Source organism: Thamnophis elegans, chromosome 14, assembly GCF_009769535.1.
Source record: "Thamnophis elegans isolate rThaEle1 chromosome 14, rThaEle1.pri, whole genome shotgun sequence".
NCBI lineage: Eukaryota > Metazoa > Chordata > Lepidosauria > Squamata > Colubridae > Thamnophis > Thamnophis elegans.
Window position 1 is genome coordinate 21065992 of NC_045554.1, and position 72089 is coordinate 21138080.

The window sequence follows — 72089 nt, forward strand, 5'->3', positions numbered from 1 at the left end:
AAATGGCTTCACTGTGGCTTTGATTCCAAGGCAGCAGCTGATGGTGAGTAATTCTCCTGTAGATCCATTGACCATCTTGTCCAAGGAAGGAGTCCAACACTCTACCACCCCTGACCCTTCAACCTCTCCTTAAACACCTCTAGGGAAAGAGGTCCACCACCTCTCAAGGTATCCCGTTTCATTGCAAAACAGCTCTTATGGCTGAGAGGTTTTGTATTAGTAGCCTCCTGAAACCTGTCTTCCAGTGGTGGGTTCCTACTGATTCGGACTGGTTCAGCCGAACTGGTAGTGGTTTGGCAACCTGGATGGCTGAAACCGGCAGTGACCCAGGCCTGCCACACCCCAGAACCAGTTCTCTGGGCAGCGCTGTAGGCACCACCATTTTGTTTTCGGTTCTGCGTATGCACAGAACAATTTTATTGTATTGTATGCGTGTGCATGGCGCGTCCATGAGCAAAGCGGCAATAGTGGCTGCTGGAACCCACCCCTGCTCTCTTTCTGTAGGTTAAACTCAGCTGTCAACAACTGTTTCTCATCTTCTACATGGCAGCTCTTCAGATGGTTGAAGACAGCTACTGGGTCCCCTGCAATCTTCTCCAGGCTGAAAGAACCCAGCACTTCCACCATTTCTCATGGACATCTCCTTCTTCAGAGGAGAATCAGAACTGCAGAAAAAACAATGGCTGCCAACCTGCCTTCCATGGAGGACCTGTACAGTGCATGAGTCAAAAGAGGGCTATGAAAATATCTACAGAGCCCTCACATCCTGGATACAAATTGTTTCAACCCCTACCCTTGAAATGATGCTATAGAGCACTGCACACCAAGACAACTAGACACGACAGTTTTTCCCCCAAACACCATCACTCTGCTTAACAACTAAGTCCCTCACCACTGTCAAACCATTCACTAAGGCTGCATTACTATTACTATTAGTCTTCTCACAGTGACGTGCGGTGAGCTTCATGGCCGGTGCGGCAAGCGTGAAAGCCCTGCTGAAGCCCCGGCACCGCATCCACCATAGAGCGGGACCTGGATCCACTCTATGGTGGACAGCACTGGGACTTTAAAGTCCTGCCGCCGGGCCATGCCCCTGGCTTCCAGCTCCATCCCGGCAGGCGGAGAGGGCATGGGAGGACTGAAGGCGACGGGCGGGTGGGCGGGCTCAGCAGCGCCGCTGCACCGGCAGAGCCAGCCTGAGGGATGAGGGGCGGCCAAGCCTCTGTGGCATCAGGGCCCCAGCGGCAGGGCTTTAAAGTCCCAGCGCCATCCGCCATAGAGCGGGACCGGGTCCTCCCTTCTATGGCTCACCCAGCCTTCGCAAACTGATTGCTGATGGAGCGAAGAGAGGAGAGGAGAGGACCACTGCCCTCCCGGCCAAGCGTGTCAGTCTCCAGCTGCGGGCTGTAACTCCGCCTTTAGCCGGGCTGGGCACTGGAAGCCGGCTGGCGCCCGACAGCCAATGGCCGAGCGGCCCCAGGGGCGGCTCCCGGCCAGCAGTGAAGTGAGGCTGCTCGGGCATCTGAGGCTCAGCTGCCCCTCGTCCCTCAGGCTGGCTCTGTCAGTGCAGCGGTGCTGCTGAGCCCACCCACCCGCACATCGCCTCCAGTCCTCCCTCGCCCTCTCCGCCCACCAGGATGGAGCTGGAAGCCTTGCTGGAGCAGTCAGTGCAGGCGCACATCTTCAAGATCATCGTCATTGGGGACTCCAACATGGGCAAGATCTGCCTGACGGTCTGCTTCTGCAGCAGCACCTTCCCCGCCAGCACTGAGGCCACCATCGGCGTGGATTTCAGGGAGAAGGTGGTGGAGATCGCCGGGGAGCACATCAAGCATGTCCCGCTGAATGGCCAGCCCAGAAGGCATGCCGGCACTTTAAAGTGCATGCCGCCTCAGCCCGCCATAGAGCGAAACATGTCCTGATTTGTGGTTGGGAGGCACGCTGACACTTTAAAGTGCATGCCGCCACCCCAGCCATACAGCGGGGCGGCGGCATGCACTTTAAAGTGCCAGTGTGCCTCCCGGCCACAAACCAGGACATGTTTCATTCTATGGCGGGCCGAGGCAGCATGGCTTTAAAAAATAAAAAATAAAAATAAATGTGCCAGCCCGCGTGCCAGCAGAGGTGGGTAACACACACACACACACACACACACACACACACACTAAAAACAAATTACAATTACTTACATAACAAATAGTTTTGAATTCCTCCCCTCTGCCCCCTCCCTCTGACCCACATACCTTCCAGCTGCGTCAAAAATGCAAGATTTGGTCTAGCCAGGGCCAGGCAGGCTAGGATAGTTGCTGCTAGAGTCACCACGTGAATGACTCTGCTTAACTGTTTAAAAAAAGCCTCTAAAGAAAGTGCCCTCTGCAGGAGGAGGCAAGAGAATCATGCGCCTCATTTGCATAAGGAATTTTTCTCTTTTAACCCTTGCTTAACTCTTAAAAGGTGAAAATTCCTTATGCAAAGGAGGCCCATAGTTCTCTCGCCTCCCCCTACAGTTAGCACTAAGCAGACTCAGAGTCACTGTGATTTGGAGTCTGGCAGCAACTACCTTGGCCTTTTTAATTATTTTAAAAATTCTTTTCTTTTCCTCATGAGACTGGTGAGGCCACGTCTCCACTGCCTCCCCTGACTGCACGTCCCTGTTTTCTCATCATTCCTGTCACTCATCTCCTCCCACTTATGACAGCAGGACTGTAACTTTCTTGCTTGCATCCTTATGATTTGTACTGATATTGATTGTTTCCTGATTGCTTATTTGTACTCTATGACTATCATTAAGTGCTCTACCTTATGATTCTTGACAAATGTATCTTGTCTTTTTGTGTACACTGAGAGCATCTGCACCAAAGACAAATTCCTTGTGTGTCCAATCACACTTGGCCAATAAAGAATTATGTTCTGTTCTATTCTATTCTATTCTATTCCAGGCCCTTCATTATGTTCTTCCTTTACTCTGGATGTGATATATTTATTTTTTTTATTTTTTTTATCCTGCCTTTATTATTTCTGTATAAATGTCAGGTACAAGCAACCATAGTCACTCATTGATTGTGAAAGTAGCCACCTATGTTACAAGAATCTCATCAGGCTGCTTACCTTCCCCTGAGAACAATAGCACTTAGATTTCTATCCTCTCTAAGTGGTTTTACAGAGTCAGCATTTTGCCCCCAATAATCCTGGTTCTCATTTTACCCACCTCAGAAGGATGGAAGGTTGAGTCAACCTTGCGCCTGGTGGGATTTGAACTGCTAAATTGCAGGCAGCTGGCACTCAGCAGAAGTAGCCTGCACTACTGCACTCTGACCAACTGCGCCACCGAGGCTCACATGGATGAAAGGGAAAGTCAAGCTTATGTCTTGTGGCTGTGCAAGGACTCACAGCTAGGCCTTTGCTTGAGGGATGTTTTGAACATCTGAGTCGCCAAGATGGTTGCTGTGGGTGCTGATGAGTCACGGAAAGCTCCTGCCAGCTGTGGCTTCTTGTGGCAACCGGTTTTGGGAAGCCTGCAGATCAAAGGATGAGGCAGCCTTTCTGCCATTCATCTGTTTGTCTCTGTACAAGCAGATAATCAAGCCAGAGCTAACAAGATCAGCCTATGCATGGTCAATTCCTCCTGAACGCTGTGAAATTGCATGAAAGATTGGATCAAAGTCACAATTTCACAAGGGCTCCTAATGATTTGGCGGCTTGCTGGAACAGGGTTTTAATTTTATGTTGATTATTCCAAGACCGGCAGAGGCAAGATCCCCAGGGCTGCTGTGAGGGCTTCCTTCCACTCACACCAAGAAGACTCTCAAAACAAGGGGAAAGAGAGCCCAGGCTTGGGGTCTCCAGACTTAGCAGGAGAGAATGGGTTTAATTAAAAACCCCAGAGAAAAGAATGTAAAATAGACTGCCAGCATCTTTTCTGCCCCTCAGACACAGCCAGGCTCCCTCTGCCTGGAAGAGGGGATATCCATGGGGGTAGGCTACTGGGGAGGGGTTGTGGGGAAGGCTGTCCCCAGCAGAAAGGCATTTGGTTTGCAGCTCTGCAGCTGCAGACTTCCAGGGCTGCTGGGGGTGGCCTGGGGAAGAGTCAGATGGGTGATGCTCACCCCACTTCTCTTAGTCAGCCACTGTCTGGCTGGGTTCTTATAGAAGAACTATGCCATACCTTAATAGGTGGCAGCAGGCGTTTCCTTCCCCCAGTGCCCTTCCTGCTCTCTCCCTGCCACCTGGATTGCCTCAGAATAATCTCTCTTAAGAAAAAAAAAAAGTCCTTTATCCACAGAGGCCCCAGTGCCAGCTCAAGCATGCGCAGAAGAGGGGAAAGAGGCTGCTGAGAGTGACGGTGTTGGGTGCTGTTATAGCCCATCATTGGGACGACAGCTCCATTCACAAAGGACATAAACATATACGCCAACCTGTCTCCCCGATTCTATTTTCCACTGAAAATCATTTTCCCTTGAATGCTTTCATAATTGCTCTTTCAGACAGTCACTACTTTTCTGGTCTGTCAAAGACAAGATGTTTCAAGCCGAGGGCATATTAGCCGTCTGTACTTATTGGATCCTGCCAACAAGATACCTGGACTTTTGCTAGGCAGAACTCGTCAGATACTGGGGGGGGGGGGGGATTGCTAGCTGGGCTCGCTGATACTGGCCAGCCTGGATTCTGCACTAAAACTGTGCCAAGAAATCCATTACCAAATGCAGAAAGCAGCACCAAGGGAAGACCCGGAGGGCCACCATGTCCAGTTAGCCCAAGGGATGGAGGGCAAAAAAGGATATGTTCCTTTAAAAAAATCATTAAATGTGCAGGGATTAAAGTTGAATGGTTCAAATCTGTGCATGGAAAAAGCTGAAAATCAAATTAAACACCACCACCCAAAACTCCCCAGCAAGATGCTGTTGTGGGTGTATCTCACTATATGCCTTCTCAGAGTCTTCTTCTTCATCTCCTGCCCCACTGATGATCTCTTTGTTGGTGAGACATCATTGCATACTCTAGAGCTAAAATAGAATTATTGTAGCACAGGTGGTGCCCACCTGAGTTCAAGGGTGAGGTGATCCTCCAGAGCCATCCCAGAACAAGAAAAGCCATTGTTTGTGTGGACATCCATGGGAAGGTTGGGGCAGATGTGGGACAGAAGCCCTCCAGAGGACGATCAGAGAGAAAACCAACAGATCTGTTTGTGAAGCTGCAGGGAATCATTGCAACCACTTTTGTGATCCATATGGTTCTTACAATGTTATTTCTTTCCCTATGTATTCATATGTAAATATTTTTATATTCAAGAAGAAAATTACTTTTAAGTAAACCCAAAGTGATTTTTTTACTTCTTGGTGTCTTTGACAGAGTAGCTAATCTTGCATTGGTTTCAGAAGTTGATATGGTAAAAGCAAAGCCATAAGCAGATTCTTCCCTTCTTGCTCCCCCCACTGAAGAGGGTTTCTTCTTGCCCTACGAGGCTGTAACATCAGTTCAGGAAGTGAGTCTGTGGTGTGGCTGGGACTGGAATCTTTCACCTCCACTCATGTGTTTTAGGCTGCTGTAGTGCGGCGGTCTGTGGGCCTTTTTCTTGGCTGACCCACACTGCACAGATGTGTCCCTTGCCCTGTGCCCCAGGGTGGAATGTTAGCATCTTTCTCTTGTAGCTTGCCTGTCTCTGGAGCATCGTATCCCAGTGGGTCCTGACCAGTGTAACTCACTTACCAGCCTGCTGCTTCTCCTAACTAGTGACTTGGATGAGGTTTTGTTAGTGAGCCAATCAGTTGTGCAGTGCAGGCCAAAGTCTCTGGCAGCAATTCTCCCCTCTGTTCCTCATCTTGCTATCTCCCTCCTATAAGGGAACATCTATGGAGATTCTCAGTTCTCCTGCTCAAAAGTGCTTTCTCAAAAGGCAACTGGACTTTCTTCTTTTCCTTGAAAATGTCTCCCTTCTCATCAATTTTGGCAGGATGGTGGGGGCTATGAGGGGAATTTGTTCTGGCAGGATGGGGAAATGGAAGCATATTTCTTTGCATGTGGTCATTTGCACTCTCTCTGAGAGTTGTTGAGGCCACCTGGGCTTTCCTCTCCGAGGTCACCTGAATCAGAGTGCAAATGGGTGTGGAACAAAATCCACATTCTGGGCAGATGACTGGTGCAGATTAACAGAGTTGAAAAGGCCATCTAGTCCAACCCCCTGCCCAAGCAGGAGACCCTACACCATTTCTGACAGATGGCAGTTCAGTCTCTTCTTGAAAGCCTCCAGGGATGAAGTTCCTACAACTTCCAAAGGCAACTTCCATTGGTTGATTGTTCTCACTGTCAGAAAAGTTCTCCTTATTTCCAGATTGAATCTCTCCTTATTCAGTTTCTATCCATTATTCCTTGTCTGGCCTTCAGGTGCCTTGGAAAATAGCTTGATCCCCTCCTCTCTGAGGCAGCCCCTTAAATATTGGAACACTGAAAGAGGGGTAAAAGAGGCCATTGTTAAAATGGAGCAGCCCCCTCTAAACAGAGGGGCAGGAATACGACACCACCTAACATAGTCGTTTCAGAAGTCCCAAAAAGATTCCAGTTATTTGCACTCTGATTCAGGTGACCCTGAGGGCATAGATAAACTCCCAAGTGGCCGCAAGAGCTCTCAGAGAGATTACTAATGAGCAGATGACTGCAAAGCCTCACCAGGTGGCTTAGTGGCTCAGTGGCTAAGTCCTTTCCAAACTCTGTTACGTGCAAAGAAATATGATCCTTCCATTTCCCTGTTGGAAGGAATGTCTATCTGGGTTCAGTTCCAGATGGGGAGAAAGACACTGGAAACATGGAAACTGTTTGCAAAGGTGGTTTAATGGTGGACAGGACCACATGGTTTGAGGTCCTGAGCAATTGAGCACATGGGTGTGTGTGAGAGAGAGATTTATACCTTCTCTTGGACCCTGCCTTGGAATTTCCTGTTCTTGTGTAAGGGCAGGTAATCTGATTGGTTGTCAGTTTCCCATGGAACCATGCAGGGGTAATTTTGTAGATTGTCTTGAGTCCCAGGCTTGGTTGAATCTCGCTGGGTGATGATGTAATAAAGAGGCTTGTGTTCTGAAAGGGTGTTGGGCAATTCCTATTATGGCTTAATGGCTTTGTCCTGGTTTGGATTGTGAGTGAGGGCTAATCCTATCATGTCCTGAGGGTGAAGCTCTTTTGTCTTGTAGATATGCTGGCCCAGTCTTTCTGGGGCTATTAACAAAGGTTGGGGCTGCTTTCCAAGAGCATGTTTCTCCTTTTCTCATCCAGGGAGGTATAATATTCTGCTTTTTTAGTATTTCCTAGAATATTTCATTCTTCTAGGAGAATAGTAGGTGCTAGCTTTCTACACACACCCCTCAATCATCCTGCCAGAACCGATGAAGCTTCCTGGATGAAAAGTGTAACATCTTTGAAGAAGAGCAAAGAAAATCCAATTGCCTTTTAAGAAAGCCCTTTGAGAGTCCTACAAGGGAAATATTTTAAAGGTACACACAATCCTTGAGGGTATCCTAGCAGAATTTGGCAGGGTTAACATACTTTCTATTTTGTACTTGGGCTCCTGAGGTAATGACGAGGCTCAGTGCTCACACAACAGCTTTATTAGAACAGTATCTAGACAGGAACACGAACAAACGCTCTGACAACCCTTTTATACCCCTTTAGTGTCAATGTGAAATCCTAAAAATTCCACGGATACTCCAAAATGACATTTAGATTTTTAAGTTTTAAGCCTTTCTCCCTGAATCTTTGTAAAATGATTCTTAGTTTCTGAATTAATTCTTGTGTGGTGTTAGCAGCTATAAGTATGTCGTCAAAATAAGTTAAAACCACGGGAATTCCTTGTAATATTCTTTCCATTATACTCTGGAATATTCCAGGTGAGACACAGACTCCAAATTGTAGCCTACGACAGCGGAACGCCCCAAGATATGTCACTATCGTTGCGTATCCGCTGTTTCGTCATCTACTTTCAATTGCTGATAAGCTTGAGCTAGGTCAAGCTTAGCAAAAAAATTCCTTTACCCAAAGAGTGCAGCAGATGCTGCACCACTGGAACTGGTTGAGCTTGTAAGGCCTTATTGATTGTTGCCTTATAGTCGGCACTTAATCTAATTGAGCCATCTGACTTCATTGGTAATACTATAGGTGTTCCCCCCTCTGGAATAATCAACAGGCTCTAATATACCTTGCTTTAATAGCTTGTCTATTTCTGCATCTACTTCTAGTCTTAAGCCTGATTGGTGTTATGCTAGGATCTAAATTAAAAGATATAGGAGATCCCTTAAATGTCCCTAAACCCCCACTGAATACCTCAGAGAACTCTTTGGTGAGTTCCTCAAATTCACTTGCAACATTTGTAGCATGAATTCCTGTTATTTCTAAGCCTAAAGCTTCAAACCAGTCTAGTCCTAATAAAGTAGCTAAAAAGTTGGTTACTAGTATCAACGGAAGGTTCCCTTTAAACTGGCCATGTTCAACAAAACATTTTCCACTTCCTTTAAGAGGAATTGGATTGTTTTGGTAATCTTTTAGGATGCAATTGCACTTTTCCAGTTGCTTTTCTGGAAACCTCGGCACCAGCTGTTTGAGGGTGTCCCAAGCTATGATTGATTTTGAAGATCCGGTGTCGATCTCCATCTCACAAGGCGCCCCTTCGATGTAGACAGTGATGCATTTCTTCTTACGTTTGCCTATAGTCGCCGACGCTGTGTTGATCGCCTCTTCTTCTTCAGCATCTGGATCCACAGCATGACAATTATCAGTCCCTCTGAATGGCCTTTGACCGGCAGGTCGACTGCTTGTTGATTGAACGGTCTGGTTGCGGTGTTGGCAAAGGGTTGGGTAGCCCTACATACATATGAAAGGTGTCCCATTTTTCCATAATAGCAGCAAACGGCTGTCTTGAACTTGCAAGTTGAGCGCAAGTGATTGCCCCCACAGCGTAGGCAGCTGGCTTGAGGTAATTCACTGTTAAGTCTTTTCTTACTGGCTGCACTTAAACGGCTCCCCTCTTCTGGCAGCCATACATCCTCATTCAATTCCTCTGCTTGGTGGTTTACCATAGCAGAGGAAACTGGCGAGCGGTGGAGGGCTTGGTATCTTTTTATTTCAACCGCTGATCTATCGGACTGTTCGGCTGCTCTGGCTTCGTCCATTGCTATGGATAGATTTAAATCAGAGCGAGCCAGCAATCTCCAGTGTAAAAGAGGGTCTTTCACTCTGCAAATTAGCTGCTCTAACAGCACGTCATCCAGATCAGGGAATTCGCAATGAATGGCGGTATTTCTTAAAGCAGCTAAGTATTGGCTCACAGTCTCATTTTCGTCTTGAATACACTGCCTGAACACATATCGTCTTGCGAAACGGGACGGTTTTGGGGCGTAATGACCCTTCAGTTTGGCTATGAGAGTGTCCCAAGGTACGTTAAAGACTTGGGCTGGCGTGACTAGAGCTTGGGCAGTTGCAAACATCTCGGTCCCTCAAGAATTAAGAAAATACCCTCTACGCCTTTCGTCTGAAATGTCCTTGAAATCATTAGCAAAAAGGAAGCATTCAAACTGTTCAATAAACAACTCCCAAGATTCTCTTTTCTGGCATGTAAGCAGCGAACGGGGTAGTAACCACCATAGTTTACGAATTTCAGTTCGTTTTAAGGACAAATAATTATTCTACTCTGGTATTTGAGTGGGTTTTTTCCTCAAAATCCCACCTTCATCGCCAAGTATTTGTACTCGGGCTCCTGAGGTAATGATGAGGCTCAGTGCTAATACAACAGCTTTATTAGAACAGTAACTAGACAGGAACACGAACAAACACTCTGACAGCCCTTTTATACCCTGAGCTGTCAACGGACCAATCAAACAACATCTTGCCTGATTGACAAGAGAGGGCGGGACACGCAGATACGTGACACTTTCACCCTCCCTGCTGTTTTGCACCCATCCTGCTGCCTCAAACTGAAGTGGTTTTAGGTACTTTAAAGTTTCCCCACTATGACTTATTGACAAATGTTTCAATCTCAAATCAGTTTTAATAAAATTGGGTTGCCATGAAATCTCCAACGACAGGCTTGATCTCCAACGATATGCTCTCTTCAAACTCTGAATCTCTTTTTCAAACTGTATCAGGCTCAACTGACAGCAATTTCTTTCTTATTAGCGATGTATTTCGGATACTATTCCCACATAGAAACATGATAATTGCGTCTTAAATCTTAAACGTGGGAGACCAAATATCATTTTCTAGAAAATATCCCCACTGTTCCTTCAGATTCTCCGATGCAATTGGTAGATGTATAAATAGGGGCAACACAATAACAAGTTAATTAGAGGTAAGAGCTGCACATTTAAAGGAGCTGGAAACATGTGTTAAATGTCATCACATCTTAAAGTCAGAGAAAGATTATTGGAATGTCCAGCACGCAAAGAACTAGCAGCTGGAAATTAACAACTTTGCATTTATTCCTGTAGTAAGCTACATGTTCACACAGAATCTTTGTTAGATCTCACTGGTAATCTGATAATTGTGAATAATTGTAGTTTCAAAATTATGGAAAATGTTACAGAGGAGCCCCCATCCCACTCCACTTCCCCTGCTTGCAACACCCCTTGCTATGATGCCAAATTTACACCCCAGCATGAAGTTTGCCATCACATTTGCCCATGGCATCCGGAGGCTCTGAGCAGGACCTTTCTTTAAAAATTGATGGTTCCTTGTCTGGAAAGCCTGCTATCTTCAGGCTGAGTTCACTGCATCATTAGGCTTTCCACCAAGGTATCTGCAGAGGCCATGGGGGAGTGGTTAACATTAGTGGGATTTAACTGGTGAAAAAACTATGCATGGTAAACCGCTTGCAAAGACAAGCCATATAATGCTGTTTAATTGGGGGGGCACGTGGCCTTTGGGCTATCGTGGCTCATTAGCAGCCACCACAGCTGTGCCTTGTGTGATCATCTCTGCCGTGGGATCCACAGCAAGGACACTGCAAGAGACCCCTGGGACGACTGCCCGGGGAGTGCTCAGATGGAATCTTCTAGCTGCAGAAGCGAGGGTGTGGGGATCTCTCAGGGCCCTGGGAGAGGAGAAGCCACAATTAGCACCAGTGGTAGGGTTCAAAAAATTGTACTGTGGGCATGGCTTGGGACTCGGGAGGCAGAGAATAGATGGGGGCAGCTCCAGTCAGAGGGGGTATTTACCGGTTTTCCGAACTACTCAAAATTTCTGCTACCGGTTCTCCAGAACTGGTCAGAACCTGCTGAATACCACCTCTGATTGGCATCCTTCTCCTTCCCTCCCGCCTGGTAGAGACAAAGAGGCACTTCAATTCTGCAACAGAAATGCTGGTTTTAGAAGGTAATTTGCATAAACAGACAGCTTGGCTACGAAGAATTCCAGCAGTCTCTGGTATTTACATATAGAATATAACCCACTCAAAATACAATTAAAGGCCCTGCCAGCAGGGAGGGTGCCAAGAAGCAGCAGCAGCTTTGATTTTCCTATCAAACCAAGGAGGTCCAGTTGATTTGCCATCTGATGCCGTTGGCATGAGAGACCTTCTGGGTAAGAGGTGAGGCTTGGTAGGTTTCTGAAAATGACTTTTCAGCAGCCTTGCGGGATCTTCCCCGTCTCTCTGTCTAAAATTATCCTATATGCGCCATTTGAGGTATTTTGTTTTCAGCGAGGTGTGATTGGTTGTAGCCACTGCATGTAAATGACCCCCAAATAGACAGGAGTAATAAATAATTTTTTTTTTTTTTTTTTTTTTTGGCATTTATTGGCCGCCCTTTTCCCTGAGGGGACTCAGGGCGGCTTACAATTCGTGGGAGGGAGTGCAAGACAAAACATAAAATATGTGAATAAAATAAAATAAAACAGTAAAACACAACATTCATTCAGCATTCGGGCGGGGCGGATTAGGATCTTATCCCCAGGCCTGACGGGATAGCCAGATCTTGAGGGCTGTGCGGAAGGTCTGGACGGTGGTGAGGGTACGAATCTCCATGGGGAGATCGTTCCAAAGGGTCGGAGCTGCTACTGAGAAGGCTCTCCTCCGCGTATTCGCCAGTCGGCCCTGACTGGTGGATGGAATTCGGAGGAGGCCCAATCTGTGCGATCTGATGGGACGGAGGGAGGTAATCGGCAGAAGGCGGTCTCTCAAGTATTCAGATCCACTACCATGGAGGGCTTTATGGGTGGTAAGTAGCACCTTGAAGCGCACCCGGAGATCAACAGGTAGCCAGCGCAGCTCGCGGAGGATAGGTGTTATGTGGGCGAACCGCGGTGCGCCCACAATCACTCGCGCGGCCGCATTCTGGACTAGCTGAAGTCGCCGGATGCTCTTCAAGGGCAGCCCCATGTAGAGCACATTACAGTATTCCAGCCTAGAGATCACAAGGGCTCGAGTGACTGTTGTGAGGGCCTCCCGATTCAGGTAGGGCCGCAACTGGCGCACCAGGCGAACCTGGGCAAATGCCCCCCTGGTCACAGCTGACAAATGATGGTCGAAAGTCAGCTGTGGGTCCAGGAGGACTCCCAAGTTGCGAACCCTGTCTGAGGGGTGTAAAATTTGACCCCCCAGCCTGAGTGATGGAACATTGGCCAAATTATTGGGAGGGAAACACAACAGCCACTCGGTCTTGTCTGGGTTGAGTACCAGTTTGTTAGCTCTCATCCAGTTCTTAACGGCCTCAAGACCCCGGTTCATCACGTCCACCGCTTCATTGAGTTGGCACGGGGCGGACAGATACAACTGTGTGTCTTCCGCGTATTGATGGTATTTTATCCCGTGCCTCCGAATGATCTCGCCCAGCGGTTTCATGTATATGTTAAATAGTAGGGGGGATAAGACCGAACCCTGCGGCACCCCATAAGTTAGGGGCCTCGGGGACGATCTCTGCCCCCCTACCAACACCGACTGCGACCTGTCCGAGAGGTAGGAGGAGAACCACCGTAAAACAGTGCCTCCCACTCCCACCTCCCACAGTCGTCGCAGAAGGATACCATGGTCGATGGTATCGAAAGCCGCTGAGAGGTCAAGGAGAACCAGGATGGACGCATGGCCTCCATCCCTGGCTCTCCAGAGATCATCGGTCAATGCGACCAAAGCGGTTTCTGTGCTGTAACCAGGTCTGAAGCCGGACTGGAAGGGGTCAAGGTAACTAGCTTCCTCCAAGGACCGTTGAAGCTGGAAGGCCACCACCTTCTCAACAACCTTCCCAACAAAGGGGAGGTTGGAGACTGGACGGTAGTTGTTAAGAACGGCTGGATCCAAGGATGGATTAAAGGATTAAATGCTCATGGAAATCCCTCTCTCTCACACACAAAGTAAATATGTGCCAGGGACGTGCAGTCACTAGAGGCAGGAGAATCAGGGCCTCACCAGTCTCCGCAGGAAAAGGAAAGAATTTTAAAGAATTTTTTAAAAATAATTAAAGCCAAGGTAGTGGCTACTAAGCTACCAGTTGCTTAGTGTTAACTATAGGAGGAGGCGAGAGAACTATGGGCCTCCTTTGCATAAGGAATTTTTCGCCTTTTAAAAGTTAAGCAAGGGTTAAAAAGCGAAAAATTTCATATGCATAGGAGGCACTGATTCTCCCGCCTCCTGATCTGGGAGTAGCAAATCATGCCTTGTTGCAGTTGAGCACGCTTACGTTGGGTGGGTTATTTCGGAGGGCACGCTTCAGAGGAGAGAGGAGTGGGGGAGAAGGAGGAGGCTCGCTCTTCACCCCTCCCCAACCTTCCCAGGGTCCAGATTCCCTTCGCTGCAAGCCTTGCCGTCTCTTGCATCCCAAAGGTGGATGGGTATGGGAGCTTTGGTGGCCCCAATTCTTCTCTGGGGGGGGGGGTGTCTCCTGGGGCTGCTGGCTAGATAGAATCCCGAGGAGCGACCCCTTCCCTCCTAGTCCCCCTCCCCTGGAGAGTGTCCGGGTTTGGAAAGGCCAAACTAAGAAGTGGTTTTTCGGGATTCTCAACTCTCTTCTACCCTAAAGGAGGCAAGATCAGGGCCTTCCTGCAAAAAAAAGAGAGATAAAAAGACCCCCATCTTTAACCAAAAGCAAAGCACGGCTTCAGGATCGCATTTCGCTTCTGCTTTCGGCCAGAGGAGGATCCAAAGCAACCCACCCTGCCCAGAAGTGCCCCCTTCCCCATCCGCTTCTCCATGGTTTGTACTCAATGGAATGGTTGAGTCTGGCTGCATGCCGCCGCCACCCCTCTTTCTGATTCTATTGGCCACCCTACCCTTGCTAATTTTTTGACAGAAGCCAGGAATGCCACCTGGCAGGCAGATGCAAGAAAGGATGGTTTGGAAGGAAGGGTGGTGTATGTCTGGGGGGGGGGGGGGGGGCAGAAAGGATGGTTTGCAAGGAAACCATGTGTGTTGTGTGTGAATTTCCAAGGTCTGCGCTGAGGGCGAATCTTAGTGGCTCCCTTCTTCTCAGACCCGCTGAGCACAAAGCCAGCCGCCCCGCATTGCAGCCCTGAGTTTGTCTGAGACGGTTAGTTTATAGCTTCCCCAAAAAGTCTGTCAAATTCAGGAAACTGCGGTTAAACCCGGAGTGGCCACACGCATCCCAGAGTTCTGTGAAAAAGCTGGAGTTAAAACTTCAAGACCGACTCGCTTATCCGCTGCGTCATTCTGGAGCGAAAGTGTGCGGGTTGAACCAGATTCAGTGCGTTTTCACCCACTGTGTTGGGCTTCCCTAGAGACAACCCCCCCCACACACACACTTCTCCATCCCATCCCCCCCAACCATGCAGCTCACTTCATTTGCTTAAAATTGTTTTGAGGCTGCAGAGCAGAGTTTGATCTGCTGGATTCAGTGACGTGCGGTGAGCTTCATGGCCGGTGAGGTTCCCATCTATGACGGACGGTGCTGGGACTTTAAAGTCCTGCCGCTGGGGCCCTGCTGCCACTTTAGAGCCCTGCCGCCACATCCCGGCGCCGTCCACCATAGAGTGGGTCCCGGTCCCGGTCCCGCACTATGGCGGATGCGGCACCAGGGCTTCGGCGGGGCTTTTGCGCTTGCCTCACCACACGTCACTGATATGTGCATATGACACATTTGTACATTTCTGTACATATATCTATCAGAAGCCACACTACAGCAACAGGGCAGAATGCAAAAATAAATATACCTTAGTTAATTAATTGCATTAATTACAAAGCAGTACTTAATATAAAATAAAATTAATTGCCTGTAAAATAAGGTAACCAGTTTACAAAACTGAGGATCCCTTTTGCATAAGTCAGCAATTCTCTCCTAAACACATCAATCACTCACACACAGAAACACTCAGGCACAAGACAGGACAGGATGAGGTTAGTTGACGATTTAGTGTCCTGGGAAAGAAGAAAAGAGAAAAAATCCCAAGGAGATGAAGTGATCCCAACATTTCCTCCTTCTCCAAGAAATCACATAAACTGGGCGCAAAGGCTGTGTGTGAGAGAGAGAAACATAGTACAACACCTTCATCTCTGAAAGCTTAAGGGAAGGTGGGCTGTAGCTATCATTCTGGCAAAGCATCTGAGACCTGTTGATGTTTAACAGACAGATTAACAGAGGTGGAAGGGACCTTATAGGTCATCTAGTCTAACCCCCTGCTCAAGCAGGAGATCCTACACCATTTCTGACAGATGGCAGTCCAGTCTCTTCTTGAAATCCTCCAGTGATAAAGCTCCAAAGGCAACTTCTGTTCCACTGATTGATTGTTCTCACTGTCAGAAAATTTCTCTTTATTTCTAGGTTGAGTCTCTCCTTGATTAGTTTCCAACTATTTTTCCTTGTCTAACCTTCAGATGCTTTGGAAAACAGCTTGACCCCCTCCTCTCTGTGGCAGCCCCTCAAATATTGGAAGACTGCTATCCTGTCTCCCCTGGTCCTTCTCTTCACTAGACTAGCCATGCCCAGTTCCTGTAAGCGTTCTTCATATGTTTTAGCCTCTAGTCCCCTCTTCATCTTGGTTGCAGTATTCTAGGCGTGGTCTTACTAAGGCTTTATAGAATGGTATTATACATGGTATTATAATTTATAGAGTGCTGTTTATAAGGCTGTATAGAGTGGTATTAGTATCTCCCTTGATCTTAATTGTATCCTTCTGTTAGTGCAATTTAGGATTGCATTGGCTTTTTTGGCTGCCGCTGCACACTGCTAGCTTATATTTAGCTGGTTCTCCACTAAGATTCCAAGATCCCTCTCACAGTCACTGCTATTCAGCCTGGTCTCACCCAGTTTGTATGTGTACTTTTGGTTCTTCTTACCTAAGTGTAGGACTTTACTTTTCTCTACACTGAATTTTATTTTGTTAGATAGGGCCCAGTGTTCAATTATTTTTTTTTAGGTATTTTATTAAGATTTATAGGCCGCCCTTTTCCCTGAGGGGACTCAGGGCGGCTTACAACCATTAGGGAGGGGGTACAATACAAAATAAACAATATATAAACAAAATAAGTAGTAAAAACACAACATGCATTCTACATTCAACACTCGGGTGGGGCAAATTAAGGACTTATCCCCAGGCCTGTTGGGAGAGCCAGGTCTTGAGGGCTGCGTGGAAGGCCTGGACGGTGGTGAGGGTGCGTATCTCAACGGGGAGATCGTTCCACAGGGTCGGAGCTGCAACAGAAAAGGCTCTCCTCCGTGTAGTCGCCAGTCGACATTGACTGGCGGATGGAATTCAGAGGAGGCCCAGTCTGTGCGATCTTATCGGTCGGAGGGAGGTAATCGGCAGAAGGCGGTCTCTCAAGTACTCAGATCCACTACCATGAAGGGCTTTAAAGGTGGTCAACAGCACCCTGAAGCGCACCCGGAGATCAACAGGTAGCCAGTGCAGCTCGCGGAGGATGGGTGTTATGTGGGCGAACCGCGGTGCGCCCACTATCACTCGTGCGGCCGCATTCTGAACTAACTGCAGTCGCCGGATGCACTTCAGGGGCAGCCCCATGTAGAGCACATTGCAGTATTCCAGCCTAGAGATCACAAGGGCTCGAGTGACTGTTGTGAGAGCCTCCCGATTCAGGTAGGGTCGTAACTGGCGGACCAGGCGGACCTGGGCAAATGCCCCCCTGGTCACAGCCGACAGTGCCCCTCACGAAGGGAGGCGGTTACGACCGCCTGGATCCAGCCACGTGTCACCTCACTGCTGTTGGCAACCAGCCAGGAGGGACACGGGTCCAGAATACAGGTGGAGGCACTCACAGCTCGAATGGCCTTGTCCACATCCCCAGAGGCAACATCCTGAAACTCAACCCAGAGATGGTTTGCCAAGTGATCCTCTTGTGTCCCGGCTGGATCTGCTGCGGTGGACTCCAAGTCCGACCGAAACCGAGCAACTTTGTCTGCTAAGAATTGGGCATAATCCTCAGCTCTACCCTGCAAGGGTTCCCCCGTGTCCCTCCTATTTAGGAGGGAACGGGTTATCCTAAACAGGGCGGCTGGGCGGGACTCAGCGGACACAACCAAGGTGGCAATATGAGATCTTTTTGCTGCCCTAAGTGCCCTGATGTAATCCTTGGTGCAGGTTGTTAATAGTGCTCGGTTCGACTCGGACTTATCGGACCTCCACAAGTGCTCTAGGCATCTCCTCCGGCGCTTCTTCTCCCGGAGCTCCTCGGTGAACCAAGGAGGTCTCCGGGATCCGCTGACCCAGAGGGGCCATAGTGGCGCAATCCGGTCAAGAGACTCCGATGCCGCCGAGTACCAGGCAGCAGCCAGAGTCTCCACCGAACTGTGGGCGAGAGTATCAGGAATAACCCCAAGCTCCGTCTGGAACCTCAAGGGGTCCATCAGTCGCCTGGGGCGGAACCACCTGGTCGGTTCCTCCTCCCTACGGTGGGGGTTTGGCCTCCGGAAGTCAAGCCTCAGTAGGCAGTGGTCTGACTACGACAGGGGTATGGTGTCATTTCCCCTCAGACCAAGATCACACATCCACTGCTCCGAGAGAAATACGAGGTCGAGCATGTGACCCGCTGAGTGGGTTGGGCCCCGAATTACCTGGGTCAAGCCCATGGCTGTCATGGAAGCCATGAACTCCTGCGCCCCATCAGAGTGTTCACCGAGCGATGGCAAATTGAAGTCCCCCAGAACCATAAGCCTGGGGAACTCAATTGCCAGCTCGGCTACTGACTCGAGGAGCGAGGGGAGGGCTGCTGCAACGCAGTTGGGAGGCAGGTACGTTAGCAGCAGACCCACTTGACCCTTGAGGTCCAACTTCACCAGCAGAGTCTCACACCCAACAAGCTCCGGAGCAGGGACCCTACGAGGTACTAGAGACTCCCGGATAACAATAGCCACACCGCCACCCCTTCCCTGGGCTCTCGGCTGATGAAGCACCTGAAATCCTTCTGGGCACATCTCTACAAGGGGGACTCCTCCTTCTGTGCCCAGCCAGGTTTCAGTAATACATGCCAGGTCTGCCCTCTCGTCAGAAATTAAGTCCCGGAGCCTTGTGAACAACAGACCTGGCATTTAGCAACAGCAGCCTGAGACCAGGGTCCTGATTACTCACGCCATCTGGCCTTGGAGTGGGACTCATAGGGCCGGAAGGAGGGATCTCTGTAATATAGCGAACCCTCCTTCCCCGGTAATGGCCAGCCCTAAAGTCCCCGCCGTATCTGCCTCTCCCTGTAGTGACCGTTATGCTCCGACCCACTCCCATATCCCTGGTCCCCCCAGCCACCCCGATGACCCCCGCGTTCCCCAGCAGGTCCTCCGAGGCACTCATACTCATTCACTCACCCAAGCAGTCTCCACACGGTAATTAAAACACAAAATACAGCAGATAAGTCAATAAAAGTGGAACCATTCGCTCAATCACATGCGTATCCCATACATATCCCATACAAAGGAAGAAAGAGAAAGAAAAGAAGAAAATTGCGCATTTACTTAAAAGGTGCAAATTCTGGGAAAGTCCAAAAGAAAGTCCCGAGTGGTTGGGGGAGGGGGGGGGCCTTCTTGCGAACTGTAAGTGCCCTCCACTCGTCCAATAGTGATGCTGTCTGCGGCAGCAGGTCCGAGGTGGCATCAGGCAGCGATGGACATGGTAGATGGAGGTGCAGATGGAAGTGCAGGTAAGAGGGCAGATAAAAATACAGTCCAAAAAGTCCGAAAGCCACTCTCAAGAAGGAGTCAAGTCTCACGCAGTAAAAGGCCCTGCAATGGCAGGGGCCCAGTGGGAGAGAGAATGCACTAACAGGAGAGGCCAGGCCGAGGGGAGAGGAAGGGGGGTGCAATAATAGCAGATGGACCTCCCATTCTCTCCCAGTGCTGTCCCAGGCTGACCGCCTTCTCCCTAGGACAAAAAAAGATGGATAGTCCAGTGCAGTTCTAAAAACTCCTCGCAGTCCTCAAAGTCGGGAAGGCGCAGCTGAAAATGCCGAAAAAGCTGAGAGGTGCCACCCAAAGGCATCATACGAGGGCCGCCCAAAACGGCGACCCAGCTGTTTGCTTCTTCGGGCCCCCTGGAGTTCGTTCTCCTACAGGAGCCTCTTCCCTCACTGGCCTGAGAAAAACTGCAGTGGGAACCTGGCTGCTTTGATGTTAGAGTCCAGCTACCCGAGCCGCCGAAAAAGGGAGAGTCGACTCCCTAAGTGGATCGTAAAATTTATTTTCTACTAATTAGCCCGTCACGACTCGACATTTTTATTACTTTATTACTTGGCTCTGCTTCGAAGTCTGTGGGGAAAAAAAAAAAGAGCTTGCAATTTTTAACTGCGACACATCATGGCGTCTCAAAATACCTCTAAGATTTCATTTCAGATTCTTTTTTCCGCATGTAGAGGGCTTTTTGACTCTTATCAAAGGCTGGAAAGAAAATTGGATCATCTGATTTTAAAATATGAAGTAAAAACTGAGATCGTTGAATGTTTAAATGTTCATGAAATACAATGGAAATGTGAGAAATGGTGTCTGGTCTATCTCAGAGGAAGAAAGAGGGGGGGAGCTATAAAGAAGACTCATTTAAAGAGACAGAGTGCAGGAGGAATGGAAAATCCACCCTTGAGAATCAAAGTTAATTTGGAAAATTTTACAAGCCCAGGACAACACTATTATTTCATCACTGACATTCAGAGTCCAAAGGTGCAAAATTATCTTTGTCTGGATTTGCTTATGAAAACATTTGGTAAATTTATCCAACGCGTGGCAATTGGTTTGAGAAGATCTTGCTATTGGAGAGACACTGGCTGACAGATGGACACTGGAGAGATGGACACTGGAGAGATGGACACAGATGGACACTGGAGAGACACTGGCTGACAGATGGAAGAACGTAATTTAAAATTAGCTAAATCTGATTACCTTAATGTGTAATAGATATAGCTGAATAATGACTGATATGGATAGTAATATATATAATTTGGAACTGGCTGATAGATTGAAGAATACAATTGAAAACTAGCTAAACCTAATTGCTTTTTTTTGTAACAGATATAGTTGAATAATAATTGATTTTGATAGTAATGTATATAATGTGGAGTTGATATGATAACTAACAATTGGATATGAGAAAACATCTTTAGATTATACATAAAGAGTATTAACTACAATAATTATCACTATTAAAAAAACTAAATAAAATACATACAATCAAATGTTAATCAATACTGGGAAAATGTTATGATATATGATATAATTAAATATTATGGATGTCCAGCTAAAATAGGACATGAGGATTTGATGATAATAGAGGATTCTACAAATAAGTAAATGAATTGTCAGCATGTGTTATGGATTAATTCTTTAGCATAGCTAAGGATGAAGGACGTTTAAATAACCATAGGTAATTAAAACTGGAGGTATAATGATGTTGATATGGTAAATATCTGAGTTAAGATATTTGAATTAATATGAGCTAATGGAAGAGAAGCACCAAAGCATGTTGTAACCAGTTGATATACTTTTTTTTTCATAATAGATACCTGTGTTTTGTTTTGTTTTCCTGCCTTGTCTCTTGTCGTTTTTGTCTTTTTTTTGTATTATTTTTATTTTTTATTTTTTATTTTAATTTTTATTTGCCCTTTTTTTTATTTTTTCTTTTCCCACCGGTGTGGGCAGGTATTGTTCAAGATTATTACTTTTATTAATATTTCTAAATAATAATTACAGTTAAATGAAAATGGATATATAATAATGCTTGAGTTAATATGAGTTATGTTGGTTGACTGTGGAGGAGATGTACCAAAACTTATCTGTAATTGATTGATACATTTTCTACAGATGTAAAGAAAGATGCTGTACCTGTTTTAAATTAAAATTAAAAAACATTTATTAAAAAAAAAAAAAAAAAAGGGAGAGTCACGGTTCAAAACGGCCACAGCGACTAGAGAAGCAAACATGGAGGGGAGAATAGCCGAGGGAGGGGGGGAAGTCTCTCAGCCAGCAGATGGAGAAAATCGAGACTCTCTCAGGCCAGCCAGGTCGTAAAAGCACCCCCGAACATATTACCCAACATCTCCAGCCAAGTTGGGCTGCAATGCCTTCCAGACGGCACCCGGGCGGCGTCTTCAAATGCTTCTCCAGATCAGCTGGGCCGCGGCGTCTTCCGGGCGGCCCCCAGACAGCGTCGGCGTTTTTCTCAAAAGGCAGCCTTTGAGAGCGATATCTCTCTAGTCCGCTGCCAGCACCAGACCCCCCAAGAGATCACTCGTGCCCTGGTCTCTTTCTTGTTCGATTTCGGGGGGCAGTTTCTCCTTCTTTGGTATTTTTTCCGCAACAATGCCGGAGCGAGAAGCTCCGCAGACATATTCCTTCGCACATGCGCACAAAAGTAGTCTGTCAAAATCTTTCTGGATGTATGTGAATCCACCCATTTCTGGCTCAACTATGCCTGGACGTTTCTTGGTTCCAGAACAACAGAGGCCCTGGCACAAGGCTGGCTATTTGACCAAGTAGAAGCCAGCGCACACTGGGAGCAGATGGTGGCAGATGGTGGCATCTGCCATCTTAGCACAAGAGGCTCTGACGGCCCCTCTCATCTTGAATAGAAAATTGTCCCAGCCTGTGAGAGTGCTGTGGAGATCAATGTGGGGTCTGAGTAGATATCTGGGTTTGTTGCAGGACCTGCTTCCTAGATTGCCAGTATTGTCCCACTGTTTCTTCTTCCTGTGAGAATCTGCGTCAGGTTGGGTTGTGGCCTCTGTGCAGGCAGGTGGGGCCTGTCATCTGTGCCTGAGAAGGAGCAGTCCGGTAGGGATCGTTGCTTATTAATAGGTTTGAGTAGCTTGAGCGATGAGTTGTAGGTGGCAGCCAGTGCTGTTCTGTTTTTATGGTCTGTCTTTTAATAAGTCCTCTCTGGGAATCAATCTGGCTCTATTGATTTGTCTATTGATCTTGTTGGGTGGAGAGTTCAGTGTCCTGAATGCCTAGTTTAATTCCATCACTTGAGCATCCCTGTCAAGAGAGTCAGAAGAAATGTGGTTGGAGGCCTGGATGATGGATTTGGTTGGAGTGTCTGAGTAGAAGCTGATGCAGGTAAGGCTGAGCGGCCATATAACACGAGGTTCATCTATCGGTGTGTAGTTTTCCAATGCTATCAGCTAATTGGGCTGAAACCAAAGTTGACAGAGGAGCAGAATTTGTTGACGTCCTGGTGAAATTTTATGAGAGATTATTACTATGGTGAATTAATAGGGTGCTTTTAATCTGTCTCACATGTAATCTGCACAAGTCCTTGTCTTCGTCCGCTCTGGCTCACCCCGATTTAAATTCTTTATCTGTTGAGCCACTTCATGCAATTCAAAATATGACTTGTGGTTCATGAAAATTTATGCCTGTTAAGAAAACATGTGGGTCATGGAAAATGCTCCCATTCTTGGTTATAAGGAAGGATATAAACTGTAAGAGCTCTCGGATGCCAAAGTTAAGGGGAGACTCTTAGGCAAACCAGGCCAGCCCCCAAAATTGAGGGTAGAAATAGTAGTGACCAGTCAAGAAGGTGAAGCCCTCGTGGATAAAATCCAAATGGCTTCTGGGAGTCAAGACAGCCACCTTTCATTTGGCAGCCCAGCCCATCATCCAACCATAGCCACCTTCTTTGGTTTTCAGTAGTCCTTATGGCTGGCACACAGACTGCCAGATGATTAGGCTGGACTTGGCATTTTTTTCCACTTATCAAGTCCTTCCCATGGACCTGGGATAGCCAGATGTTCTTGTTTGGTGGTGTTAAAGGTATCTATCGCTATATTATTCTCACTTTTCTCTCAATATAAATACATACAGTACTGAGTCAGAACCCAGAACAAGTTCAATGTTTGATTCTTCTTTCTTCTTATTTATTTATTTCTGGGAAAATCTCCTGTATGAACATCAAATCTAGACAGCAGCCTGTGCTTCCTGACACGGCCCGAGTATTAAAGAATACTCCATTCTTAGTATTAAAGAAAAAGCCAGGGAGGTTAAACGATGTATATACAAACATGTCAATGTCTGGTGGCGTATATTGTAAATAACAATTTAGGGCAAGGTAACAATTTCCATGGAATTATTTCCCTGAAACAAGGCTGGGCTAAGCACAGTCAGCACCCAAAAGAGCAGATGTGGGCAAGAATTCAGCTGGTCAACAGGCAGGATAACCAGCCAAGAGACACATCAGCAAAGCCGAGCAAGGATGACATTCTGTGTCAACAAGAATGCTGACTCTGACCATCGTCAAGCAAGAGCGCAACAACAAAGGGCCAATTTTTCACGACAAAAGTCAAGTTTGTCATAACAACCTCTGTCAATCAACAAGTTTCTCATGACATCCAATTTCTCAGGCTACCAGGAAAGCACAACCACCTCGTGTGCAAAAGAAGCAGCAAGATCAACATCACCGGGCAATCAGGGGCAAAGGAGAAGAAAGCTGGCCCTGGGCTTCTCAGCTCCCCCACCTTAACTCCCTGCTTGCAAATAACTACCACTGTCTTCCTTGCTAATACATCTTCGCTGTGCTAAGCGAGGTGTGGGTTGCTCTTGGACTGCTTAACATCCTCTTTTTGATTCTGCCGTGCACTTGCTCACTGTGCCCTGTTTGGAGTTGAAAAAGGAACCAAATTAACCACCATCACATGAAACTTAGAACTGGCTGATATTCCCCAAAATGTACAATTTCCTGGATTTGTGGATTCCCTTATGGGTTCTTTTTAGCAATGAAAAAGTGAAAAGTAACTTTTAGAAAGAAAGAAAAAGTTGGTCTTTCACTCTGGTTAATCCATGGGTGCAAAGTGGAGTGGAAATTGAAAATAGAAACCGTAGGGACTGCTGGAGAACACAGAAGAGGCAGCACCTGGGAAAGCACCTACTCCTTTCCCCACCCCCATCCTGTAGATAGTGCGTATGCTGTGCACCATGGGGCATTGGACGAGAGCATATGGGGCTTCAGAGCTTACAAGGATTTCCTTACAAAGAGATGGGCTACAAGAGAGGAATGCAGCACACCCTTGGTACTAGCTGGGCCTTGTCTTGTTTGCTGCTTTTCAACATTGCTATGCCTGAGATGAATCACAACAGGCCAATTAATGCTGCCTCGTTCTCAGGGGAGCCTGCCAATCTCAGGGAAGTCCGAAGAAGGCAGCCACATTTCTGTTTCAGCAGCAGAAAGAATTCTCAGTTAAGCCTCTCTGCCATAGTCCTCCAACTTACTGGCTGAGCTGCTAACTCGCTGGAGTAACTAGCTAGGATGTGCACTTGACACAGTTAATCAGCTGTGTTAAACCAGCATTAGAGATGGTTAATTCCTCAGCTAAACTCCTAGTCCTATTTTAGATTTAATTTTAATTTTGATTGGTTTTTGAGTGGAAACACTGATTGTGTGAGCCCAGCCTGCATGGTCAGCCTTCTGAGTGAATGCAGCTGGTGGGTGTAGCACCTATTTTGTGCTCTGGCTACAGATTATTTGTCCAGAGCCTCAACTGCTCATGACTTCCTCTCTCTTTGGGGAAAGGATTCCAGTCCTCTGCGGAGCTGCCACCTCTGGGAAGAGGGACTTTGCTCTATGGACCTTGAATTGGGTGTCTCTGCTGTCTCTGGGGATGGCACCAAGGTGCTGCTGAGCAAGAGCCTTTCAGGCAGGGCAAAGGCAGGGGCCGGCACTTGAGTGTGGTCTGGGGGTGTCTCCATGACCACCAAGGGTTGTGCTTCCCCGGTGTCATCAGCTCAACACATGTGGGGAACGCCCAACATTTGGCTTTCACCCTACATTGGTTTAAACTCCCTGGCGTTTATGAGAACTTCAGTACTTTATTCTCCAATAAATGCAGTGGGTTGTTTTCTTCATCCCCTGGGCTGGTTCTGGCAACTTTGGTCTCTCTCTGGGATGAAATGGATCATTTCAATCCACCCAGATGGGTTTCTGGTCTTTACTCAGGAAGCAGCATTGCTGGGGTCACTTTGTGCCAGATGACCAATGAGAGAGTATTGATTCTCTTAGACCTGCGATGGCGAACCTATGGCACGCAGAGCCATTTGTCAGGGCACGCGAGGCATGCAAGCGCTGGCCAGCTGAGTTCAGCATTTTTTTAAAGCCATTCTTTGCCCTCCCCAGGCTCCAGAGGCTTTATAGGAGCTTGGGGAGGGCGAAAAGAGCCCCCCTCCCCCCGAAAGCACTCCGGAGGCTTCAAGAGCTTCCCTGAAGCCTCCAGAACGCAAAAAACCGGCTCTGTGGGCAAACCAGACGTTTGGGAACGGACTTCCGGTTTGCTCATAGGGTCAGTTTAAGCCCACCGGAGGCTTCAGGGAAGCCTCCTGAAGGTCCCTGAAGCCTCCGGAGGGTCTCCGGGGTGGGGAGTGTGCAAGGCTGTTTTCAGAGAAAACAGAAAGTCCTACACTTAGGTAAGAAAAACCAAAAATACATGTATAGAAGAGGTGAAATCTGACTTAACTGTGACAGGGATCGTGGGAGTCCTAGTGAACAATCACTTAAATATGAGCCAGCCGTGTGCTGTAGCTGTCAAAAAAGCAAGCACAGTTCTAGGCTGCATTAACACAGGGATAGAATCAAGGTGAGGTACTAATACCACTCTATAAAGCCTTGGTAAAACCACACCTAGAATTCTGCATCCAGTTTTCGTCACCACACTATAAAAAAGGGCTTGAGACTTTAGAAAAAGTGCAGAAAAGAGTAACCAGGATGATTAGGGATTGGAGGCTAAAACATATGAAGAACAGTTATAGGAACTGGGCATGGCTAGTCCAATTTGACTCAAGCTGCTCTCTCTTTTTTAAAGAATTACTTATTTACTTATTTACTTATTTACTTATTTACTTATTTACTTATTTACTTATTTACTTACTTACTTACTTACTTATTTATTTACTTATTTATTGGAAAGAGGGTGATTGAGTGGATGATCAGTCTGAAAGCATGAGAAGATGGAGACTTTGGAGTAGAGGCAGAGTCCTGTTGCAGTGTGGAAGACAGAGCGTTTATACAGTAGGAACTAGATTAGGGTTATGCCAACCTTACTAGGTGGAGCACACACAGGAAATATGGCCAGAGTTCCCCTCCGGCTGCTCAGGAGGCTACTGCCCTGCTTCACTGCCCCTCCTGGCACAGCAGTCTGCATGTGTCAGTCAAGAGTGGTTAGTGGGCATCATCTTGCAGTGTTAGCCAAGGTGCTTGTTGGTCCTTTGACTCCCATAAATCAGAAAGGAAGCCACCTGGCAGGACTTGGTCCCCTCTGGTGAGATCCATGCCTGGTTGGCTCTTCCCTCCTCAGCAGACCAACCAGAATCCAATTGGCTTAGACAACGGTTGTCCTGTCTTAAATCAGCCCTTTTCTTGAAATCTTTTTAAAATTACTTTTATTTTTTATTTTGTTGAACATTTAAAAGTAATTGAATAACTTAAATCTATAACATATAGAAAAAAGAAAAAAAGGAGGAAATCTGTTAAAAAACAAAAAGTAAAGATAAACAGGTAATGAGTCCCTTCCATATTTGCCATCTATCAATAATATGTAATTAGTTTTTTGATTAGATGATTGCCCATATTAGGATTCAACATAGCATTAGCTAACAACAAAATAAAATAGCTATAAATATATGGAACGGAACAGGAAATGCCTCCGCTTGGCACGTGACTCTGATGTGTTCTGGAAAACAGACTCTCTGTGGAAGAGCCTTGTCTGCCCCCTTGGCAGTTCTGCTGGCCACGTGGATGTTGGTAACCTGCAGAAGGGCGACTGTCTGTTCCTGAGGTCCTCTCAAGGAAGGGTTCCAACTACCTGGCCATATATTGGCCCTTGAGTCAGAGGTGCAGGTGCCCTCTAGGGATGCCCTTCCTCCATTAGTTCGGCCCTTGGTGGAAGTGCCAGTATTTTCTCAGGGAATCCTGTGGCCCATCCCTTGCTCTATTAAAAGCTGTCCTTTGGTTCCATGTCAAACCCATCATTAGGTATTTGTCTGTCTGAAATGGTTTTTTGTCCTTGCCCAACTATTTTGAAGATCTACGACTTGCCATCATATCATTTGGTTAATGCTATCCAGACCTCCCAGTTTAAAGACTTCCTTGGCCAAGAGTAGATCTTCGTTTGACAGGCTGGGCTGTGAAATAACTTAATAGGTTGGTTAATCCACGTAGAGGGCTGGGCCATACCTATCCTGCTGGACACATTTTCTGTAGTCTCCCAGGGTCCATTAAGAGCAACATCCATCAATAGTTAGAGGGTTTAATTATTCAATAGCTACCAGTAAGTACAAGAGAGTAAGTACAAGTAGTTTAGGTAGCGTTTTGTAACTTGCTGCATTCTCACTAAACTTGTTTGGAGGAGGTTGGCTTATGACCCTCCGTCAGTAAAAGCCAGTCCAGGCAAGGGAAGGAAATTTGTTGAGTGAGCTTTTTGTCCAGGTGCCAATTCTGTTTATCAATACCATCACTTTGGACTTGACTTTATCACCATTCAAAGAATTGGAGGCCCAACAATCGATGCTCTGTTGTGTCCTAATCTGGTCAATTGACTAATCAATAGATTAGTCAGGTCACATATTGCAAATACAGGTAGTTCACCACTTATGCCCACAATTGAACCCAGAATTTATGTTGCTAAGTGAGAAATTTGTTTTTTTCTGATTCAAAGGTTTTATTTCTTTTAAAACACAAATATTTCATCATTCGTCAATCATTAAAACATCGAAGTACAATTTTTTTGTATGCCCCTCCCTCCCTCCCCCCCCAACTCCCCTCCTCCTTCCCCCCCCCCGACTTCCCAGAACCCGTACACGGTATGGATTTTTAACAAACACAGTCTAAAATCTATTGAGAAAAAAGAAATAAAGAAATTAATGACATTCTACATTGACCTTAGCGTCTTCTTGCTGAATTAACTTTAAACAATTTAAATCATTTCTGATCTTAAGCATAGGCTAACTGGAATTTCTTGGTCCCGTATTTATTTTGTATATAGTCAATCCATTTTTTCCAGTCTCGTTTATATCTCTCATTTGAGTGATCTTTAAGATATGCCGATATTTTAGCCATCTCGGCTAAGTTTGTGACTTTCAATGTCCATTCTTGAATTGTAGGCAAGTCTTCCTTCTTCCAGTATTGCGCCACCAACAGTCTTGCTGCCGTTATTAGGTGCAGAATCAAGTTAGTCTACCACTGTAAAGTCAGTACATATACTTAGTAAGAATAACTGAGGAGTAAACTTTATCCTTCTTTTAAAGATATTTTGCATAATCCACCATATTTTTATCCAGAATGCCTTAACCTTTTGGCAGGTCCACCATATATGATAGTATGTAGCATCAAGAGAACCACACCTCCAACATTTAGGCTGTACATTCGGATACATAGAAGCCAACTTTTTAGGATCTAAATGCCATCTATAGAACATTTTGTAAAAATTTTCTCTCAGATTTTGAGCTTGTGTAAATTTCACATTTCTTACCCCAGATTCTTTCCCATGTATCCAACATTATTGGTTCTTCAATATTTTGAGCCCATTTTATCATACAATCTTTAACTAATTCTGTTTCTGAATCCATCTGTATTAATACATTATATATCCTCTTTATATGCATTAAGCTTGATCTCTTATTTGTTAAACAAATTATCCTCAACTTGGATAAAACCAATTTTTTGATCTATTTTCCACCTAGCCTGTAATTGCCCATACTGGAACCATGTTTGAACTACCTTCTCCTCTTTTAATACCTCTAAAGATTTTAATTGTAATACCCCCCTTTCCGAGGTAAGAAGCTGTCTGTAAGTAATTCTGTCCTGTTTTTGTGCTATATTCATATTTTCAATTGCGTGTCTAGGAATTGCCCACATGGGTATCTTGTCATTTAATTTATATTGGTATTTTTTCCAGACCCGCAGTAAAGCATTTCTTAAAATATGACTTTTGAAATTCTTATCCAATTTTTTTGTTGAATAACAGGTGTCAAGGCCCACTCCACTCCATAATTAGGAAAGAAGACTAAGAGACTCCATGGGTTGGAAATCCAAAGTACTTTTACTAATTATAAATGGTAAGCGAGCAGTAGTGAAGCAAGATCTGAATATATGGCGCGAAAGCAATTGATATATAGGCAAAACCCGTTCCCCCCCTTAGGATCAAAGCTCCAGTCCAATCATAAGTCCTTCAAATGTCAGGTGTGAGATAACTTCAAAAAGACAGGCCGAAGATGGAATGTGTAGGCCGTTGATACAGGCGGGAAACACGTACGCATGCGTAATCCCACCGACTGGTACATCCGAGAACATTCCTCCAGCACATCAATTAAATCCCTCCCACATACACGCCCCCCCCTCCCCGTTTCATGGCAGCTGAAGCAACAGCAAAGCAGAAGCTGACATCCGGCCGTCCCCCGGAAAAAGGCTGTCAGGCCTGGAAGAAAACACAAACAAACAGACAAATAACAAAACAAATGAAAAAGGGGAGGGAAAGAGGGGAGAGAAGTCAAGGCTTGTCGGGATAAGAAGCATAAAATTTCTGGAGTAAGCGGGGCGCACGAACGTGGGACTTATCAACCCATTCCGTGTGGGAGGGGGGAAAATGTTTCCAAGCCACAAGGTATTGGATGCGATTACGGTGCCGACGGGAATCAAGAATGTCACGAATTTCAAAATGATGTTCCCCATCCACAAGTAACGGAGCAGGCGGAGGGTCATCTGTGGGCCTTAGGTTGGACACCCGAACAGGTTTGATGAGGTTAATGTGGAACACTGGGTGGATACGGTGGAGATGCTTGGGCAATTGCAAACGAACAGAAACAGGATTGATAACCTTCACAATTGGGAAAGGGCCAACATACTTGGGACCCAATTTCTTCGATTTTTGTGTAGTATGCAAGAATTTTGTGGACAAATACACTAAATCTCCAACGTGGTACTCATAGGGCTGAGAGCGTTTCTTATCAGCCTGCTTCTTATGAGCCTTATGGGCAGCGTCCAAGGTGGAAAGAGTCAGGGGCCAAAGGCGACTGAGACGCTCACTCCAGTCTGCAACGGAAGGAACCTGAGGCTGGGCCGTAGGCAGTTCGGGAATAGGAACAAAATCCTGGCCGTAAACGACCCGGAAAGGGGTGAAGCCCGTACTGGAGTGAACCGAATTGTTATAGGCCACTTCAGCATGCGGTAACAAGTCAACCCAATCGTCCTGTTGATAATTGATAAAACAACGTAATATTGTTCAAGGACGGAATTAGTACGTTCACAGCCGCCATTAGTCTGAGGATGGTAGGCGGAGCTAAGGCCTTGGGGCGGAACCAATGCGTGCGAGGAACTCCTTCCAAAATTAGATGTGAATTGGACTCCACGATCGGAGATAATACGGTCGGGAACCCCATGTAACCGGTAGATGTGGGAAAGAATAATTTAGCCAACTCCTTGGCGGAAGGAATTTTGTGGCAAGGCACGAAATGAACTTGCTTGGAAACAAATCAGTGACCACCCAGATGACGGTGTGCCCCTGGCTCTCGGGGAGGTCAACAATAAAGTCCATAGAAATCTCCTTTCCAAGGTTGCAACCGGGCGGGCGACAGACTGTAGAAGTCCCTGCGGTTTCCCCGGCGGCTTTTTGGCGGCAGCGCAAACTGGGCAACTGGCCACATAAAGTTCAATGTCCTTTTTAAAGAAGGCCACCAGAATTGTCTCTTCACAAGGTGCAAAGTCTTGACGAATCCAAAATGACCCGCCATCCGGGAGTCATGAGCGCGACGAAGGACGACAAGTCGTAGGGAAGCGGGACGTATAATTTAGCACCTAGCCACGGTAGATCGTCCCTCATGGTGCACTCGTCCCGATGGGTCAGGAACCAGTCATCTTGAGGAAGAGCCGCTTTGAGGTCAGAAAGTAGATCGTGAGGCACTACCTCCTGAGCTTTGGTCTGTTGACGTGTGAGTACCGGAGCTGCCAAGAGCGGTTGGACGATACTCAGTTTGGAACAATTATACTGAGGCAATCGGGACAAAGCATCGGCCATGAAGTTCTTTCGCCCGGGATATACTTGAGAGTGAAATTGAAACGGTTAAAATATTGGGCCCACCGCATCTGTTTGGGGAGAGACGACGAGGTGTGCGCAACGCTTCCAAGTTCTTGTGGTCAGTCCACACTTCAAATGGGTGTATAGAGCCCTCGAGAAAATGGCGCAAGTAGCGAGGGCCCAACGGACCGCAAAAGCCTCCTTCTCCCAAACCGCCCAGCGCCGTTCTGTGTCAGTGAGTTTACGTGAGGTGTACGCGCAAGGCTGTAAGTTACCTTGGTCATTGGCTTGTAGCAGAACGGCCCCAACAGCGACATCACTGGCATCCGCCTGGACGACGAAAGGCTGGTTGAGATCAGGATGTTTAAGAACTGGTTCAGCGGCAAAAAGGCGTTTAAGTTTTTTCGAATGCCGCCCTGGCATTCCATGGTCCAGTCCAAAGGCTTATTGGGTTTAGGCTTCGGGTCGCCTTTAGTCTGAGTAAATTAGTGATAGGGAGAGCAATGTTGGCAAAAGAGGGAATAAATTGACGGTAGAAATTAGCGAAACCCAAAAATTTTTGCAACTGTTTACGAGTTTTGGGAGCGTCCCACGCAGTGACCGCCTTCACTTTTTCAGGGTCCATTTCAACGCCATTCGAGGAGATACGGTAGCCCAGATAGTCGATAGTCGTTTGGTGAAACTCGCACTTAGACAATTTGGCATATAGGTTGGCAGCACGGAGTTTTTTCAAGACAGTGCGCACCAGATTGACGTGGTGGTCGTAAGAGCGAGTATAAATGAGGATATCGTCCAGATAGACGATAACGCCCTTATAGAGATGATCGTGGAGGATCTCATTAATGAATTGCATGAACACAGCAGGAGCCCCCTGTAGGCCAAAAGGCATAACTCGGAACTGGAAACAACCAAGAGGGCAGTTGAATGCGGTCTTCCATTCGTCCCCTTCCTTAATGCGTACTCTATAGTAAGCTTCCCGCAGGTCCAATTTTGTGAAGATGCGGCCCTTCCCCAGTTGCGCTAACAAGTCCTTCATCAGTGGTAGTGGGTAGAGGTTTTGAGTACAGATTGCGTTAAGGTTGCGAAAGTCACAGCACAAATGAAGAGACCCATCTTTCTTTTCACGAAATAGGACAGGGGCAGCCACCTTGGGTCGAGCCGGTTCAATGAACCCCGTTTCAAATTTTTGTCAATGAAAGAACGCATCTCCTCCATTTCCTGGGTGACATGGAGTAAATGCGGGGTTTGGGGAGTTGACCCCGGGTAAAATGTCAATGGAGCAGTCAGTAGGCCTGTGGGGGGGTAGAATGTCCGAAGATCGCTCGCTGAAGACGTCCCTAAGATCCAAATATTCTTTCGGGATTTTTTCCTCTCCTGCAATCCTCTCCTGCCCTCTAGCGGCTACTTCAGGAACGTCAAGTGACTTCAGGTTGGTCCGTAGAAGCCCTCCCGCACTGGAGGCACCTTCGAGCGAACACGCAAGCGGCCTGTCGCCAATTTATGTGAGGGTTCCACTTCCGGAGCCATGGGAATGCCCAAAATGAGTGGCCTGTCCATGCCAGGCGCGACCACAAAGAGATTAATTCAGTATGGTACCCATCCTCTATTTCCAAAGGCTCCAGTAAAAAATGGGCGCCCCCCCCCTGCAATCGAGCCATCTATTTGGCAAAACACAATCGGGGTTTCAAAGTGCGCAATTTGATGCCCAATTTTCTACCATGGCGGGATTGATCATCGATCGGGAACAGCCAGAATCAAGTAAAGCTAGGAGGGTGGCAGGGGTCCCCTCAGGAGGAACTTTTAATTCAATAGGGATGAGAAGGGGCCCCTTGTTTGAACTCACCCAGCGAGGCGATGTGTCGTCATCAGAGTCCTCGGAAGAAGAGGAGTTAGCATCTGCGTCACCCTCTAATGGCTGGGCAACAGGAGGGGGGTTGGTTTCCCCAGCGAACGCTGTCACCTTCTTCTTCTTGTCAGGGCCTCTGGCAGGCTTGTCCTCACGTCTGGGAGGGGGTTGGGCAGAAGAGAGGCAGCTTAGCCGACATCGGGGGCGGTGTGCCCGAGCTTGCCACAACGAAAGCATGTTAACGGCTGGAGGAGCCAGAAGGGGGCCCTCTTGCGTCGCCTCGTCGTTGGAGGAACGATTGCGTAGTAGGAGGGGGGAGGGACCGGGCAGCCTTCTCCTTCCGCTTCCTTCTTTCTTCAGTGGCATAACGCAGACGGATTAAGTCAAGCTCGGCGTCTGCAGCATGCTCAAACCACGTGATTAAGCGTCTTGGCAGGTTACGATGACACATTGTTGATAAATGTCTGCGTTCAACCCTTCGGCAAATCTGTCCAGAAGGGCGTCCTCCCCCATCCTCTCATGTATTGTGAGAGACACTGAACATTCCTGGATGATTGGGCGACAGGTCTATCGTCTTGGTCGAAGGTTAAAAACTTCAATTTGTTCCGCTTCTCAGTTAATGGGTCATCAAACGTTGACGGAAAGCCTCCATAAAACGGTTGAAATTCCCCAAGAGGGGAGATCCAGACATGTGCAAAGCAGTCGACCACGTAGCCGCTTCACCATCCAAAGATAAAAGAATCATTCTGACCCTTAAAGTGTCAGATTCAAAGTCCCGGCCATAAATTTCCATGTAGTAAACACCTGCATAAGAAAGGAGGGAAGGCTAGTAGAATCCCCCTTAAAACGTACAGGCAAGGGAGGGATTTTAGCCATTCGATGTCTTCGGGGGGGGAGGCTGGGGGGGAGGTCCTCTTTGATCAGCGAAACCTCTAGCCGCAGGGGGAGACGCGGGCCGAGGGGGGGGGCGAATCCTGGCGTGGGTAACGTTGCCAGTTTCTCCAGTCTCTTTCCTCCTCCCCCCTTCTCTCTTCCAAAAATGTTTGACCCCAATAATTAGGTAATTCACTCCGCTGGGGTTTTCTCATCGGGCCCCGGTGCTGATAGCCTCTCCATTCTCCTTCATCGCCCCCTCTGCTTTCCCCACAGTACCTTTGGCTCCAATAGTCAGGGACTTCACTCGCCTGAGGTTTTCTCACAGCACCTGGCTCCAGCGAAGTTTGTGGAGGTGGTCTTTGGATGAGCCCAGCATTCCAGCTTGTCTCTATCTCTCTTTGCCCCGCTGAAATTGACCAACGGGGTGGGGGGGAAGGTTCAGGCTGACTGGAAATTTGCAGTTGAAATAAATCTTCGTGCAAAGGTCGGTCAGACGGGCTGGGCTGGTGTAACGAAGGTCGGGAGGTCCTAGTTCACTGGAATCCCCTCCAGCTGCGCCCTCCTCCTCTCTGGTCGGAGAAGACATTCTTTCCCTTCTCGGTAGACGTAAATCTCCTGGAAAGGGATATATTCAGATCTTGCTTCTTGTCAAGGCCCACTCCACTCCATAATTAGGAAAGAAGACTAAGAGACTCCATGGGTTGGAAATCCAAAGTACTTTTACTAATTATAAATGGTAAGCGAGCAGTAGTGAAGCAAGATCTGAATAATATGGCGCGAAAGCAATTGATATATAGGCAAACCCGTTCCCCCCCCTTAGGATCAAAGCTCCAGTCCAATCATAAGTCCTTCAAATGTCAGGTGTGAGATAACTTCAAAAAGACAGGCCGAAGATGGAATGTGTAGGCCGTTGATACAGGCGGGAAACACGTACGCATGCGTAATCCCACCGACTGGTACATCCGAGAACATTCCTCCAGCACATCAATTAAATCCCTCCCACATACACGCCCCCCCCCTCCCCGTTTCATGGCAGCTGAAGCAACAGCAAAGCAGAAGCTGACAACAGGTAAGCATGCCAACCATATACCAGATCGTGTCCCTCAATATTCTATCATTAGTTAAATGAGTCCAATCACTAATTACAGATAATGCCACTGCATCATAATATAGTTTTAAATTAGGTAGTTTCAAACCTCCTCTCTCATGTACATCTTGCATTATTTTCATCTTTACCCTCGGCTTCTTTCCTGCCCATACAAATTTGTTGATACCCTTCTGCCATTCTAGAAGATTCGCATCTTTTTTAAGTATAGGTAACATTTGGAAAAGAAATAAAAATTTTAGTAAGATGTTCATTTTCACTGCCGCTATCCTACCCAACAAAGATAAGTGCAATTTCTCCCATTTTTTCATCTCTGTCTGTATACTATGCCAAAGTGGTTCATAATTATGCTTATATAATTTCCCATTTGAAATTAAGATGTTAACTCCAAGATATTTGACTTTTTTAACTACCTCACATCCTAGCATCACTCCTAATTCTTCCTTTTGTTTAGTATTCATATTTATAGCTAATATTTTTGTTTTTCCTAAATTTATTTTAAAACCAGACACTTGCCCATATTGAAAGTGAGAAATTTGTTAAGTGAGTTTTGCCCCATTTTACAACTTTTCTTTCCACATTTGTTAAGTGAATCATTGCAGTTGTTAAATTAGTAACACAGTTGTGACATGAATCTGGCTTTCCCATTGACTTCACTTGTCAGAAAGTTACAGTTTTTTTTCAGGTTTTATTAGCATTTGTATGCCGCCCACTCCCTAGAGACTCTGGGCAGCTTACAGATAAAAACGGGGAGGGGGGACATATAAAAATTAAAAAGAACAAACATTAAAATTTCACAACATACATACAGCTTAAAGTGGGGCTGGATAAAATCAACAGCCCCAGGCCTGCCGGAACAGCCAGGTCTTAATCGCTTTGCGGAAGGCTGGAAGAGTAGTAAGGGTCCGGATCTCCCCGGGGAGATCGTTCCATAGGGCCGGAGCAGCTACAGAGAAGGGACATTGACCGGCAGATGGAATCCGGAGGAGGCCTAATCTGTGTGATCTTATTGGTCTCTGGGAGGTAAATGGCAGGAGGTGGTCTCTCAGGTAACCAGGTCCTAAACCATGTAGGGCTTTAAAAGTAACAACTAGCACCTTGAAGCATGTCTGGAGACCAATGGGGAGCCAGTGCAGCTCGCGGAGGATAGGTGTAACGTGGGTGTACCTAGGCACCCCCACTATCGCTCGCGCGGCTGCATTCTGGACGTTGCAGTCTTCGAACACTCTTCAAGGGCAGCCCCATGTAGAGCGCATTACAGTAATCCAGTCTTGAGGTGATGAGGGCGTGAGTGACCATCCGAAGGGCCTCCCAGTCCAGATAGGGTCACAACTGGTGCACCAGGCAAACCTGGGCAAAGGCCCACCTGGTCACAGCTGACAGATGATGTTCTAACATCAGCTGTGGATCCAGGAGGACACCCAAATTGTGAACCCTCTCTGAGGGGTGTATAATTTCACCCCCCAGGCTAAGAAATGGAACGACTGGACCATCCTTGGGAGGGAGCATCAATAGCTACTCGGTCTTGTTGGGATTGAGTGCAAGCCTGTTCGCTCCCATCCAGACCCTGACAGCCTCCAGGCACTGGCACATCACTTCAACTGCTTCGCTGAGTTGGCATGGGGCGGACAGATACAGCTGCGTATCGTCCGCATATTGATGGTATTTAATCCCGTGCCGGCGTATGATCTCACCCAGCGGCTTCATGTAGATGTTAAATAGGAGGGGGGACAGGACCGAACCCTGCGGCACCCCATAATTGAGGGGCCTTGGGGTCGATCTCTGCCCTCCAACCAACACCGACTGCGACCTGTCCAAGAGGTAGGAGGAGAACCACTGTAAAATGGTGCCTCCCACTCCCACCTCCCGTAACCGTCGCAGAAGGATACCATGGTCGATGGTATCGAAAGCCGCTGAGAGGTCAAGAAGCACAAGGATAGAAGAATATCCTCTATCCCTGGCTCGCCAGAGATCATCGATCAGTGCGACCAAAGCAGTTTCCATGCTGTAACCAGGCCTGAAACCCGACTGAAAGGGATCCAGAGTCGCAAAAGGTGGTCACATGACCCCAGCACACTGCAACTGTCATAAATGTGAGTCATTCATCAAGCATCCAAATGTAAATCATGAGGATGCTACAATGGTCATGTGTGAAAAATGGTCATGTCACTTTTTTCAGTGCTGTTATAACTTTGAAGGGTCACTAAATGAATTGTTGTAAATCGAGGACTACCTGTAGTAGGTGTTAAGATCATAAGTAAAATCTGCCCAGATTTAATTGCATTTTGGTTCCTGCCTCTGCAGATTATAATTCTTACTTTATCTGTAACTTTTTCAGGCTAAAGGAATCCTGTTGATCCACACCTCAACTATTAGGGTTTCCTACAACTTTCCGACATAGAGCAACTATTATTTTAGCTGCTAAAATTAAATAAACAGTGAGATCTTCATTTTTACAGTTAATGTTAGATTTCATTTCCGACCCTTATGTACATTCTGGCATAAAGTTTTTGTTGAGATAATCATCATCACTAAAGGAAGAGTTGAATGGGTCCCAGAATTAGGGTGACTGCTTTTATTTATGCAATCTAATCTTAATGGTAAAAGTGAAGAACTGTTTTCTTAATCTTCGCAGATAAATTTAGCAGATAATTTAGTCACTTTATCAAAGATGGCAATAAAGTTTGTCTGGCATGATCTGTTTTTAACAACTCCACGTTGGCTTCTAGTAATAGCTTTGCTCATTTCTAGGTGCTCACTTGATTATCCTTTCCAGGAGTTTCCCAGGTTTTGACAAAAGAAGAACTGCATTCAAGAGGGCTGGAGCCTTCTTTGCTCCTCCTCCTCCTCCTCCTCGCCCTCCCCTCCCCTCCCCTGGCACCTAGAGCTTCCCATTCCCAATATGTTCCTCTTCTGTAGGAGTTCCCACCTACCTGTTCTCACCACACTTCTGATACACATTCAAATACCAGCAAGAGCCGCTAAGTGGAGGAGAGTAACAGAATAACAGAGTTGGAAGGGAGCTTATAGGTCATCTAGTCCAACCCCCCACCCAAGCAAGAAACTCTACACCAGTGATGGCAAACCTTTTCAGCACAGAGTGCCAAAATGGGAGCAGGCATGCGCAGGGTAGCACCAGAAACTGGAAGAGCAGTTCCAGTGGAAGAGCATGTGTGCACTAGGAAGCTGAGCTTCTGGCTTCCAGCGTGCGGATGCATGCCAGTCACCTGGTCTTCTGGTTTCTGGCACGCATGTGCGCGTGAAGACCAGCTGTGCACATGAACACCAGGGAGCTGCTCTTCTGGTTTCCAGCACTCCCGCATGCATGAAGACCAGCTGCCATAGGTTCACCATCACAGCCCTACACCACTTCTGACAAATGGCTATCCAGTCTCTTCTTGAAAGCCTCCAGGGATGAAGCTCCCACAACTTCCGAAGGCAACTTCTCTTCCATGGGTTGATTGCTCTCACTGTCAGAAAATTTCTCCCTATTTCCAGGTTGAATCTCTCCTTGGTCAATTTCCATCCATTATTCCTTGTGTGGCCTTCAGATGCTTTGGAAAATAGCTTCAGCCCCTTCTCTCTGTGGCAGCCCCTCAAATACTGGAACCCTTTCTTCAGGGTTTCAACCTCACTGCCTGGTTGCTGGAGTCACAGGCCGGCTGGAGGAAAGGAAGGACGGCCAAGCCATGTGTGTCTTGTTTATCCTAGATATTTGCTCTCAATAACTGTTTGCTCAGAGTCTCCTGCTGAGGGCCTGGCTTTGACGTTCACTGCACCATGCTCTTTTGAACCAGGTTTTTCTGGAGCCTCTAATGAAATGGCTCTTGGCTGCTTGTCTAGGAAGCCCAAGACTTAATTTAGCTGCCCAGATCTGATGGGGGGACACAGCCCCATGTGAGAACGATTAAGCAGGGGATCAGATTCTGACTCTGAGCCAGTCAGCAGTCAGTATGGTGGCATCTGACTGGATCTTGGTTCTTGTCAGCTTCTGCTTCGCTGCTGCTTTTCGGCTGCCATTGAAACGGGGAGGGGGGGCATGGTATTTGGGAGGGGAATCATTATGTACTGGAGGATTGTTATTAGGTGCTGTCCTGACCATCTATCTGCGCATGTGGAAGAAGGGAGTTTCCCACCAAGGCCAACTGTCCAGCATTCCACCCTGATGATGCTTTTTGAAGACATCTGCCAACTGACGGTTGGGTGAATTATTATTGGACTATGAAATGGGGTGCCAAGGGGAGGGGATTGAATTATACATGATATCTATTGCTTTCGCGCCATTTTACTCAGACTCAGCTTTGCTTTGCTACTCATCGTTTGTAATTAGTAAATTTAATTCTAAGCATGGAGTTGAGTGGTTTCTTTCTTGATTATTAAACGGAGCACCTGACAATAAGCTGAGTCTCATCTCGCACCCAATCTGGAGCGAACACCTTCCGAGGGGGGTGCCCTCACAGAAGAAAAAAAAATGTCTTTACACGGCAGTGACCAGGAGGAAGATTTGGGAGCAACGGCAGTTCCACCATTAATGGAAATGCTGGCCGAACTGAAAGTGGAGGAACCTAGTGTTCGACCCAGGTGGACTTGGGGAGTGGGACAGAAAGAGGAACCTGATGAATCACTAACTGGAGTCACGAGGAGGAGGCCCAAGAAACCAGCTGCTGACTGGCGTGGATATAAGGAGGAAGACTACAAGATGTCCCAAGCCATGAAACTTCTTGAAGAGGCGTGGGGCGAACGCCGGGCTCGAGAGAGTGGTGTGGAAAGAGGACCGGTGGAGGAACTAGAGAGAAGGTACCCGTTGCTTAGCTTAAGGGAGACTGGGGGGGGGGGCGAAGGTGAATGTGCACAAGAAGACCCAGCACCGACCTCTCCCCCTGCAGCTAGAGACATTCCGAGAGCGGGGGGGGGCAGACGACGTCGGATGGCTAAGGTCCCACTCTTAAGCATAAAATATGATGGAGAACCCAGTGGATTGGGGTTGTTTATAATTCAGGTTTGGAATGATATGCAAATATATGAGCCTGACCTGGATTCTGATGAAGCTAAAGTAAGAATAGTGTTAATGGCTCTAGAGAAGAAAGCAGCTGAATGGATGGTCGGATTACATAATAGTGACTCCCCTCTCCTGAGGAATTTTGATGGTTTTATGGCAGCCATGAGAAGATGCTTTGATGACCCTCTCACCGAGCGCCTGGCTAGAATTAAATTTATGACCCTCCGACAGGGGAAAAAGACTGTGCCTGAATATGTACAGGAATTCCAAGAATTGTCAGCTTATATGAGAGGATGGTCTGAAGAGGCCTTATTAGATCGTTTCGCAGATGGCTTGAACAAAGATGTTTACCAGCAATGTGTAAACAGGAGACTCCCCCGTCGCTCAACTCTGTATGGAAAGCCCGAGATTTTTACCATAATATTTTGAAGATTGGATATCCTGCATCATCTGGACCTGGAGAAAGACCACAAGAAGGACAGGACAGACAGCAAACTACACAACTATCAGATAAGATGGAGCATCTCTCTCTCTTAGAAGCGCAAGGTGTTATGGAACGAAGACCTAGCCGTATGATTACTAGGCGAATGGAGAAACAAGCTAAAAGGCAACAACCTCAACAATCACCGGCCATCGATCAAGGAGCTGCAGCAACAAGTCCGGAAGCAGTGGGAGGAGCTAGGCCAAAGGTTAAACAGGCCATGCAGGAGGCTCTAAAAAAGCTTCAGCTAACCAAAGATGACAACTAAGATCTTAACATGGAATGTCAATGGATTGAATTCTCCACAGAAGAGAAAGAAAATATTTCACTATCTTAAACAGTTTAAGAATGATATAATTTGTTTGCAAGAAACTCATATCACATCAACTGATCAAAAATATGTGATTAACTCAAAACTTGGTCAACATTTTGTAGCTTCTGCTATGGAAAAGAAAAATGGTATAGTTGTATACTTAAGAAAAGACATGAAAGCTGAATTAATTGAAGCAGATCCCTTTGGAAGATATATCGCGTTAGATCTAATCCTAGTAGGGAAAAAGATATTACTTTTGGGAATTTATGCTCCTAATCAACAGCAAGACGGATTCTATAGAAATCTTCATGCTAAATTAGTACAGTGGGACTATAGGTCTTGTATACTATTGGGTGACTGGAATGGTGTGATAGACACCAAGAGAGATAAGAAGACTTCTCACCCAAATACCAAGATGCGAGCAAAGCTACCCAAACCTTTTTTTGACATGATGGACGACTTTGAACTGAGAGATATTTGGCAAGAAAGAAACGCAGAGGAATATGATTTCACTTTCTTTTCTGATAGACATCAATCCCTTTCTAGGATTGATTTTATACTAATCACTAATGATTTGCTTTCTAGGGTAAAGAAGACAAAGATTGCGGCTAGGGTCCTTTCGGATCATAACCCAGTGTGGATGGAATTGGGAAGGGTACTGCAAGGAAGAAGGTCTTGGAGATTGAATGAAAACTTATTTAAATATGAAAAGTATATTAATGATTGTAAAAAATTGTTATCTGAATACTTTGTTTTTAATATGACTAAGGGTACACCTATGGAATTCGTATGGGATGCAAGCAAAGCGTATATGAGAGGAGTGCTGATGAATATAAATAAAACACATAGATATAAACAAGGGCTAAAACGAACAGAATTGGAAGAGGAAATTAAGAGGAAAGAGCTGGAGTTAACAATGAATCCAGGCGATACAAAGGTTAAGGAAGCAATCACCATATTAAAATCTCAATTTGACATGTTGATCACTGACCAGGTAGCCACTAGTTTGTTATATGCAAAACACAATACTTTTTGTAACGCAAACAAACCTGGCAGATGGTTAGCTTATCAGATTAGGAAAAAAGGAAAACTCGAAATATATCTAAACTGACTTACAGAGGGAAGGAGGTGTTTCAACAGGATGAAATTCAAAAGGCATTTCAGGAATTTTTTACAGAGTTGTATAAAGGGGATAAAATTAATGGTTTAGATATAGACAAATATTTAGATAAAGAGAAAATACCCTCAGTTAAAGAAGAGCACAGGCAAAAATTGAACCAACCAATAACCTCGGGGGAAATTTTACAGGTAATTAAGAGTTAAAGTTAGGGAAGGCACCAGGTACAGATGGTTTGACAGCGGTTTATTATAAAAATTTACAGTTAGAAATGGTAGAACCTCTTAGAGAATTATTTAATAAGATTCAAACGGAAGGTAACGTGCCTCCATCTTGGAAGACAGCGTTTATATCCCTGATACCCAAAGAAGATCAAGATACTACCCAACCAAAAAACTATAGACCAATCTCATTACTTAATGTAGATTTTTGTGGCTCGGCAGAAGAGGGACGCGAAAGCCAGGGTTAACAAAACAGTCCAGGTTTATTCAACATTAAAAGAAGGCGGGAGCGAACCTAGCCGGGAACACGCGCCAAGGTATTTACAATTCTAACAACCAATCACTGGCCGAGGACTGGGCGTGACCGCTGACTTCATTACCTCGGCCAATCAGTAAGTAACTGTGGCCAGGCTAGAATGTAATGCATACACAAATCCACTAATGAATATTTAACACCCCTTCCCCCCAGTTCTGCGCATGCTCCCAAGTGGAGCATGCGTAGTCGCGAAGATAGGCGGGGCGGTGCCGGACCCGCCCAGATCTCCTTAATTCAACAGCAGTCGTCGGCGGAGGTGGACCTGCTCGTTGTAGCTCCTCCCCAAAGGGAGTGCAGCTCCGAGGGACGCCTTCCCGGCATGACCCAGAAGGCGGGCTCAACAACGCAGGTAGGCTGGGCCGGGATGGCGCGTCCACAGATGTAGGGGAGGGCATTGGAGGAGTGTCTCGGGAGGTAGGAGCATCAGCCGGCAACTCTTCGATGGCGGTTTGAGCTGACGGATTCGCTTCCCGGCAGGGGGCGCCCGGACAGGCCGGGCCTGGTGTGGAGACAGCCCGTTGTCGCGATTCGTCGAATTGAGCAGTGTCTGGCTGTGGATAGGCGAGGCCTGGATGTTTGAAGGCCTCACACGGCAACCCCGATCGTGCGGCGTTGTCCTGTCCAGAAAAGTCCGGGTTGCCTGTTTCCGCTGGGAGGCGCCTCCTTAACTGATCCAAGTGGCGTCTCCACTTGGATCCATCAGCCAATCCGACCCTGAAAGAACAGGGGCCAGTCAGCGCGGTCACTTTAGCTGGAACCCACCTGGGCTCCCCAGTGAAAGAGCGGGCCCACACCAGATCCCCCTGTCTAAAGGAACGGGAAGGGAGAACCCCCAGGTTGCATGGCTGGTCTCCGGAATAGAGCGGATGGAGTCTATTCAGGGAAGTCCGCAAACGCCGGCCCATCAAGAGCTCCGTGGGGCTTTTGTTGGTTGTCGGGCAGGGGGTGGAATGCTGGCTTAACAAGTAAGCTGCCACTCTCGACTGCCAGTCGCCCCTGTCCATACGGCCCAGCGCCTCCTTAGCCGAACGAACCGCCCGCTCCGCCCGGCCATTACTGGCCGGGTGGTACGAGGCTATGGACGCGTGCCAGATCCCCTGCTCGGCCAAGAACTCCTGAAACATGGTGGCTGTAAATTGCGGGCCATTATCCGAAACAAGTATGTCCGGCAACCCATGGGTTGCGAACAGTCTGCGTAAGGCCCGAACCGTACTGTCGGCCGTGGTGGAGGCCATCAGGACCAGTTCCACCCACCGAGAGTAGGCGTCCACCACAATTAAGAAATTCTGGCCGTGGAAGGGACCAGCAAAATCTACATGGAGGCGTGACCACGGGCCTCTCGGAACCTCCCACTCCCGAGCAGGCCCGGCCGGAGGATTAGGCCTAGAGAGTTGACATGTAGCACAGCGGCCCACGTAGGCCGCTATCTCTGAATCCAACAAAGGCCACCAGACATAGCTGCGGGCTAAGGCCTTCATCCGCGCTATGCCTGGGTGATCCTTGTGGAGCAGAGGCAGAACTCGTGGCCGCAACGCAGCAGGAATCACTACCCGATCCCCCCAAATGAGACACCCCCCCGTGGATGGAAAGCTCCGCTTGCCGAGCTTTAAAGGGCCGGAAGCCCTCTGCCACTTTGTCTGTGGGCCACCCCCTCAAGACCCAGGAGGAGACCTGGGAGAGGATAGGATCGGCCTTCATATAGGCCGCGACCTCCGCTGCTGAAATGGGTAGGCCGGAGGCCGCGATGGATAGAACAGAGAGGGCTGGCACGGGGGCAGTGTCGGTCTCCGGCAGTGGGCAGCGGCTAAGGGCATCCGCATGCCCAAGCTGCTTGCCCGGACGGTATTGTAGCGTATAAGAATATGCCGCAAGGAATTCCGTCCAGCGTGTCATGCGTGGGGAGAGAATGGAGGGGGTCGGCTTGTCACCTGCCAAAAGCCCAAGGAGCGGCTTATGGTCAGTGACAAGAGTGAAGTGCCGCCCGTAGAGGTAATCGTGGAACCTCTTAATCCCGGACACCGCAGCCAGAGCCTCCTTGTCGATCTGACTGTAATTACGCTCCGCCGAGGAGAGCGTCCAGGAATAAAAGGCCACCGGGGCCTCCGAACCATTCGGGAGGACATGGCTCAGGACCGCCCCCAGACCGTAGGGAGAGGCGTCACAAGCTAGCGTCAGAGGCATCCTATCATTGTATTGAACCAGGACTGCCGATGACGTCAGCATCCCTTTGACAGCCGCGAACGCCTGCGCCTCGCGGCTCTCCCAGCGCCAGGCCGCGGATCGGTCAAGCAACCGATGCAGCGGCTCGACTAGCGACGCCTTATGTGGAATGAATGGCGCATAGAAGTTAAGTAGCCCCAGGAACGCCTGTAGCTCCACCTTAGAGGTGGGTGCAGGGGCGTTCCTGATGGCTGCAACCTTAGAAGGCGTGGGGTGGATGCCCTGGGCGTCAAGCAAGAAGCCCAAGAATTCCACCCTCGGGACAGCAAACGAACATTTGCTGCGCTTCAACTTGAGACCTGCGCCCCTAAAACGCAGAAGGACCTTCCTCAGTACTTCGACGAGTTCTGAGCGGCTGGAAGCAGCGATCAGGACATCGTCGAAATACGGTACTACGCCGGGAAGCCCGTGGAGCAAACGCTCCATGAGGCTCTGGAAGATCCCTGGGGCCACAGAAACGCCAAATTGAAGGCGGCGGCAACGAAAAGCCCCACGATGGGTGACGATGGTCTGCGCAGCCGCCGCATCATCATCCACCGGGACCTGTTGGTAGGCCTGCGCCATATCCAGTTTGGCGAACGTGCAACCCTGGCCCAATGAATGGAGCAGGTGTTGCACCACGGGGACTGGATAGGGGTTTGCCTGAAGGGCCAGGTTGATCGTCGACTTGTAGTCGGCGCAGATCCTCACCGAGCCGTCCGGCTTGACGGGGAGAACGATAGGAGTCTTCCAGGGGGAGTGGTCAACGGGCTCGATGACTCCTTGCGCCAAAAGCTTATCCAGCTCGGCATCAACCTTGGCCCTCAAGGCAAAAGGCACCCTGCGGGCCTTCAGCCTGATTGGAGCAACCTGGGGGTTGAGACTAAGGGATATGGGGGTGCCTTTATAACAGCCTAACTGGCCATCAAAAACGTCCGCGAAATCGGACAGGATGCTTTCTAGGGAAGAAGAGACAACCCGGTGCACCCCCCCCAATTGATAGACCCAGGGCAGGAAACCAATCCAGGCCTAAGAGGGCAGGGAGAGAATCCCTAACTACCAGGATGGGCAATTTTCCCACAAAGGGGCCATAAGAGACCGAAATGGGGAAAGAGCCCAAGGTGGGGATGAAATGCTCCTGATAGTCCCTTAAGGTTGTCTCAGCAGGCAGGAGCTGGCTTTGGGAAACCCTGGGGCAGAGGCGGGAGAAAAGAGCCCAGGACAGCAAAGAACGAGAGGAGCCAGAGTCCACCTCCATCCGGCAAAGCTGACCTTCCAGCTGGACTGAGGTAGCGATCTTCCGGGCTCCGGCGGAGGCTTGGTGAAGAAAGCAGTCAGCGGCTTGCGGTTGGCAAATGGTGTAGCAGTCTTCAACCCGCCGAGCGGGCCGCGGTGGTTGGCGGCGCGGCTGCGCTTGGGGTTGGACAGCGGTTTGCAGGAAAGATGGAGCAGGCAGCGAAGCTCGGCAAACTCTAGCGATGTGCCCCTGCCCATTGCAACGGCGGCACATTGCGTTGCGGAAAGGGCAGGCTGTACGGGCATGGCGACCGCCACAACCCCGGCAAGGAGCGCCAGCTGTTGGAGGTGCAGCCGACTGCGGTTGAGGTTTGCGCTTCGGCTGCGTCCTAAGCTGCCCCACAATTTCATCAGATGGATCCTCTGGGGGTGGCAGGTCATCGACTAGGCACGTTTGCGACGAGGGGCCAGCAGAGTTGTGGGTAGGCGAAGCCAATTGTAGTCGCTCGATATCGGCCGTGGACTGCTCCGAGAGCTCCGCTGCTCTGGCAGTCTCCACGGCCTGGAGTAAGGTAATGTCTTGATGGCGGAACATACGGCTTCACAAGTTTACATCCCGCACACCACAGACAAACTGCTCCACCAAGTTTTCTTCTAAGTTGGTAAAGTCACATTGGGCAGCCGTAGTCCGCAAGGACTCTAGAAATTGGCTAATTGACTCGTTAGGTCTCTGCACCCGGCGACGGAAAGCGAAGCGGCGGGCGATCTTCGAGGGTGTTGGTGCGTAATGTCCTTTGAGCCTGGTCATTAGAGTGTCCCAGCCTAACTTGTACGCTGGCCTTGGAGCGGCCAAGGCTCGGGCGGAGGCGAACATGGAGGGTTCGCAACAAGAGAGAAAGAAACTGCATTTTTCCTCGTCGGTTTGTACCTGGTTCTTAGACGCAATGAGATAACACTCAAAACGCTCCATGAATCCCTCCCAAGATTCTCCCCCCAAGCCGTAGGGAGCAAACGGAGGCAAGGCAGAAGTCATCGTGGCTTAGATGCAGGATGGACTCTTCGGAATGGAGAGAGAGACCAGAGTTCCTTCAGAAAAAAAACCTCTTCTCTCTTGTTCCACCCTAGGCTTCGCGGGAATCAAAGAATCCCACCTTCGTTGCCAGTTTTGTGGCTCAGCAGAAGAGGGACGCGAAAGCCAGGGTTAACAAAACAGTCCAGGTTTATTCAACATTAAAAGAAGGCGAGAGCGAACCTAGCCGGGAACGCGCACCAAGGTATTTACAATTATAACAACCAATCACTGGCCGAGGACTGGGCGTGACCGCTGACTTCAGTACCTCGGCCAATCAGTAAGTAACTGTGGCCAGGCTAGAATGTAATGCATACACAAATCCACTAATGAATATTTAACATAGATTATAAAAATTTTACTAAAATACTAGCAAATAGGTTAATGCTGGTTATTCAACAATTGATACACACCGACCAAACAGGTTTTATACAGGGGAGACAGATGAAAAGTAATGTTAGATTAATTATTAATGCATTAGAATATCTGGGAAAGAACAACCAAATTCCTGCTGCGTTCATATTTTTGGATGCTGAGAAAGCCTTTGATCGAGTTAATTGGCAATTTCTGTTGAAGATATTGCAAAAAATGCAGATTGTTTTTTACAGTCAATTAAAGCAATATACCAACAGCAAACAGCACAAATCATAGTCAATGGAAGTTTAACAGACTCTTTTCAATTGGAAAAGGTACAAGACAGGGCTGTCCTTTGTCCCCACTATTGTTTATTATAACTTTGGAAGTATTGCTGAATAAAATACGGGGCTTGGATGGTCTAAAAGGGATTAAGATTAGGCAGCAAGAATACAGAGTGCGTGCTTTTGCGGATGATTTGGTCATAATATTGGAACAACCGCAGGAATCCAGTATGGTTTTAATGAATACGATTAATCAATATGGTCAAGTGTCTGATTTTAAAATAAACTTAGGAAAAACAAACATATTAGCTATAAATATGAATACTAAACAAAAGGAAGAATTAGGAGGAATGTAGAGGGGGAGGGGAAGTAGGGTAGAGGGGGATGATGGAGGGAAGATAGAAAGTTGGAGGGGGTGGAAGAAAGAGGTGTATGGAGAGTGGAAGAGGTATATCGGGTTTCTTTTTTGGGGGGTATTGTTGACAAGAGGAATTGCTGCGATTATTGTTTAATGTTGTATGGCGTTGGCTATGCACAGTATATATGTGAGTGTATGAAAATGAAAAAATGGAAAATAAAAAACATTTTTTTTAAAAAAAAAGGAGACTCTCCCGCCGCTTAGAACCTTGGTACGAGTATACAGATGTTGAATGATTTGGCTAGACTCCATTACAAGGAAGAGGGAGAAGCTGAGGATTCCCCTCCCCCCCACCAAATCTCTCCTCCCAAAGGTGCAAAAAGGGAGAAGGGGAGGATTCACAGGCAAGCCCAAGCCTTCTGTCTGCTTCCGCTGTGAGAAGGAGGGGCACCGTGCTGTGAATTGCCGAGTTAAGATGACTCACACTGTTCCGGAGGGAGAAAAAAAACCTGAGAAGCCTCCTAGCAAGAAAAAAGAACCTGTTTTGAGGGGGGAGGAGATTTCTTGATGCTTCGAGCTGGAGGAAGGAGGGAGCAGAAGACCCAGTTCGTCTGATGACAGTGACTATGAGGACGCAGACCGCTGGGTAAGTTCCCGCTCGGGGCCCATGCTTATCCCAATTGAGCTTAGAGTGCCCTCTTCTGACACAAAAGAGAAAATTCTGGCTCTTTTAGACTCTGGTTGCTCACGTTGCATTATAAGCCCAGATATAGTTGAAAAAATGGGCTTGAAACTGAAAACTTTAAAAATCCCAATTGCATTTTGCCAATTAGATGGCTCTATTGAGGGGGGCGGTCCTGCTCATTTTACTACAGAGCCCATCGAAATGTGGCTGGGAACCCACCAAGAAATAATAACTTTTATTGTAGCCCCAGGGATGGACCGGCCCCTTATTTTAGGACTTCCCTGGCTCCGTAAATGGAACCCATGCATTAACTGGAGAGATGGGTGGTTATGAATTCGGTCAGCCACACCCCCTGAGGGGAGGATGGAGGATCCAGAGCCTGATGAAACTGTCCCCAAACTAGCGGCTGGAGGGCAGGAAAGAATTGAGGGGGAGGAAAGAATTCCGAAGGAATATTGGGACCTGAAAGATGTTTTCAGTGAAAAATCTTCTGATAAATTGCCCCCTGATAGGGCCACAGATTGCACCATTGATATTCTACCTGGGGTGAAGCTCCCGAAACCCCAAATTTATTCAACGACCCCTAGGGAGATGGACGAAATGAGTAAATTCATAAAAACTTGGAAAGGGGCTTCATTGAACCAGCGAGACTCAAAGTAGCTGCCCCAGTGTTATTCAGAGAAAAGAAAGATGTCTCCTTTAGTTTATGTGTGAATTTTAAGAATCTTAACTGCATTTCTGCCCAAAATCTCTACCCTTTACCACTAATGAAGGGCATGCTAGCACAACTAGGGAAGGGGAGAATTTTCACTAAATTGGACCTGCGAGAAGCACACTATCGGGTCAGAATTAAGGAGGGGGACGAATGAAAGACTGCATTCAACTGCCCCCTTGGTTGTTTCCAATTTCGAGTAATGCCGTTTGGCCTCCAGGGGGCGCCAGCGGTCTTCATGCAACTAATTAATGAAGTTTTGCATGACCATCTTTACAATATCCTTATTTACACGGAAACACGTGAAGAACATGTGAAGCTTGTTCGCACAGTTCTGAAGAAACTCCGTGCTGCAGAACTATATGCCAAATTATCCAAGTGCGAATTTCATCAGGAGAGGGTGGATTACCTGGGCTATCAAATTTCCCACAAAGGGATAGAGATGGACCCAGCAAAGGTTAAGACTGTCACCAAATGGAAAGCCCCACGCAAATGTAAGCAGTTACAGAGTTTTTTGGGTTTTGCTAACTTCTATCATCAATTTATTCCCTCCTTCGCTAAGATCGCCCTTCCAATCACTAACCTCCTTAAGTCGAAAGGAGGAGCAAAACCCAAACCTAGCAAACCTTTGAACTGGACTATGGAATTTCAGGCTGCTTTCGAGAAGTTGAAATGCCTGTTTGCAGAGGAACCGGTTCTGAAACACCCAGACATGGACGCACCTTTTGTGGTCCAGGCTGATGCCAGTGATGTGGCGGTGGGGGCAGTACTGCTTCAAGCAAATGCACAAGGAAAATTACAACCCTGCGCTTACACCTCTCGCAAGCTGACTGACACTGAGAGACGCTGGGCTATTTGGGAAAAGGAAGCTTTTGCTGTTCGTTGGGCTTTGACGACCTGGCGTCATTTTCTAGAGGGCACTAAACACCCTTTTGAGGTGTGGACTGACCACAAAAACTTGGAGGCGTTGAAAACCCACAGGAAGCTGTCTCCCAAACAGATGCGCTGGGCACAACATTTCAATAGGTTCAATTTTACTTTGAAATACATTCCGGGAGAGAAGAATTTTATGGCTGATGCTTTGTCCCGGCTCCCGGAGTACAATAGTTCAAAGCTCAGTGTTGTCCAACCTGTCATTCCCACAAGGAGTCTCGCTGCTCCTGTTGTCAGTAGGAGTCAGACAACCTCTAAGTTAGAGGTCACACACCACTTTATTTCTGAACTAAAGGGGGCCCTTACAAAGGATGAATGGATCCAGCAACATGAATGAATGCACCATGAAAGATGGATTGGCTTGGATTGGTGCAAAATTATACGTCCCTACATCCATTAGAACCACCGTCCTCCAATGGGCTCATGACTCTCGCATGGCCGGACACTTTGGGTTCGTCAAAACCTTGCACCTCGTTAAGAGACAATTTTGGTGCCCTTCATTGAAAAAAGACATTGAGTCTTATGTGGCTAGTTGTCCCATTTGTGCAGCTGCAAAATGCCATCCGGGAAAACCCCAAAGGTTGCTCCAGGCAGTAGCTCACCCAGAAGCCCCGTGGAAAGAAATCTCTATGGATTTCATTGTTGAACTTCCAGAGAGTCAAGGAAATACAGTAATCTGGGTTGTTACTGACTTATTCTCCAAGCAAGTTCATTTCATTCCTTGCTCCAAGATCCCATCCGCCAAATCTCTGGCTAAAATGTTCATCTCGCATATCTATCGTTTGCATGGGGTGCCGGACCGCATCATTTCAAATAGTGGTGTCCAGTTCACTTTGCTATTTTGGAAAGAATTCCTGAAACTGATTGGCTCCGCCCAGGGCTTAAGCTCCTCCCACCATCCTCAGACTAATGGCGCCTGCGAGAGGACTAATTCTGTGGTGGAGCAATATCTTCGTTGTTTCATCAATTACCAGCAGGATGATTGGGTGGAATTGTTGCCTCATGCTGGTGGCATACAACAATTCCATGCACAGTAGCACGGGCTTTACCCCTTTCTGTGTTGTTTACGGGCAAGATTTTGTGCCCATGATTCTTCGCGAGAAACCACAAGTGTCCTCACTCTCCGAGTGGAGTGACCGCCTTGGGGCGATGTGGCCTTTGACGCACCAGGCGCTGGATGCTGCACACCACGTGCATAAGAAACAGGTGGATAGGAAGAGGTCTAAACCCCATGACTATAAGGTTGGTGATCGGGTTTATTTATCCACTAAGTTTCCTCAAACGACTCAAAAGTTGAAGAAATTAGGCCCAAAATATGTTGGCCCGTTTCCAATTGTCAAAATCATCAACTCTGTTTCTGTCCGTCTCCAATTGCCTAAACATCTCAATCGGGTTTATCCTGTTTTTCATGTTAATCTCCTGAAACCGGAACATACTTCTCCGTTGAGGACTCCTCTTCCGCCTCCGCCCACCCCACTTTTGATAGAGGGGGAGCAGCATTTTGAAGTCCGGGAGATTTTGGACTCTCGTAAACGGAGGAACCGTATTCAGTATCTTGTAGCTTGGAAACATTTTCCCCCATCTCACACTGAATGGGTTGACGTCCCATGTTCGAGCTCCTCGTCTGCTCTGCAAGTTCTACTCTACTTACCCTGACAAGCCCTGATTTCTATGTGGACCGCTAATTTTCCCCTTCCCCTTTCTCTCTTCTATGTCATGTTGTTCGTTTGTTTGTCTGTGTTCTTTTGTTTCTGCAGGTGTGACCGTCCTTTTCTGGAGGAGGGCTGGATGTCAGCCTCTGCTTAGCTGCTGCTTTTCGGCTGCCATTGAAATGGGGAGGGGGGCATGGTATTTGGGAGGGGAATCATTATGTACTGGAGGATTGTTATTAGGAGCTGTCCTGACCATCTATCTGCGCATGTGGAAGAAGGGAGTTTCCCACCAAGGCCAACTGTCCAGCATTCCACCCTGATGATGCTTTTTGAAGACATCTGCCAACTGACGGTTGGGTGAATTATTATTGGACTATGAAATGGGGTGCCAAGGGGTTGGGGATTGAATTATACATGATATCTATTGCTTTCACGCCATTTTACTCAGACTCAGCTTTGCTTTGCTACTCATCGTTTGTAATTAGTAAAAGTACACTTAATTCTAAGCATGGAGTTGAGTGGTTTCTTTCTTGATTATTAAACGAAGGAGCACCTGACAGTTCTCCTCTGTTCCAGTCCTCTTTTGATGCAGAGATAAATTTGTCATCTTGGCGCACAGAATTAAGGAAAGCCACCTGTTTTTGCTAGTTTTTCGATGGCTTTTGACAAATCCTTCCTGGGCATTGTTGTGGAACCACCTTTTAGTAATGGAGCTTGGCCTCTCTGTTAGGTGACATGTGCGCATTTCTAGAGCACAGCTTCAAGGCAAGCTGGCACATTTTAATTTCCTTTTTACCAGCACTTATAGCCACCTAGTTTTTATCCTCCTCTCTTTCTCAGGGATAAAAGAGACATAAAGGATAAAAGAGTGGCAAAGGCAATACTAGCATCAGATTCTGTACAGAAAATACAACAGGTGATGGGTAAACCCCAATTCTCTGACCCTGTGTGGCCTTTTCCCTTTCCTAGCCATTTTCCATTAAGAGAAACATACGTTGTAAAAAGAAATAACCATCTTGTTAATTCCTGAAAAGCCAAGTTAAATTCTGTCATTTAAAAATTGAATTTTGTTCCCCTGGTTTCTGTTGTGTTTTTCAAGGATTTGATAATCACAGCAATTGTCCCAGGAGCTGATACCTGCTTGGGCCCCCACATCTCTTCCTGTGAATGGGGCAGCTGCCCCATGGTTCTGGGGTAAGAGCATTGCTTCCAATGAGTGATGGGATAGACTATAACTGGTGCTAATAGTTGATACGGGTTGCTGCCAGCGTCCTAGGTATCAACCAAGTATATTATTATTATATGGTTAATCTTTGGTGAGATTCACAGATTTTGGGGCTGGTTGGTAACTCAACAGCTCGAGTCCTAACCAAGGACCTAGGAGTTGTTAAGGTTGTTGTTGTTGTTGTTGTTGTTGTTTTTATTATATACTTTATTCATTAAACATGATACTCAGCCAACTGAACATTCAAAAATGCATTACAAATACCAGTGACTGGTGCTAATGGTTGATAGTGGTTGCTGCCAGCGTCCTAGGTATCAACCAAGTACCTTCTTAAAATATGTTCCAAGTAGCATAGTTTTTTGCAGTTCCGCTGGTGTTATTGCAGGAAACTGCAATTTGTTGATGTATGTTGTAAAATTCTTGGACATGGTGCAAAGTACCCCAATGACAATGTGTATCACTGTTACATGCTTCACCCATAGTCGTGTAGTTTCGATGGCCAAGTCACGATATTTCATGATTTTTTCTAGTTCCTTTTCTTCGATTCTGGCATCTCCAGGAACGATGATATCAATAAATTGTACACTTCGGCGCTCTACAACCATGATATCTGGTGTGTTGTGCTCCAAATGACGATCCGTTTGTATTCGAAAGTCCCACAAGATCTTCACCTTCTCATTTTCAATAACTTTTTCCACTTTATGTTCCCATGACTTTATGGATACAAGTAAATCGTATTTTTACATAATGACCAGTGGATTAATTTAGCAACTCGGTCATGTCTAGATTCGTAATCAGTTTGTGCGATTTTGCTTCATTCATATATGTGCATGTGAAACAGTTTCGACTTTGTTATTGCAAAGTCGGCAGTTTGGGTTGTCAGTGGATTTTCGTATCTTTGCTTTCATGGTATTAGTTTGTAGTGCTTGTTCTTGAACAGCCAGTATTAAACCTTCCATTTCTTTCTTTATAGTTCCCATCTTAAGCCATGTCCATGTCAAGTTGTCATCACATTTTCCTTCAATGTTTCTCAAGTGCTGTCCTGCAAAGCTTTGGTGTCCATCTATTTAATCTGTCATCCAGCTGTTTTTCCTTATATTCTCCCTTTGTTTGTTATTTTTATGCTGTTCTCTGTTTTCACAGCCTGCAGCAATTTTTCTGTACTTTGGTTCACATAATCATTCAAACTTTGTTTTTCTTCTTCTACAGTTTGATGGATTTGCAATAGCCCCCTGCCCCTATTTTTCTTGGTAGGTACAACCTGTCAATGTCACTTTGTGGATGTAAAGCGTGGTACCTATTCAAAAGTTTGTGTCTTTTCCGGTCCAAGTTTTCCTGTTCAGCCCGAATCCAGTTGATATTTCCAGCTGAGTCGTGTATCACTAGAACTACCTATGTATTAAGGGCTTTAATTATGTTTCCAGCATTCAGCTTTGATTTTAATATTTTGCAGACCCTCCTGATTATTCCTTTTGCATTGACTCTTTGACTTTTCCATTCAAGATGTTATCTGCTTCCAATATGCCTAAGTACTTGTAACCATCATCCTTTGCTAATGCTTTCACTATATTTCCATTTCCCAGTTCTATTCCTTCTGTTTTTTCCATTTTTCCTCACTGCATGGATAATATAGCACATTTTTCAAGCCCAAAGTTCATTTTGATGTCACTGCTGAACAGTTGAACTGTGTTGAGTACTGATTTAAGTTCAATGGGGCTTTTTGCATACATTTTTAAGTCATCCATGTATAGTAGATGGTTTATCTTGCCATGTTGGCTTGAGATTATCCCAGTTTTGTGTTTTGTAGGATTGTTGTTATTATTGTTGTTGTTGTTGTTGTTGTTGTTGTTGTTATTATTATTATTATTATTATTATTATTATTATTATTATTTCCAGTATCTTCCCATGCATTGATGTTAGGCTGATTGATCTGTAATTTCCTGGGTCTGTTTTCCCCCACTTTTTTGAAGATGAGAACCACATCAGCTCTTTTCCAATCTTTTCATAGTTCCTCTGTGCTTCAGGATTTTTGAAAGATGTAGTATAATGGTTCTCAGATAACATCTGCCAGCTCCTTCAAAACTCTGGTATATAATACATCAGGTGATTTATATTCATCAAGATCAGACAGATGTTCTCTTACCATTTTCTTGCTTATTTTTTTATTTCTAATCTATTTTTGGTATGTTGGGCTTTAGTTTCTTTTTGCATGAAGACTGATACAAAACACAAGTGTTTATTCTGAGCCTTTGCTTTTCAGACTTCAACTTTGCAGATTCGGGCTCTCTGCTGATAGTCTGACTTGGTCCCTTTTCCATTTTTGGTACTTATCCTTTTTGTCTCTCAGTTATCAGAGAGATCTTTGTACAGCCATGCTGGTTTCTTCTTGGATTTCTTGTTTTTCTTTTTCAGTGGTATCATATTGGACTGGACTTTTATGATCAGACAGTTGTGCTTGCCAAGTCAAGGCCCTGGCTTGCCTCTGTCTCCAAGGCTTTGGCTCCTGATTTAAGTGGCCATTCTCTCCATCACCATCCCCTACCCCAACTGTGCCCAAGCAGAGATCAGATGTGTCTCTCCAAATGGCTCCCTGTGCATTAAGCAGAAGGCTAGACCTGCTGGCCACTCTAGGCTTCTAAGACTGTGCCATAGAGAAGCAAAGGGCAAATTCACTAGTGTGAGAAGCCATCCATGACAGAAGAGCAGGAAGGATATCAATAAACAACCACATTCAGCTGGGTATCCTCATATTTTCATATATTTTCTGTGCCAATATAATCCACCTAAGACTAGGGGGGAAAAGCTCTTTCCTTTTGATTGGAAAAGCAGCCTCCAGCCATCCTCTCTTTTTTATCCATATGTTCTTAAGTACAGAAGTTTCACATACAATAAAATTTTAAAAACAACAATGAGTAATTATATGGTCTATAAAGGGAAAGCAAGTGGTGTCTGGGGAACAGGAGCTGATTGATCAAAGGCAGTTTCAGCAGTGTTTGAACAGGGTAGGAAACAATTGATTAAGGTGTAGAAAAACTTTAAGCAAAAGAGACAGTCAGCAAAAAGCTTGGTGGGAAAATAGAAGCCTTTAGGTTTGGTTGCATAGCTAAATACTTAGCACTACATTTATTTCAAATTTTAGAGAAGAGCCCAGCAGTGCTAAACCTCCAAGGTGGAAGTAACTGTATACTAGGTAGACAAACAAAGAGTTCAAAAAGTAATATCATTAATGGGAGGGGTGGAATTTTTTAGACTATACCTTTATTAGGCCAATCCCCACCTCCCAGTCCTGCTGTGCTACTTTATCACAGTGGGGGGGGGAGCTTTCCTGAGAAGGATGAGCGAAGACCCTCAGGAGCATATGTGCAACTCTTCCCAGCAGGGTCAACCAAGACATGAAGTCCATCTCAGCTGCCCGGCTAAAGCAGATGGGCTGGGCACCTACGTTGGGCAGCAGTGATATGGAGGAGAGAGATAAACATTAAAGATGTCATTTCATACTGTGCAGGAGAACGCAAAGGCCAAAAAACCCCAGATGGACACTGGGGCGCCAGAAGACGGGACCCTCAGTCAGATGGCAGTTGGCACATTACTAAGGAAGAACTGAGTCCTTTGGAGTACAAATGGAGTTTATGACATTATATCCCCTTTCGGGACACCTGGTTGCTGATGTTGCTGTATGTGAAAAGAAAACCCAAAGTTGCAAAGGCAGCCTGAGCATGGAGACGTGGGACATGAGGAACATGGAAAGCTCAACGCGATGGAGGTGAAATGAATGGATGGCACATTGAGCTCTTGGGCATCAGCTAATTGAGAGGGAACGGAGTTGGACATTTTCAGCTGGAAGATCATAATGTTTATCAGGATATGAAAAACAAATAGGAAATGGTGTTGCTTTCACAGTTATGAAGGCTTATAGCAAGGACAGTTCTTGACCACAGTAGAATTTATGACCAAATGATATCAACTGGATTTTGTGGACAATCTTTTGAATTTGACAAATAGCCATGCCGGTGCTCCAATCACTGATGCAGAAAAAGAGGAGGCTGATGAGTTTTAAGTCGTACTAATTTGAAATTGACAGAGCAGGCAAGCAAGATGTGCTCCATGTGGTTGGAGCCCAGAATATCAAAGTTGGAAACTGCCAGAGGGAAAATGTGGCTGGACTGTGTGGCTAGGAAGCCTCAATGAAACAGGTTCTTATCAATTTCTGACAATTCAATGCTTTCTTCATAGTTAGCACATTCTTCAAACAACCAAAACAATGCCTACCTATAAAGCTGGATATTGTGAGATGGAGGGCAGTATTCAGTAGTGGGATTCAGCCAGTTCGCACCATTTCACCGGTTGTTAACTTTCTGAGCAGTTTGGTGAACTGGTTGTTGGAAGAAATCATGAGGGCAGAGAACCGGTTGTTAAATTATTTGAATCCCACCACTAACTGTATTATTACAAGGTGGAGTAGTAAAGACATGGCAATGAGTGACTGTAAAACACATATATGTTGTTGATTCTCAAGTCCCAAGTGAAACTAAGATGCAAGGAGAAAGCCAACTATTTTTCATGATGAAAGGAGAACATCAGTAATTGCTTTTAGATCCTAAGCCTCATTAATAGAGAATCAGAGAAAGCATGGAATGGACTTAAAGAAGTCATTAAGGATGAATGTAAAACAATATCTCCAACAATCAAGAAATCTCAGAACAAACCATAGAGATTTCCAAGAAAAGAAGAGAATCCAAAACCAAGGCAGACAAGACCTCAGAAAGAAACTAGAAAATGTTTCAAAGAGCTGTTAGAAGAAACATTTTTATGATGATACAGGTAAAATATATTGACTATGAAAAGAGATATGAAAAACAAGGAAAGCCTTTCCAATCTCAAATAGGTATGCTAAAATGTGACAATGTACAATGACTAACTGGTTCCAAAAAGATCAAAGAAAGATGGAGTGAAATTCTGTTCAGTAGAGATATCAATATCCAAGATACTTTAGAACCTTAATTACAAGAACCTCTAGTACTAGAAGATGACATTAGATGACCAATTTGGAAGGCTACTGGAGCTGAGGGAATACCCACTGAAATGTCAATAACAACAGCACTTAGACATATATCACTTCACAGTGTTCTATGCCCTCTCTAATCAGTTTATAGAGTCAGTGTATTGCCCTCAACACTCTGGGCCCTTATTTTACGGACCTCAGAAGGATGGAAGGCTGAGCCAGTGAGAATCAAACTGCTGAACTTCTGGCAGTCATCTGTCAGCAGAATTAGCCTATGGAGCTGTATTCTAACCATTGTGCCACCACGGCTCATGTAATACGGCAAGCAACAGAAGAAGAATCTGAAAGCTTTGCCAGCAAGCCAGAGAACAATGCAATGGCCCATAGATTGGAAGAGGCCAGTCTACATTCCAATACCAAAGAAGAGACACACCAATCAGAATATGTACAAGAGGCTTGAGTTCAGATGCTAGCAAAATAATTCTTAGGATCATCTGACACAGATCAAAGCCTTATGTGGAAAAAGGCATGCTAGATGTTCAAGCTGGCTTTAGAAGGTGAGATATTAGTGCTGATTCATGCGGGATAATTGAGAAAGCCAAAGTATACTAAAAACAAATCTATATATGCTTTACTAATTATAGAATGGTCACATGTCCATCATGACAAACTCTGGAATGGGCTTAGAAAAGTGTGGATCCTACAACATCTCATTGTCCTCATGTCCTCTACGAGTTCCCTTAGTACACGAGGCTGCTGTTCACTCGTGGTTGGATTCTGCCATATCATCTCTAATAATTTTGCCTCCCCTTAATTTATTTTGGCAAGTTAAGCCTTATTTCCTTGGAGGGGAAGGGGGAGGAAGAGGAGGAGGAGGAGCCACTGATGTCTTTTTAGACAACATTGTGGTGCACCAAAAATCGAGATGTTAAGGTGGCTGGAAAGATGAGGTGGAGAACCTCTACTCTTCTGCAGAATCTTTGTAACACGCAGCCTGGCTCTGGAGCCCAGTGAGTTTGTGGTAAGACATATTGTGAGACAGCCCCAAAACACAGCAATTTGTGCATATTTGATGAAGTGAACTTTGAGTGGATTTTACTTGCAACAGGAAAGGCATCAAGCTGTTTGTTGCCTCCTTGATATTCTCCACAAGTTATTAAAAGATAATAAGCAAAATTCAATGGGAAATTACAAAAGTGAGGAAATCACAGAGAGGAGGGGAGGGGAAGAGAAAAGAAAAGAAAAGAAAACTGGCAGATTCCATACCAGCATTTTGTATTACACAACAACGATTATAACTATTGTGTTATTAAAGCATCACGGTAAAAATCTTACCCATCAACTCAGTTGAGGAGTATTTCTATCTCTGCAAAGTAGTCACTGAAGACTTGAGGTCACCAAGTGAAGTGCAGCAGCTGAAAAAAGGAAAAGCATTTGAGGCAACCTGTGAGGAGGGCTATTTTAAAATGGATGTAGGAAGATGTTGTCAGTGTTCCAAGTATCATGTAGAATTCAATCAGAGTCCAAGGCAAAACGATCCTTAAAGTTCCAATTTAATAAAGCAGACATCTTAGCACATCTGTGTTAATCCCAATTCTGGAAATGACATCAGAATTCCACCCAGTTAAAAGTTCATGATCTTGTCCTCACACCCACAATCCATCACATGGTCCAATCTTCTTCTTCCACGCTAGCACCCACGGCCAACTGCTTCCGGTCAGGTGCAAAGGTACGGAGACAAAAGATGACCTTGAGCTTCTAGAAAGGAATTTATTATTTTGAAAACAACACATTCTACCCCTTGCTATTCCCCCACTTACTGAGAGTGTGGCAGGCCAAAGATTCTTAAAGGAACCGCTGCAGGCCTGACAGGCGGCCTCTCTTCAAAAGAGAAACAGTTTCTGGAAAAGAAAATTAAATAAAGGTTACTATATATAACTAACCATCCTTTCCTCCCCCAGGGGGACCCTTTGGCTTATCAGGGAACTTCTCATGGAATTGTTTCACTAATTTATCTGCTTTTAAATCCCAACTTTTCACCCATGTAGCTTCAGACAAAGGGTACCCCTTCCAATGCACCAAATATTGTAAGCGACCTCTATACATCCTGGAATCTAAGATTTTTTTCACCTCATAATGTGTTTCCCCTTCTACCACTACAGGAGGAGGGGGAGCTTGGGTGGATGGCCTTATGCTAGACCCCATTATAGGTTTTACCAAGCTACAATGGAAAACTGGGTATATTTTCCCTAGAATTCTGGGTAGGCTGAGTCGAACTGTAACTGGGTTAATTATCTTTTCTATTGGGAAAAGACCTAGAAATTTTGGATCCAGTTTCTTTCTAGGCATCCTCAATCTTACGTATTTTGTAATACAAAAACTTTGTCCCCCACCCAAAAGGGGGGTTGGAGGGAACGATGTTTATCAGCTTGCTTCTTGTAGGCTTTTGCCGCATCTGTTAGAGCCTTCTTCGTATTTTCCCATCCCTTCTTTAGTGTGTACATCCATTCATTCAGCAACATGGAGGAGGGAGGTTCTTTAGGCAGCTCAGGCATGGGAACGAACTCCATGCCACTGGTAATCTGGAATGAAGTTAATCCGGTACTGCTGTGGACCGCATTGTTCAGCAAAGGGTAGTAAGTCTGACCAGTTGCCTTGCTGATAGTCCACATAACACCAAAGGTATTTTTGCATCATAGCATTGGCCCTCTCCGCTGCACCATTTGTGCTGGAATGAAATACTGAGCTGAGTCCCTGTGTGGACTCAATTGATCTGAGGAACTCTCTCCAGAACGTGGCGGTGAACTGAACTCCGTGATCTGAAATGACCATTTTTGGCACCCCATGCAGACGATAAATGTGTTTCACAAACATTTTCGATAATTTCTTTGCGGATGGCAGCCCTGAGCAAGCGATGAAATGCATTTGCTTGGAAAACAAATCAATAACTGTACAGATTACTCTATTACTGCTGCTGCTCAACAATGAAATCCATGGCGATCTCTTCCCATAGTTGGCTGGGGCTGGCCACTCATTGTAGTAGTCCGGGGGGCTTTCCCGGCCGGGTCTTCATTGTGGCACAAGTAGCACAGCTTTTGACATAATCTTCCACCTCCAATTTCATCTTTGGCCACCAAAATTGATGCCTGGTGAGGTGGAGTGTTTTTAGGAATCCAAAGTGGCCTCCTAGTTTCGCATCATGACTCCGCTGTAGCACTTGCAGCCTCATCCCTGCAGGAATGTACAGCTTGGACCCCTTCCAGGCTAAGCCATCGTTCACCATTAGGATGTCCTTTTTATTGTTGGGTCCGTCCGGAGAGCTGCTTTCAGCTCGGTCGTCAGCCTATCTTGGCTTTGAGTGGTGACTTGAGCTGCTTTTTGGTGAGAGGGAGATATGATGGGGTGGACGACTTCTTCCTTCTTACTGTCATATTGCAGTTTTCTCGACAGAGCATCTGCTAACAAGTTCTTTCCTGCAGGGATGTCTTTAATTTCGAATTTGAATCTTTGGAAGTATTGTGCCCAGTGAACTTGCTTAGGGGATAACCTCTGATGGGCTAAGAGAGCTTCAAGGTTTTTATGATTAGTCCAGACCACGAATGGTATGTCCCCCCCCTTCTAGGAGATGTCTCCAGGTGAGCATGCTCCACCTGATCACGAATGCCTCTTTCTCCCAAATGGGCCACCTTCTTTCAGTAGGAGTGAGTTTCTTGGAGATGTAAGCGCATGGTAAGAGGTGGCCTTCTTTACTCTTTTGCAGTAGTACCGCGGCTATCGCTACATCACTGGTATCCGTCTGGATTACAAATGGTCGCTCTGGGTCGGGATGCTGCAATATGGGCTCTTGGGCAAAGAGCCATTTTAATTTCTCAAAGGCTTTTTGGCAGTCCATTGTCCACTTTAGTGGTTGGTTTGCTTTTGGCCTTATTGGGGAAGGCCCCGTCTTTAGTAGCTCAGTTAATGGTAGGGCAATTTCAGCAAAAGTCGGGATGAACTCCCTATAAAAATTCGCAAATCCAAAGAAGCTTTGTAGTTGTTTGCGAGTACTTGGAGGTTTCCAATCCAACACCACTTTTACTTTTCCTGGATCCATTTCTACTCCTTTGTTGGAAATACGATACCCCAGGTAATCTAGCGAGGTCTTGTGGAACTCACACTTTGACAATTTTGCGTACAGTTTGGCAGCTAGAAGTTTTTTCAGGACTTGCTGCACCAGTTTCACATGTTCTTCTAGGGTCTCAGAGAAAATCAAGATGTCATCTAAATAAATGAGTACTCCACGGTACAGGTGGTTATGTAGCACTTCATTTATGTACTGCATGAAGACTGTGGGTGCTCCTTGTAGTCCAAAAGGCATGACTTTGTACTGGAAGCTTCCCAGGGGAGTGTTAAATGTGGTTTTCCATTCATCCCCTTTTTGTATTCGTATGCGGTAATATGCCTCCCTCAAGTCCAGCTTGGTGAAGATTTTGCCTTTAGCAAAGTGGTTCAACATATCCTTCATGAAGGGGAGGGGATAGGTGTTTTTTTCGCATACTGCATTCAAGGCTCGCAGATCTACATAGAGGCGAACTCTGCCATCTTTTCTCTGAAGAGCACTGGGGCTGCTACTTTTGACTTTGCTGGTTCAAAAAAACCCTTTTTTAAATTAGTGTCGATGTACTTTCTCAGTTCAGTCATCTCCTTGGGAGTCATAGTGTACATTTTTGGCTTTGGTAAGGCTACCCCAGGTGTGAAGTCTATTGCACAATCTGTGGTGTGGTGAGGTGGACGGTAGTTTCAATCTTCCTCACTGAACACCTCCACCAAGTTCCAGTAGATCTTTAGGACTCGTTGGATCCCCGGAGGTTTGGTGTCTACTGCAGGGGCTGCAGGTTCCGGATGGTTTGGGCTGTTGGTTCTAATCGTTCCTGGGTGGCCTTTAGGCTCCACGGTTGGTAATGGCCCAAAATCAATGATCAATTTTCTAACACCACCCTCCCACTTTATAGTAGGTGCCCACTTGTCCAGCCATGCAAGTCCCAAGATAATTGACTCCTGCATTCTAGGAGCTACAATGAATCTGAGGAACTCATAGTCGCGGCCTATCTTCAACTTTACTAATTCAGTGATCTTTGTGGCCGGAGCACCCCCAATTAGGATTCCATCTACTTGCTCAAACCGAATAGGGTGGGTTAGGGGTCTTGTACGTATACCTAGCTGCTCCACTATTGACATGCTGATTAAGCATCTAGTGAAGCCGGTGTCTATGATCACCCCAACTTCCCCTTCCACTCCCGTTCTTGGCACTTGGAGTTTGGATTTTATTGTAAAGGAGGGAATAGGTGCACTCACCATTGGGTCGTCTTCGGCATTTTCAGCCTCCTCCTCCTCCTCAGCATTTTCAGCCTCCTCCTCCTCCGAGATTTCAGGGGCTTCTTCAATAGCAGGGCTTTCCACCTCCATTGGCTGCTGTAGTAAACGGCTCTTTTCTGGTGGCTTTCTGGGTTTTTTCTTCATTGCACTAGCAGGTGGTTGGCGCTGTTGTGGAACAGGAGCTGGAGCCAGGCATTCTGTTGCTCTGTGCCCCATCTGACCGCATCGGTAACACTTTATAAAGGCCCCACGAGTGGTTGGTGGAGCCTTTTCAGCTTGCTCCCTCTGCGTATGGTGGGCCAAAGGTTTTTTTGGCAGGGGTTCCGGTACTAGGCTTTCAATTTGTGTTAATCTTGTGATCCAGTATGATTGCAGTGGTGTACCAATCTTGGAGACGTTCTGGGATATCCTTAAGGGCACAAGCTTCTTTCAGTTTGGGATCTAAGGCCTTTTTGAATGTGTAGACCAAGAGTAGGCCAGTAGCATAATCTCCCAGGTATTTTCTGGAACTCCCAAACTAATTCCTTTATGGGACGACCAGCCTGTCACAATTCCTGGATCTGGTCTTCAGCATCCACATTTTTGGCCACATCGCTAAATCTGGCATGCATCAGTTGGATGAACCCAGTTATATCATCTAGCTCAGGAGCCGCTTCCTCGTGGAGCTCTGCTATCCACTGTGCAGCCTCCTTTTCATTCATCCCCTCTGCTATTTCTTGGATCAACTCTCGATCAGATGGGTATTGTGGGCCCACTTGATCAACGTACGCCCATAATCAATTTAGGAAATAAGCCAGCTTATCTGGGGTCCCATCGAATGTTGCATGAAACCGTGGGGGTGTGGGAGGAGGGGGCGCTGGGGGTGGTAAGCCCTTTTGCTGGCCCACACCCCTCGGTTGGGCAAAAGCCAGTGGAGGCGGTCCCATTCCCTGGGTTTGCCCAGGAGCAGTTATCTGGGAAGACGCCATCTTCTGGAAGAGGGCAGGCATCCATTGACATTGAGCCCATCCATGACCCAGGATGAACGCCCACCCTTGGTTCCCTTGATTCATGGGTTCAGAGTCACCCCTTTGCAGCTGTGGGGAGGTGAATGTGTCCCAGGCCCCTTTCTGCCAGCTAGATTGACCTCCCCTATTTGGAGGGGGGTCTGGTTGCCCTCCAGAAGGAGGGAGGGGTGCTGATGTGACTGATCTTGGCATTACCCCAGCAGTAAGGGTGTGGGTTGATTCATTAGTTACTGTGTGGAAGGAGCCAAGATCTCCACTCCACTGTGTAGCAATTTCTCTGCTAGGAAAGGAGAATGTGGGCAGTGCCAGGTTCCACTTAGGGGTCCCTGAAGAGGGGAGGGTTTTTATTTCACTCACGTTTAGCCATAGGAAATGGTCTGGAAGGCCCATTAGAGAAGGACTGCGTGAGGGTGGCTGAGATCTCCATTCATCAGATCTTCTGGCCATCATCCAGTCATCTGTCGGAGTTTTCCTGGCAACCCCCTCTCCTTCTAACAGGCATTCCTTAGAAGTCATAAATCTTGAGGCTTCATCTCGGACCTCCTTTCACTGGGCTCCCAGCTGAAATTCCCTTTCCTTAGCCTCTGCAGCTTCAATTATCTCTTTAGAAGGCACATAGTGAGTCTTGGCAAATATAAGTGATCTGTTATCTTTGGTTTCTCAGCTGCATTTTTTTCTTCCTCCATCTTCACTAAATTTTTGTACTGCCCAGGGTTGGGTCAGAACTGGGATTCAGTACCATCTGACAGCTTCCCAGCTTGGGATGCTGATAACTTACCTTAAGGGAGAATTGGGATAATGTCAGCCTTCCAAGTACCATGTAGAATTAAATCAGAGTCCAAGGCAAAACCATCCTTAAAGTTCCAATTTAATAAAGCAGACATCTTAGCACATCTGTGTTAATCCCAATTCTGGAAATGACATCAGAATTCCACCCAGTTAAACGTTCATGATCTTGTCCCCACAGCCACAATCCATCACATGGTCCAATCTTCTTCTTCCACGCTAGCACCCACGGCCAAGTGCAAAGGTGCGGAGACAGAAAGGTGAGCTTCTAGAAAGGAATTTGTTATTTTGAAAACGACACATTCTATCCCTTGCTATTCCCCACCCCCCCTTAATGAGAGTGTGGCAGGCCGAAGATTCTTAAAGGAACTGCTGCAGGCCTGACAGATGTGACAGGAAGAAGAAAGGTCCCTAGTGACGCTTGTCCCTGAATCCTGACACTGGTTCCAACAGGGTCCCGGCTGTAAGCCCTGAAGGAAGGGAAGGGAAGGGAAGGGAAAGGAAGGGAAGGGAAAGGAAAGGAAAGGAAAGGAAAGGAAAGGAAAAAACACTTTTTCTTGTACTGTTCCACACACACACCCAGGTGGGATTGAGATATGTTCTAGTGCTTAATTGAGTTGTTGACTCACTAAAAAAAATCTGATGATGGACTTGCCTCCCCTCCCCTCTTTGTAATTTGGGAAATTTATCTACTGGATCACTTTTTTCAGTGTCCTGCTGAAAATACATGGGTCAAGATGAACCTATTCAGTTTTGTTTTTTTAAATAATCTTTTGTTATAAGTTTTAAAGAGAACATAAAAATTAACACAAAAAAAGAAAAGACAAAAGAAGAAAAGACAAAAGTGCAGGAAAAATAAAAAAAATAGAAAGAAATAGATTCTGGTTTCCTTTGCAGCAAATTCAAGCAAGTTTTGAAAGTTATCTCCTCAATACAATTAAAGAGTCACTTTTTTATTGTCTAATTTTTAAAAAAAATCATGGAAACCACAAGTGACGTGCATTTTTTCCTGTTTCATGCAAAAAGTCTATAAGGGGTTTCCAGTCAGCCATAAAAGTAGGTACTGGTTTTTCTCCAATGAAAGAGGTTAATTTAGCCATCTCCACAATCTCTTCCATCATCTTCATTAACTCTTCCTCCATTTGGGGTGATATTGAACCTTTCTATTGTTCAGCATGGAAGAGCCTTGTTGCAGTTGTCATGTATCAAAACAAGGTTCCTTTGCCAAGTTACCTGTCCCTCAGTCCCCAAAGAAAACACTCTGGTTTCAATTCAAGAGAGACAATCGGAGTTTAAGAATCACCAGCCTCTTGCCCATTGTGGGGAAGGTACTGGGTCACCTTCTAAGGATTCAGAAAACAGCAGCTCACGTGAGAGGCCAGTTTCCAGGCCAGTTCCATGCCTGGAAGAGGAAGTTGTGACTAACATCCTAGAATAATTGCTCAGGGATACTCTTTTATTATTATTATTATAAATTTTTATTTTAAACACATAAGCACATCAAAAAAACAAACACATAACTTAAAAACAACATAGGAACAATAAGTTCCATCATATATCATACAGCAGTTCCAAATCGGTTTCTTTTCAGTTAGTGTTTTCCCTACATTTCTATCTTTCATTCATAATCTCCTTATTCGTTATCCATTTTTATGTACATTTCTTTATTTATTTAAAGTTAGGTGCTTATGACCAAATATTATTTACCTATAGTATGCTTTATATTTTTTACTGTCATTTATTCTCTTACATACAGTTATAGATATACATTCACATAATTATTCTTTTTCTTTGCCATTCTTATATTATTATTATTTGAAAAGTTATAAGGTATAGTTTAAAATGCTTTGTTTACCATCCTTTGCACCTGCTAAGACACCACCTTGTTTTCTCTTTCTTTTCTTTTCTCCCTTCCTTCCTTCTCTACTTCCTTCCTTCCTCCTCTCCATCCCCTTCTTCCTTCCCTTACCTCTTCCCTACTCCTACCCTTTTTCTTCTCCTTCCTACCTTCTCTCCTACTCTTTCTCTTCCTCCCTCCTTTTCTTCTTTTTCTCTCCCTTCCACCCACCTTTCCTTACCTCTTTCTTCTTCCCTTACCTCTCCTCCACACTTCTTCCTCTCTCTTCTACCCTCCACTCCTCTCCTTTCCTTCATCCCTCCATTCTCTACTTCCTTCCTCCCCTCCTTTCCTTCCTTCTTCCCTTCCTTTCTTTTTCTATTGTTATAGGTGTCTCTTTCAGATCCCAGTTCATGTTTTCTTGGGGGTGGTATTTCCACACCCCCATTTTTGTTTCATATCCTTTCCTTTTTTCTTTAGGGTTCTACAGTCTATCTTCCAGCTATCGTCCTGATTTGAATTCACCAATCTTGCCCCCCTTGTTTTACTCATAATTATTATTTTTGAGTGTTATTCTATTTTTTCATTGCTTCTTTTTTTATTCCTTTGCTCCATCCAACTATACCAATTATCCCATATCTGATAGAATTCTGATTCTTCCTTTCCCTGTATTTCTTTCGTTAATTTATCCATTTCAGCACAGTCCATAATTTTTCTTATTATTTCATCTTCATTTGGGGTTAGTTTGTTTTTCCACTTCTGGGCGAAAGCGATCCTTGCTGCTGTAAGTATATGTAGTATTAGATATTTCTTTTTTGTATTTCATCGGTATAATTCCTAATAGAAAGAATTCAGGTTTCCAATCTAACTTAACCTTTGTTATGTCTTCCAACCAATTTTTGATCCTTTTCCAGAATTTTTTTGCCTCTTCACAAGTCCACCATAAATGATAATATGTGCCATGTACCGAATCACATTTCCAGCAATTTGGGGAGGTATTCGTTGAAATTTTGGCCAACCTTGATGGTGCCAGATGCCCTCTACAAAGCATTTTGCACTGGTTTTCCTTGTATGGGATTGATAGTGTCATTCTTAAATTTATTCCCCAAATTTTTCCCCATTTGTCTAGTTCAATGTTATAGCCAAAGTTCTGTGCCCATTTTATCATTGGTTCTTTCACAATTTCCTCTTCCATTTGATACTTCAGGAGGAATTTGTATATTTTCCCTATCATCTTTCTGTCCGGACTTTGAATAATTTTATCCAATTCGTGTGGTTCTGTTTCAATACCATATATTTTAGTGTCTTTATTGTATTTAGTTTTAATTTGGAGGTAAGTTAGCTAATCAACTTTCATATTCTGATCTGCCAATTGTTCAATTGTTTTTAAATTTCCCTGTTTGTCAATTAGATCTCCGTATCTTAGGATTTTGTTCCAATCTGTAAAATTTGGGTGTGTCGTTCTTTCTGTTGGTGATAGCCAATTTGGGGTTTTCACATAGTGGATTTTTTTTTATTTTGAGCCATTGTTGCAGTAAAGTTCTTCTAATTAAATGATTTTGAAAGTATTTGAGCGTTTTATGTTTGTCATCCCATAAGAAATTATGCCAGCCTGCCTGCAGGTCATGGCCTTCTAAGATCAGAATTCTTTTATTTTTTATTCTATCCAATCCTTCATCACTGTCATTGTTACTGCAGTTGCGTATAGATCCCAATTTGGTAGTGCTAAGCCTCCCCTCTCCTTGCTGTCTTGCACTGACTTTAATTTGATCCTTGGTTTGCGTCCCTGCCAAATGAATCTAGTAGTTAATTTCTTTAAATCTTGAAAGATTTTTTTACCTGGATTAATAGGAGCAGTTTGCAACAGGAAAAGTATTCTTGGTAAGATATTCATTTTAATTGTTGCTATACGTCCCATAAGTGATAATTGAATATTCTTCCAATTTTCTAAATCTTTCTTTATTTGTATCACTAATTTATTGTAATTATCCTCTTTGATTGTGGAACATTTTGCTGACAACCAGATCCCCAAATATTTTACTTTCTTAGTTAACTGCAATCCGGTTGCTGCTTCCAGTTCCTCTTCTTGCTTTTTTGTCATATTCTTAATTATCATTTTTGTTTTGTCTTTATTAATCTTTAGCCCTGCCACTTCACCATATTCTACTAATTTTTGAATTAATTTCAAACTAGATTCTAATGGGTCCTCTAAAGCAAATACTAAGTCATCGGCATAGGCTTGGACCTTATATTCTTCATTTTTAAGTCTTAAGCCTTTTAGTCCCTGGTCATTCCGAATTTCATTTAATAAAATTTCCAAAGTCAGTATAAATAGCAGAGGAGAGAGGGGGCAGCTCAGGGATACTCTTGGTGTGGAAAGCAGGCCTTCGACCCATTGGTTGGCTTTATAGTGGCCACACTGGCTTTCACTACGAAGCCTCTCTGGGCAGCAGGCCAAAGGAGAGAGCCTCCTCCTGCAGCTGGGTGGCATGGAAAGGATACCGCAATCCTTCTTGTCCTCATGGAGAAACGTCAAGAGAGCTCCGCTCATGGACTGACAAGAGCAAAACCTACTTTCCATCTCTCTCATTGCTCAATAGTGCGATCACTGCAGCCATGTGGAAAGACTTTGCTGGTCAGCCTGTGTCAGATTTGGACAAGACGAATTCATCTCAGAGCTCATGTTTGCTGATGACAGAATGATTTTGCAAACAGCAAAAGAGAAGCCGGTGACATCCTCCTCAATATAAAAACGGCTGATTATTCATCAGACTTTAACTCTCCGAACTGACAGCACCAGGCTGTCTGCAACTGATGCCTTCCAGGCAACCATCCGGTTTGGTGAAGCCCAGCCTGGGCAGGCTGAACAATTCCAGTACAATTCAGTTCAACTTTCCTAAAGTAACAGAGAGCAGCTCCCCAGCCAATGGCAGAAATTGAACTGGCCAGGCTGCTCAGCCGTTAGCAGCCGTGACAGGGGGTCACTGGTGAAAGAGCGGAAGAAATGCTCCACCAAAAGGCTCCACCGTCCATCGGTGATGCTACCAGTGCTGGTGCAGCATCTTGGGCTTTGCTTTGAAATAATTTTAACAAGGTTTCCAGATGCACCACCAACACCAAATGTAGTAAGGATTTTAATCTGCGACAACATAGAAGGAATCAATTCAAGAACGCTGCTGCACCAGCCCAGGGCAGCCAAATGAAGTTCAAAAGCATCAAATGTAGCAGTTTTGATACAGCTCATGCCATCATGCTGACTTTCTCATGATTGCTCTAGGAATCACACCCTACAATTGGAAAGTAGAGTGATCGGATCCAATGAAAACTCGGGTGGAAGAGGATTGCACAAAACACGGACTCTTGGGGTCTGCAGCCACTTGATGGTTGCCCTGTAGACTCCAACCACACACAACAAGGAGAGGACTTCAAATTCACATTCATCCCTCAGTTGGTCAGAAAATATAGACAATCCATTCCTGGAACATGCTTAGAGGACCAGCAAGTGGAGCAATGAGAATCTGAGCTATTCTGACATCTCACAGTGCCAAGCGATAGGTTGCAGCTCATGAGAGTAAGGAAGTAGGCGACTGAAACTTTACCTGGACACCTATAATCTGTATCTTGTGTGAGTGGGAGAAGAGAGCCCAGAACACATTTCTACCCCAAGAAGAGGAAGATGATTTAAAGTGGTACAGAAGACATGGAGGAACCCAATAATCAGCAGGGAATACAGAGATGTATGTTTAGTCTTTCCATGCCAAAACATGATATAGGAAACAAACATGAAGAACTGGATGTCTTAATGCAGGGAGGCTAAATACAATTCAGAATCACTGAAAATGGACAGGATGGAATACTTGAATGACATTCAAATATTTGAGACCATAACTTATTTTTTAAAAGGGGGGGAGGTTGATTTGAACCGTGACCCGTCAAAAGCGCGGAGGACAAAATCGCGCTCGACGAAAGCGCGCATGTGACATCATCACAGCACGACGAAAAAAATTAAAAATTGAAATAAAATTAAAATTAAAGCAAGCCGATTCACATAAAGGTAAGGGTTAGGTTTAGGGTTAGGGTTAGGGTTAGGGTTAGGTTAAGGGTTAGGGTTAGGTTTAGAGCGTTAGGGTTACGTTTAGCGTTAGGTTAAGGGTTAGCGTTAGGTTTAGCGTTATGTTAACGGTTAGGTTTAGGGTTAGATTTAGGGTTAGGTTAAGGGTTAGGTTTAGGGTTAGGTTTAGGGTTAGGTTTGGGGGGGTTAGGGTAAGGTTTTCGCTTTTTTTTTACATTTTTCGATCACAGCGCGATGTCAAATGCGCACTTTCGTCGAGCGTGATTTTGTCCTCCGCGGTTTTGTGGTGGAACCGATTTGAACCTGTGTATTTGAGTTAGAATACAAGGAAGGTCAATGTCATTGTGGCCTGGACTAAAAAACTGGCAGAAAATCTGGGCAATGCCATCCAGATGACAAGCATCAGGGTCACAGTGGGATACCAACTCCTTACACAGCTGTTAGAAACCTAAAGTCATCCAAGGGGGCAAGATTTCCCCTCCCGTTTCTTAGCGCTCTTGCTGGTTTATTTCCCAGATTTTAAGACCAGATAAATGGATTGGTACTTAACCAATATGGAAAAGCTTTCTGAAGAGATAAAAGCAATGGGAACTTAGGGAGAAGTCAGATCTTCTTGGGGGTTTGAGGTACCACAGAAAAGTATTTGGAA